Source organism: Dama dama, chromosome 13 (genome assembly GCF_033118175.1).
Source record: "Dama dama isolate Ldn47 chromosome 13, ASM3311817v1, whole genome shotgun sequence".
Taxonomy (NCBI): Eukaryota; Metazoa; Chordata; class Mammalia; order Artiodactyla; family Cervidae; genus Dama; species Dama dama.
In genome coordinates this window covers 77,143,623-77,198,980 of record NC_083693.1, presented here as the reverse complement: position 1 = coordinate 77,198,980, position 55,358 = coordinate 77,143,623, and the positions used below count along the sequence as shown (strand labels likewise).

At 42.2% G+C, this 55,358-nt stretch overlaps 1 gene segment (V, D, J or C); it reads left to right on the top strand.

The window, feature by feature from the left end:
• The first annotated feature begins 26,564 nt into the window (after positions 1-26,564).
• On the top strand, positions 26,565-51,280 carry LOC133068088 (immunoglobulin heavy variable 4-59-like). The segment is given in 4 exon segments: positions 26,565-26,673; positions 26,756-27,063; positions 50,940-50,967; positions 51,234-51,280. Coding segments are annotated over 4 exon segments (429 nt in total).
• Positions 51,281-55,358: the final 4,078 nt, after the last annotated feature.

Genomic DNA, 55,358 nt, shown 5'->3' with positions numbered 1-55,358 from the left:
GAAATGCAAATCAAAACCACAATGAGGTACCATTACACGCCAGTCAGGATGGCTGCTATCCAAAAGTCTACAAGCAATAAATGCTGGAGAGGGTGTGGAGAAAAGGGAACCCTCTTACACTGTTGGTGGGAATGCAAACTAGTACAGCCGCTATGGAGAACAGTGTGGAGATTTCTTAAAAAACTGGACATAGAACTGCCATATGACCCAGCAATCCCACTTCTGGGCATACACACTGAGGAAACCAGATCTGAAAGAGACACGTGCACCCCAATGTTCATCGCAGCACTGTTTATAATAGCCAGGACATGGAAGCAACCTAGATGCCCATCAGCAGATGAATGGATAAGGAAGCTGTGGTACATATACACCATGGAATATTACTCAGCCGTTAAAAAGAATTCATTTGAACCAGTCCTAATGAGATGGATGAAGCTGGAGCCCATTATACAGAGTGAAGTAAGCCAGAAAGATAAAGAACATTATAGCATACTGACACATGTATATGGAATTTAGAAAGGTGATAACGATAACCCTATATGCAGAACAGAAAAAGAGACACAGAAATACAGAACAGACTTTTGAACTCTCTGGGAGAATGTGAGGGTGGGATATTTCAAAAGAACAGCATGTATACTATCTATGGTGAAACAGACCACCAGCCCAGGTGGGATGCACGAGACAAGTGCTCCGGCCTGGTGCACTGGGAAGACCCAGAGGAATCGGGTGGAGAGGGAGGTGGGAGGGGGGATCGGGATTGGGAATACATGTAAATCCATGGCTGATTCATAGCAATGTATGACAAAACCCACTGGAAAAAAAAAAAATAATAAAAATTAAAAATAAAATAAAATAAAATAAAATATCTGTCTATAATAGTCTCGATTGAAGGCAGAGAAGCAGGGAACAACAGAGGATAAGATGGTTGGATGGCATCACTGACTCTATGGACATGAGGTTGAGCAAGCCCCGGGAGTTGGTGATGGACAGGGAAGCCTGGCAGCCTGCAGTCCCTGGGGTCACAAAGAGTCAGACGCAAATGAACTGAACTGAACTCACAATAGTTTCTCCAGATTTCGGTTACCTGATTTTCTATGGTTGTGCTAAACTAAGTGATGACAGTGGATTGAATAGCTAGGTCATTTCATAAATTAAGGTTCTGAAACATTCACTACTTGACAGGACCTTCCTCTTACACAGAAACTAAAGAGATTTTGACTATCCATGAATAGTGTCTGGTGCCATGCTGAGATGTTCAGTGTAACAAAGAAAAAAAAATTTTTTTAACATAGTATCACTGATACATATGTTCACCGATCTGTAAAATGCCAATATAAAAGTCAGTTCTTGGTTGCTTAAGGAAAATGTATGACTTTTTAAAGAAGTTACAAGGAATGAAATTGAATTTTATGAAGGAAAAAGAAGTAGTTCTGACTTACAGGTGGCAGTTTCAGGACGGGAGAAGCAAAGGAATGGGTACAGAATGGGGTAAGGAGGTTTTATGGAAAGTGGACCCCCAGAAAAGAGTTTTGTGCCTAGTACAAGGCTTCTTGAGATGTTGAACTGCCTTTGCTAGTGGATTTTAAGTTTCTTTACCTCTTAAATGATCTGTCCTACGTTTACCTTTGAAATCTTTTGTTAACTTTAGCTAAGTGGATAAGTACTGTTTCACAGCCTACCTGACTGCTATAAACCCTTTTGATATTTATGAACAAACCTTCCTAAATAATTGACTTCTAGCTAACTTTGGGATGCTTCAGAGGGCCCCTGAGACCTCCCAAAGAGAGATATTAAACAACCTGAGTTCATTTGGCTTGTTAAACTACATGGGAAGTGTTGTCAGAAGGAGTGATTGAATCTTCTCATGTTATATTGTATGGTTGATAATACTAATATAGATATCCTAGAAGTTATGTGACATTCATGAAAATCTGATATGTTCTGGTAAAATGCTGTCAGTTATAATTCGAGTTACCATATTAAAGTGTTTCAGATCACAGCAATGACCAGATTACTCTGTCAATTTCAATTTAATCAGATTTTAAACATGCCTTCTATGGTTTCACACTGACGCCTTTGCAAAAATACTGCCACCTCAAGATATATGGAAAAGACTTTTCTAAGCTTACCCATAAACAATTTTTTGTTTGTTTGTTATCTGGTAAGCTGGTACCACATTGGAATTTAGTCTACTCTCTAGGTTAAGAGAACACAGTTTTCTTAGAATGCAGCTTTCAATCACAGATTATTAATTTCTGTACCTTTCAGTGCTTTATCTTTGTTTTTTAAATTTTTTTTTTTACTTCGGTAAAGTAAATAACCATTACTTAAGATTATCATACATGTAGGATGGACCAAGCTTTCCCCGCTGCTACAAATTCTCTTAACCCCTCATATTCTTCTGATGGGACCAAGGTCTCACTTCCCTCCAGAGGGACAATCCAAGCTTTTTATCAGCTGATCTGCCCCTGATACCAGAGTCAATTTGAGCACTATTTGGTCTATAATTTAGGCATGAAACTATGACTATATAAAGGAAAGATGACTTTTTGATGCAGGATGACCATGATATTCCTTGGACTTCAGAGAAAATTGGTTAAAATGAAGCTCCCCCCGCCGCCCCTTGGAAACTGCAAAGCTGGTTCTTTTAGCATATGCAATGGAAAACATCTACATTGTTAGGTCAGTTTTCATTCCAGTCCCAAAGAAAGGCAATGACAAAGAATATTCAAACTGCTGCACAGTTGCACTCATCTCACACACTAGTAAAGTAATGCTCAAAATTCTCCAAGCCAGGCTTCAACAATACATGTACTGCGAGCTTCCAGATGTTCAAGCTGGATTTAGAAAAGGCAGAGGAACCAGAGATCAAATTGCCAACATCCACTGGATCAAGGAAAAAGCAAGAGAGTACCAGAGGAACATCTATTTCTGCTTTATTGACTGTGCCAAAACTTTGACTGTGTGTATCACAATAAACTGGGGAAAATTCTGAAAGAGATGGGAATACCAGACCACCTGACCTGCCTCTTGACAAACCTGTATGCAGGTCAGGAAAAAACAGTTAGAACTGGACCTGGAACAAAAGACTGGTTCCAAATAGGAAAAGGAATATATCAAGGCTGTATATTGTCACCTTGCTTATTTAACTTATATGCAGAGTACATCATGACAAAATGCTGGGCTGGATGAAGCACAAGCTGGAATCAAAATTGCCAGGAGAAATATCAATAACATCAGATATGCAGATGACACCACCCTTATGGCAGAAAGGCAAGAAGAACTATAGAGCCTCTTGATGAAAGTGAAAGCAGAGAGTGTAAAAGCCTCCTTAAAGCTCAACATTCATAAAACTAACATCATTGTATCTGGCCTCATCACTTCATGGCAAATAGATGGGTAAACAGTGGAAACAGTGGCAGACTTTATTTTGGGGGGCTCGGAAATCACTGCAGATGGTGACTGCAGTCATGAAATTAAAAGATGCTTGCTACTGCTGCTGCTAAGTCACTTCAGTCATGTCTGACTCTCTGCGACCCCATAGATGGCAGCCCACCTGGCTCCCCCATCCCTGGGATTCTCCAGGCAAGAACACTGGAGTGGGTTGCCATTTCCTTCTCCACTGCAGGAAGGTGAAAAGTGAAAGTGAAGTTGTTCAGTCGTGCTTGACTCTTAGCAACCCCGTGGACTGCAACCTACCAGACTAGTCTGTCCGTGGGATTTTCCAGGCAAGAGTATTGGAGTGGGTTCGCATTGCCCTCTCCGAAAAGATGCTTATGACTTGTGCCTTAGCCACACTACTTTGGGTTAGAGGGCATTTTTGAGGAGATCGAGTGGGGAGCAAATCAGAAGGCTGTTGTAGGTGTCCTGGTATATGATCTCAGGACCTGAACAAGGATGGCAGTGGGGATGGAGAGAAGGAGCTGCAACGGAGAAAGATTTTAGTCGATCTGACTTCACAGGTCAGTAGTTAATTACAGACAGGGGAAATATGAGCAAGAGGCAAAGAATGACGGCAGGCTTCTAGTCTAAGGAACGGACAGCAAAGCCTGGAACCATACTTGCGTGGTTGAGATTCAATCAATGAGTAACTTGTGTTCAAGCAACTTTCTCCAAGGGGAGTAATTCCACCATTAAACTGTAGAAATACTGTTCCTGGGCCCTCATAACTGCGAGTCCCTGAGCACTTTGCATTTCATGAGAATGACAATCGCTTTTTATCTGGTCATCCAGGAAGGGTGTGGGTTTAGGAGCGGGGATGGGCTTGTTTTAAAGGGTATTTAGAGCCTTGCAGGATCTTGGGCAATCAAATACCTTCCTGAGCACTGACATTTATTTCTTAATTTTTAAATTTACAATTCATCCAAATCTTGCAGTCAAAAAAAATGTGAAAACATCACAGAAAAATAATATCTGAAAATATCTGATTGCCTTGTGATTCATAGGGGATAAGCCTAAACTGCCCTTGAAATTGAGGGACTACTGAATATTGGCCCTCAGATCTCATCATAATCAATGATGAGCAACTTTTTAAGAATTGCCAGAAGTATTTTCAAGTTCGGTGACTTTTCCTGAAGTCAAGATTGCTAGCTGTAATGATTTAAAAATCACTAATTGATAAACATCAATAAAATTAATTAACATCCACATAGCCAATTTCTATAGAGCCAGGCATAACAGAGTCTAAATTAATAAGATGGGATTCCTATTTTGCAGTGCAGTTGCTGAGACAAGTTACACAAGATAGGAGATAATATAAATAAAAATTTAAGCTATATGAGCAGTGCTTTGGGGAATAAATACTAATATATAAATCATCACTTCTGTGAAGGATTATTTCATAGTTCCAGCCTATGATGTCTTAACCTGTTCATAGAAGTCAGTGTTTAAGTGGGGGTCTTCACTCCAGATGAAGCAAAGTGTCAATTTTCCAGATCAGTTGAATTTAATCCTTCAAAAAACAAACAATTTTTTGAGTCAACTTCTGTTAGAGATCTCTGAAAATTTGATTCTACATTACAAAAAATTCCAACATTTCTGCCTGAAAAATCAGAGTATATGGAGCTGTGGTAGCCATTAGGAATATTCATAAGTATTCAGCCCATGGAGGACTGCACTTCCCCACTCCCTTGGAAATTAAGTGTGATCACTGACTATCTTTGGCCAATGAAATATGCATCTAAGTGTCTCTGTCACTTCTGTTAGACGCTTCAAGGGTCAGCGTGTAAGTCACACATTCCCCTCCTCGCTACTGTACTTATTATGCAAAATGTGTGTGCAAATAAAGCCTCCCTCAGACTGGGTCTCTGAGACAGGAAAGGGCACAAACCCCTGCTGACCCACACTGACCAAGTAGCATAAGCTAAAAGTTATCTTTAATTGTTTTAAGCTCAGAGTTTTGGGGGTGGGGGGGTTTGATTATTACTGAAGGAATAACTAGCCTGTATTATATTGGAATTCTATTTAACCATTAACGGACAGAGCAAGGTCATTAACATCATGGTGTTGTTTGAAAGTGGACACTTCACATTAAAATCTAGATTTCTGGCGCCTGTTGACAAAAACCCTGACATGTTTATACATGGTTGATCCCTTGAGCACATCAACAAGCAGGTATATATTCTCCAGCTCATGACAGCCCTCGTGACTCACCATGACCATACCTGAGCAGTCTTCCTCCCTGAGGGGGGTGTAGATATTTGACTTTCATCCTCTATCCTAAACGGTCTAAGCATCATACACGTACTATGCTGACTGTTGTCTACTAGAATTGCATCTGATTTCCAGTTACAAACTTCTGTGATACTTGTAGCAACACAAAAAAGTACAAATATCATCAATACAGCACAACAGTTAAGAAAATAGATTTTGGAATTCAGCTTCCTAGGTTCCTGGCTCTACCATTTTCTATCTGTATCATCAGGGCAAATCACTTAGCCTCTTCAAATTCCAGTTTCCTTATGAACAGAGTGAGGATAATGACAATCCCAGCTTCAGAGTGTCTGATGAGCTAGCACAGTCAAGGGCTTAGACAGTGCCTGACCCCAAATAAACATCCAGTATGTGTTGGATGATATTCTTTTTACTAGAAACAGAGTGATTTCTTCATTTATCCAGTCATCAATGAATTCAATAAACCTGAAAGATACAGTGGAATTGTTCTGCAGATCTGATTCCAACCAGGTCCTGTTTCTGGTAAAAATCAGGGCCCCAAAGCAGAAGCAAATCTCATTGAGTCTTGTTGTCTCATGCTAGATGCTGCACTCAGCCTCCTGGTAGGCTGTTCCTAGGAGCACGGGGACACAGGCATGTAAGACAGCAAACTGTAAACACACTTGCAAAAAGTGTTTGTAGCCTCTGCCAAGTGAACATCAGGACTCAGTTCACTGACCCCGAGGCAATCAGAGAGGACCACACAGCTTACTTTCTCCCATTCTGACAACTGTGGATGGCCACAGCCACACTGTCCAGGAAAGGGAATTTATGTGAACACTGTCCCACTGAAGGAAAGATACTGAATTCAACTGAGAAGCTTGTGAGTCACTTCTGAAGAAGTGCATACAATTCTTTTCACCTGAATGGCCTTGCCAGAAGAGCACTCAGCTTTCAGCAAGGTACAACCTGCCCCAAAAATCCACTTGTCTAGCAGACTAACAGAAACATGTTAGGAAGCACACATTCTACCTTTTTTTTTTTTATTTTAACCTTTTGGATCCTAGTTCCCCAACCAAGGGCCAAACCTGCTCCCCACCCTCTGCATTGGAAGCATGGAGTCTTAACCCCTGAACTGCCAGGGAAGTCCGAGGAAGCATACATTCTAGAAGGACTAATTCAGCATTGAAAACAACCTTTATCCTGTGCACCTGCTCAGTTGCTCAGTCGTGTCCAACTCTTTGTGACCCCATGGACTGTAGCCCACAAAGTTCCTCTGTCTATGGCATTTCACAGGCAAGAATACTGGAGTGGATTGCCAATTCCTACTCCAGGGGATCTTCCTGACCCAGGGATTGAATCCAGGTCTCCTGCACTGACAGACAGATTCTTTTTTTTTTACCACCGAGCCACCTGGGAAGTCCTCTTGTTATCCCAACTTTACCTATTATTATCTGCTCTGACCCCATCTTCCCCAGATATTTTACCACACTGCCACTTGAGTGACCTTCCCAGAGATAATTCCAACCAAGCTATTTCTTATAAAATGCCTCACTGGCTTCTCTTACAACTTTGAGAATCAGTTCATGATTGGTTTCCACCTACATCTGCAGCCTCAACTCCTAGCATTGTCCCACGGGTATTTTTTCACCTCAGCTCTACAGAATGAGTCAAAGATGCTTAAACACACCTTCTTTCACATCTCTTTACAAACTGTATTCTTCTGCCTGGTATTCTCTTCCTCATCTTGGTTTCTGTAACTTTTACTCAAGTCTTCAAAGCCTCAGTGTCCAAACATTACCTGGATTGCATTGCTCCTTTTTAGCCCAGACTTAACTGTTTTTAGCGAATTAACAATTCACTGTCAAAAACTTGGAAAACTAAAAAGCATAATTTCACTGACCAAAAATAGCTATTATTAATATTTTGTGAAAGAGCCCAAACATTAACTGGTGGTTATAAAGGGAAATCATTGACAGCACATACAGTTACAGAATAAAGTCATAAACTCCAACCTTTGGGAAGATTAGTCAACAGTAAACATCAAATAAGATGGTTTAAGAGTAGAAGAGAAAATAAGAGTGATTGGTTAGGCCACCAAAGGAGATTGGCTACTCTAGTTTTGGGGTAAAACGGTGAAAGTTGGAGGGGGATGAAAGGAGAAATGTGAGAGATTTGATAAAAGTACCAGGATGCTAACCACAACATGAATTCAGGAAGGTGACACAGAATTGTGGTGTCATAAACAGAGATGAACAGAAATAGCAGTTTGAATAACTAGTGGATCTGGGAAGAACAATACTAGTTCATTTGAGAAAGGGTGAGGACGGGAGGAATTCCCATGATGTATTGGAGGAATCTGTGGAATCTCCCAGAATGGACATCAAACTTGAACCAGAAAATTCAAGATTGGAGGTTGAGACAGGAATAAAAGAGAGACCAAGAGATATGAACAGCCTTTGCATTTGCAAGTAGATAAGACTCATGCATTCAACCAGTTTTAACCAAGGACCTTTGATGGGGACAGACATTGTGGGAGTACTGAAGTATGGCAGTGAGTTGAAATGCATGGTTTTAAAAGATAAAGAATGTCACAGTAGCTCAAAAGACAACATCCAACTATGTTGTCTGAGGTTAGAATTGACTCAGCAATGGATTAGATGTGTAGATTGAAAGAGAAAAATCAAGAATTATTTTTAAAATGGTACAGATGAGCCTATCTGCAAAACAGAGACAGAGACATAGAAAACAAACATATGGACACCAAGTGGGGAAAAGAGGGTGGGTTCAATTGGGAAATTGATATTGACACATATACACTACCATGTATGAAACAGATAACAAATGAGAACCTACTGTCTAGCACAGGGAATTCTACCCAATGCTATGTGTGATGTAAGAAGGAAGGAAATTCAAAAAAGAGGGGATATATGTACATGTATGGCTGATTCAATTTGTTGACCAGCAGAAACTAACACAACATTGTAAATCAACTATACTCCAATAAAAGTTATTTAAAAAGAAACAAAAACAAAAAAGAATGACTCCAAGGTTTTGTGGTGAGTAACTGGAGGCTGTTTTCTAAATGAAGGGATGCAAGAGAGAGAAGCTCATCTGATGAGCAAGACCATGACTTCCTCTAAGCATATGAAGTCAGAGGTGCCTGGCAGGGTCTGACATTTAGTAGATGGTTAGGGTCATTTGCTACCGTTACTGCTATTTTTGTTATGACCGTAATAGGGTAGATGGAATAGTAAGCATTCACTATGCTTATATTTTTTTCCAGTGATCAAAGGAATGGAGTAGAATTTTATCTTTTCCCTACAATCCCCACACTGTCTCAGCAACCTGTCATAGTCCCTTGAGTTCTCACCCCCATTACAATCTGCGGGGGTTTATACCTCAGCCACATTCATCACAGCTCTGTAAAGTCCTCTCTGGAAAGTTTACTGGAGTACATTCACACTAATTACTTAGTAAATAAGTCATTGCTCCCACAGGCCTGAAACAATGAATTTAACAAGAGAATTCAGAGAACCTATCGATACCAATAAACCAGTGGTTCTCAAGGTGGGGTCCCTGGGCCGGCATCAGCAGCATATCCTTAGAACTTGCTAGAAGGCAAATTTTGAGACCCTCTCCCAGAACTTTTGGGTCAGAAGCTCTAGAATTAGGGCCCAGAACACTTCTTTTAACAAGTCCTTCACGTGATTCTGATGTACTTTCAAGTTGGAGAACCACTGATCTAGAAAAATCCACAAGTCATACGTTACAATCTTTTGACTTTATATGGGCAAAATGATGTCCAAAATATGGACATCATTGTAGGCTGAAGGCTGCTGGGCTCGGAAGTCCTCTGCATCCAGAGGGTAGTCCTGAGGCAGAGAAAAAGGGCCAGAGGCACACTACGAGGTGAGCTGGGCCAGCACAAGGCTGAACAAGTTCCCCTGAGTCCCATGAGAGCTGACCCCCACTTGCTTCTCTCCAGAAGTCACTTCATTCCTTTGCCTTTTTTTAACTTCGAAACAGAATCTTCAGTATGGCTTTCTGTTACCTCTCTGATCATGGTATTTTAAATAAGTAAAACATTATCTTCAGGTAAGTAATACTCCTTAAAATACATTTTACATTAAAGTTCTCAAAGACAATATTTCGTCTTCATGAACAGAAGTACAGAAGAGAAAGGTTATCTTTGCTGACAGGGGTCGCAGCACCAGCTGGAGCCGGGGGTCCGGGAAGCAGGTGTGGCTTACCTGGCAGATGCCACTAATACACACGCCCAAGGGGTCAGCGGTACACTGAGTCCCATTGTCCCTGTGCCTGACACCTGAGCATGCAGTGGGTGGCAGGGTCGCTGTACTGTGGAAGCCATTCATAACAACATCCCTGGTACTGAACATCATTGTAGGCTGAACACTGCTGGGCTCAAAGTCTTCTGCATCCAGAGGGCAGTCCTGAGGCAGAGAAAAAGGGTCATAGGCACATCTCAAGGTGAGCTGGGCCAGTGCAAGGCTGAGCGAGTTTCCCTGAGTCCCATGAGAGCAGACCCCACCTGCTTTTCTCCAAAAGTCACTTCATTCCTTCAATTGGTTTTTTTAACTTCCAAACAGAATCTTCAGTGTGGAATTCTACTAGTACCTCTCTGATCACGGAGGGGATCACCTCACTTATTCTGATTATTTTTCCACTCAGGTAGTTTTTTCCACATAATTAAAGCTTACCCTACATAAATGCCAAATTCTGCTCTACTTCAACCATATTGAGTATTAACGTTCAAACACATTACACAACCTCCTCCTGTTTGAAACAAGGGGAAATGGGATTTTTTTTAGTTTTCCAGGTGATCTAAGGTCTTCATAGGAAATATTAATCATCATCCATGCTCTCAGGAGCCATTTCATTGTAAATGATTATTAGCCATTATTTTAACTGGCCCCAAACTGCTGCACTAATGTGGGAACTTGTCTTTGTTTCACTGTCTTTGCCGTCTAGTTCATCGCCTTTCCTCTCTGGCTCTCAGGCCTCCAGCCATCACTCTTTCTTTACTGGTACCCAGTGCCTGCCTGGCACTGGCTCTAGAACATAAAGAGATAACATAGCTTTTTCAAATCCTGTCTTCAACAAAAGCAAATAAACACACCCAAGGAGCTCTCATACTAATAGCAACAAGTGTTTGTACAAGACTTGATAACTCAAATATCTTCTTTAATTACTAACCAATCTCATCAGATAGTTCCAAAGCAAGATACTGAATGACACAAACATCACTTTACTCTTCAAAACTGAGCACAGACTTCCCAGTTAATGGGAATGAATTCACTCCCTAATGAAAGGAAACAGATACAGAAAGGTAATATTTTTCTTTGTATTGTAAAAGAAATAAATGTTCACTGTAAAAACTCTGGGAATAGTTTCTGTTTTTTAAAAAAAGAATAAATAACAAAGATTCTTATACATAAATCTTTGAACAAATGTTTTCTTTCCCGAGGACAAATTTCTGGAAATAAAATGTCTGAGAAAAAGGGTATATTTCATGAGATTTTTCAACATATTGCCTCACTGCCCTCCAGGAAGGTCTTGATATTATTATCATCAGGCAACCTAAGTTATCTTTTCTCAGTACCTCTTCTCAGTTTGGATGTAATTTTCTAAAATTTTTTCTAATCATAAGTGTTAAATACAGTTTCAGGGTTTTTTTTTTTTTTAATGTCAATGCTTTAATTTGAATTTCTTTCTTAGGTTTAATATCTTTTCATGTAATTTGTGTTTTTTTGCATTAAGTCTTCAAAATTTTCTTGTTTTCTGCCCTTCATTTGTTTATTGGAATGTTTGTGCTTTTATTATTTTAACAGGTAAAGCTATTACATTTCATACATTTCATAGTGAAGTTATCAGTTCTTTGTCATCTGTACTGGAAATATTTTCCCCATTTAATTCTTGTTTTTGGTGCTTTGTGAAGTCAAGAAGTATTACATTTTTATGTAGTCAGTTCCTTTTAAGCTTTCCTTACTAATGAGATATGCTTTTCCCACCCTGACCTGAAAACATATAAATACTTAAATATATTTTTCTAGTTTTTTGTTTTATTTTGTTTTTTATACTTTAGATTAAGTGTAACTCTTTATTCCATTTGGAATTTATTTTGATCTGTGGGGTAAGGTAGAACTCAAACTTTATTTTTCTGCAAATAGTTATTAACAGATTACCAGCCAGAATTTTAAAATATAATTTCTTTTATTTATCCCCTTTTCCTACTGGATTTTTTTATTTTACAGTGTTTATGCTTTGGGCCTTCATAAAGTACCTCAAATTCGTTTTGAATGTAGGTAGGGAATAAATAAAATATAATTAATAAACTTTCCCCTGGAATTAGTTGTATTACTTTCTTGTGAATCAATCTAAAATTTCATATTGTGTCCACATTTTTCTTTGTTTTAGCAAGATTAACCCTTAACCAAGGTCACACCTATGGAAGAAAGAATCAAATTAAAGAGGATTAAAATTGGATGATATTTTTCTCTTGGCTTTGTCTTCCATCTAGCCATAGAGAAGATTATCAGTAATAAAATTATCTCACCTCCACTTCTCTCAACCATGGCCAATTTTCTCGATATCTGAGTCTTTGAAATCCCAAACAGAGGATTTAAGAGAGCAGGGTAAAAATAACTTCTCCTGCATCAGGTTCACTTACCATCCTAAGTATGCTCCAGGAACTTCAAGTGCTAGCTGTCTGACTCTTGAACATCTTAAACCCCCCAAACCAATCAGGCTTTACAAAATCAGCTATGTTTAATTAACAGAAAGCATCTAGGAAGGAACTTATATGCACAGTACATCATGAGAAATGCAAGGCTGGGTGAAGCACAAGTTGCAATCAAGATATTTGGGAGAAATATCAATAACCTCAGATATGCAGATGACACCACCCTTATGGCAGAAAGTGAAGAACAACTGAAGAGCCTCTTGATGAAACTGAAAGAGGACAGTGAAAAAGTTGGCTTAAAACTTATTCAGAAAACTAAGATCATGGCATCCAGTCCCATCACTTCATGGCAAATAGGTGGGGAAACAAAGGAAACAGTGACACACTTTAATTTAGGGGGCTCCAAAATCACTGCAGATGGTGACTGGGGCCATGACATTAAAACATGTTTGCTCCTTGGAAGAAAAGCTATGACCAACCTAGACAGCATATTAAAAAGCAGAGACATCACTTTTCCAACAAAGGTCCATCTAGTTAAAGCCATGGTTTTTCCATTAGTCATGTACAGATGTTAGAGTTGGACCACAAAGAAGGCTAAGTGCTGAAGAATTGATGCTTTTGAGCTGTGGTGCTGGAGAAGACTCTTGAGAGTCCCTGGGACTGCAAGGAAATCCAACCAGTCCATCCTAAAGGAAATCAGTCCTAACTATTCATTGGAAGGACTGATGCTGAAGCTGAAACTCCAATACTTCGGCCACCTCATGTGAAGAGTTGACTCATTGGAAAAGACCCTGATGCTGGGAGGGATTGGGGGCAGGAGGAGAGGGAGACGACAGAGGATGAGATGGTTGGATGGCCTCACTGACTCGATGGACATGAGTTTGACTAAACTCCGGGAGTTGGTGATGGACAGGGAGGCCAGGCATGCTGCGATTCATGGGGTCACAAAGAGTTGGACACGACTGAGCAACTGAACTGAACTGAACTGAACTGAATAGCGATGTTGAGCATTTTTTTCATGTGCCTATTGGCCATCTGTATGTCTTCTTTGGAGAAATGTCTATTTAGATCTGTTTAGATTTTTGATTAGGTTGTTTATTTGTTTCATATTGAGCTACATGAGCAGTCTGTATATTTTGGAAATTAATCCCCTGTCAGCCACATCATTTGCAAATATTTTTTCCCAGTCTGTAGGTTGTTGTTCTGTTTTGTTCATGGTTTCCTTTGCTGTATGCACAAGATTCTTTAGAGAGTTTTCAAGTGCATGTTACCCCAGTTGGGCTATCACAGGTATAGGCAAACATTTTACAAGTTCTATTGTGAAGGAGAAAATGTGGAGGCAAGGGGGACTCTTTTTTTTTTTTTTTTTTTTTGCAAGACGGAAGCTGGCTTGTATGCTGATGGGAATGGTCCATTAGAAAGGAGATGTTGATGCTATAACACGACTGAGAGACTGAACAATAAGGATTAATCTGTCTCCTAGTTAGAATGGGAAATTTTAAGAATCAAACCAAACCACCTCAAATCCACTTTGGAATGAGGAGGGGTATAAATCAGATACAGAAGATGTTGAAACAGCCCTGTTGGCTCGCTGGGAGCTTGCCAAGTTAGTGGAGGCCTGGACTAGGAGGCTTGCTCCACCCCCACCCCTACTGGCCCCTGCTCTCTTTCTATTGGAATGAGAGAGTATCAGACTATATACTTGGCCTCCAATTCAAGCATATAATCCATTTAAAAATGGAAACCTTCATCTTCTGTGGTAGTGAACTACGCTATTCTGGTTGAAAGATTTGGCTACTCTAGATCAACAGTTCAGGAAGGAGAGTACTTTAATGTTTACTGGAGGAAATGCACCCATGAATTCCCTGAGAAGAGTATTTCTCTTTGCAAGTCCTAAGCATTCTGTGGCAAGTCTGCCAAAAATGTGAAAACTATAAACAGGGAAGAGTGGGAAGGAAAAATGGGAACCTGTCATGAGGTCACTGAAAACAGGGAACTAAAAACTTTTCAGAGATTCGAAGTCAAAGGGGGCTAATATGACTTAGAAATGGAGCAGCAAGAACAAGCTCTAGAAGGAAATGAAGGGCAGAAGAATGAAATTAGGGAATATAAGATAGAGACTTAAAGATAGAACAATGTCAAAGTGAAGTCCAACTCTTGAAGAGGGAATTCGTAGGGCCTGGACCCCGTCTCAGGCCTGTTCATGCTGATCATGCTTGGCTACCTCTCCAGTGGACTCTAAACTCTGTGACAACAGAAGGATAAGACCCCCTCCGGACAGGGGAACCTTGAAGATCATATCCAGGTCACTCATCGCCTAAGAGAAAACATACACTAATCACCCCTATCTCTGGACAGGCCAAAATTTTTTCTGTATCTATCAGAGTGTAACCTCGGGCTTATTGATTATTGGCCAATTGTTTAACTGTTTGAACACATAACACATGAATGATGGGATTATTGTGATTGTGAAGGATTATTGTAAATAATCCTTCCTTTGTTTATGTAAGTCTCAAGGAATTTGGGGTGGTGAGTTCGGACATGTACACATGGGGTATAAAAGATTTTCAAAAATGCTGGTCGGGGTCCTTGGCTAAGAGAAGACTCTGCCTTGGGCCTGCCGGTGTAATAAACTGCACTCCACTATCTGCATTGTCCTTCTGAGTGAATTTGTTTCCCAGAACGCATGGCTACAACACTCTTACAAAAAGTATAGATCAAAGAATTAGGGAAGATAATTAAGATATACTGACTGCTTATTATGTCTTGCACTGATTAGGAGCTTTATAACTACTTTTAATTTAATCTTCTAGGCTCCCCTGGTGGCTCAGTGGTAAAGAATCCACCTGCCAATGCAGGGAACATAGGTTCAGTCCCTGATCCAAGAAGATCCCACACAGCAGCAAACATCTAAGCCTGTGTGCCACAACTATGGAGCCTATGCCCCAGAGCCCAGAAGCTGCAACTATTGAGCGCCTGTGCTGCAGCTGCTGAGCCCTGGAGCCTGTGCTCCACAAGAGAAGCCACCGCAGCGGGACGTCCACGCACCGCACTTAAAGAGTGGCCCTCACTATCCACAACTAGAGAAAAGCCCGTGCAGGAGCAAAGACCCAGCACAGCCAAAAATAAATAAATACAATGACTTTATAGTTTAATCTTCCAGTTTTTATTTTCTATGAAATAGCTATCTCACTAACGGTGATATTCAAATATTTAACAGTAGACATATACTTAACAGCATAGACAATGAACCAGTCAGAAGCTCGCCAGAGCACCCCTGCTGAGCCAGGTATTAATCTCTAATGACTGGCTCCCAAGGCCACAGTAGGGATTTGGGGAGGGGTCAGGGCAGGCCAGCAAGTGCACAGGAAACAGGCTCTAGACAAAGGCCATGCACTGTTCTTAAGAGTGAAATGATATGAACCAACAGAATATCAGCTCTCAGTGGAAATGTCCTCTGGGCAGGTTTAGACTTAATCTCCATCTTTACTTTATCCTCTCCTTGATGCTTCACTAGCAACTGGGGTCTTCCCTGCTGCTCTTGCCGTCGAGGGGCAGTACCACTGCTACAGACTGTTGGTCCAAGGAGAGCAGGCAGCAGAGACCCTTGTTATCATTTGCCTCCTAATCCCTTCAGCATCCCCAAGATTAGCACACTAGCCTGTATAAATTTAGGTACATTTCTTTGATGATGGACAGGGAAGACTTGTGTGCTGCAGTCCATGGGTTCGCAAGGCTTGGACATGACTGAGCAACTAAATTGAACTGAACTGGTTTGTTGAGCCATTATTAGCCCAAGGTTTGAGGAAAAGAAGTTTAGTTTTGCTGCTACTGCTGCTAAGTTGCTTCAGTCATGTCCGACTCTGAGCGACCCCATAGATGGCAGCCCACCAGCCTCCCCCATCCCTGGGATTCTCCAGGCAAGAATACTGGAGTGGGTTGCCATTTCCTCCTCCAATGCATGAAAGTGAAAAGTGAAAGTGAAGTCGCTCAGTCGTGTCCAACTCATAGCGACCCCAGGGACTGCAGCCCTCAAGGCTCCTCCGTCCATGGGATTTTCCAGGCAAAAGTACTGGATTGGGGTGCCATTGCATTTTCCGAGTTTAGTCTTAGGTGGAACCAATTTGGAGAAAGGCAGATTCCAAAGCAAAAACATAGTTTCATTAACATAGCTTAAGAAAAACATTTATCTAAGAAAAATGCATTGGTTAGCTCAATCTCTGAGAAAAGTTAAGTTCAGGCAGAACCAAGTGTTTTCAAGGCAAAATTAAAAGGAGCCTGTTTAATTTTGTGTAGAGAAGGGAGAATAACAGAAAATCTGCCACGTGCAGTTTATTCACTCCTGTCGCTTGGGGACCTCTGGCCTACCTGTGAAGGTAGGTCACTCACTGGTCTGACTGTACAGCCAATCCCCGTCCTCACTATGGGTCTGTCTGCAGAACTGCAAGTTTCAACACCAAAGCCCAGCGCACACCAGCAGGGGTGTCCCAAGATGGGCTGTGCAATGACCTCTCAGTGCTCCTTTGTGTTGGTCTCTCTTTACCCTGTTGGAACTGCAGCCCAGCTCCCAGACTCTCCCCTCAAGACTCTGGAGCTCTCTGTCTGTCCAGAATGACCCCCACCAGCCAGTGAAGGGGGTACCCAGGTGAGGGAACATTTCCTCCTTCACAGCTCCTTCCCATTCAGCTCCCTCTCCATCTCCCTTTTTCCTTCATCCTACCTGGTTATACCATGGTCTGTCCTGCAGTTTTTGTTGTATGATCTCTTCTGTTATCTTTCTGTCTGTGCTCTGAGAATTGTTCCACATGTACATGTATTTTTTGATGTATTTGTGGGATGAGGTGAGCTCACAACCCTCTACACCACCATCATGATCTCCCATCTCTCCTGGTTTCTCATAATAAAACATGGGACAGGGAGAAATGACTTAAAGACATAGTAGAAAATGAAAACGGAAGCAGAATCTGAAAAAGTCTCAGCCTATCCACAGTCCACTGAAGAAGGTTGGCTTGGGAGAAATCATAACCAGTTTGTCCAAATTCGACAAGCAGTTGAGCATCAGTTGTCCAACTTGACAAAACCAATGATCTCTTTCCCTAGAGAATATGAGTAGAAGCCGGGACCTAATTTCCACCATGATAGAAAATTGACTCTGACTGCCTTTGGGAGACTTAGGGGGCTGCTCCTGTCCTCACAGATCAGGGTGTGAGAGCCTGCAAGGCAGAATGATGTCACAGTGGGGGCCCAGTTGGCCAGTGTCACCCAAGAAGAAAGACTCTGAACCTATAGTCCTCAGCTGCGTTCCTTGTCTCGACCTAGGACTTGCCAGACTTTAGAACCGGAAGAATTAAATTCCCTTTGTTCCCACTGTTACTCAGATAGTGGTGTTTTGTTATAGCACCATAAGTGGACCCTATGACAGATCTTCTTAGGTGGTTTCATAAAGAGTCATTGACTTTCCATTTTATCAGCTTTTCACTTGTTTCATGAATGGATCACATGATTTCTGAGCTTCTTAACATGATCACCAGAAACTAGAACTCTTCATGTCATATCAGAATAAAGGTTTTATTTGTTTTCTTCATATTACTGAAGCTCTGTTTATCTTATCCATAGCTTTCAAGGAAATGCTTTAATCATTCACATTAAAAGATGACATTCTTAATAGTCTTGATTAATTAAGTCTCATCTTTAATTCTTATCTGACTTTTTTCATATTTAAGTGAATCAACTTTAAACTTTTTAAAATCCAGTCACATGAACATTATCTGATTAGTATTTCCAGACACTACAGGCACAAAATGGAGTTTCTCTACAAGGACTTGACACCTAACTTAATTACAGTTTCAACCTCTACCAGGAGTGGACTCTTCATCCTGGTCAACACTTGTCTGTAATAAGTCTCATACACCCCTGCTGTCCCTGACAGGAAGGGACATTGCCTGAGTGATGCACCTTTACAAGTAACTTCCTTGACCACCTCCTCATTTGCTTATAAAAGTCTTTCATCCTGGACACCTCCTTGCAGATCCTCTCTGTCTCCAGGATGGGATGCTCTTGCGTTTACGAATCATAAAGCATATAGTACATTTAATATGTACTCAGTAGAATTTTTAGCATTAGATACTATTGTGTTGTAACATGTATTTTGAAATGAACTTTAATTCTCAGATCATTAGCATTTTCTTAGGATGCATGCATCTCACTCTATCAGACAAACTACTCAAGGTGTTCTGATCAAACTCCAGGAGCATCTCGACTTTGTACACTTGTCCACTCAAGAAAGGGAGAAATTCAGGACATCACAGACCTTGGTCCACAATGGCTCTGACCCAGTAAGCTCACTTTTCCAGGTCTCATGTTTTTTGCATCATGAGCTGCTTCTGTTGCTGAAGAAGGTGCCCATCCAATGACCTCCAGGGTCTGGCCTTAGGATTTCATAGCTGTGTCCTCTGAGACTGGAGAGGTCCTGGGACTGCATGGTTAATGTGACTCTTCCTGAAAATCCAAAGTCAGTTTGATGCATGAATTCAGTGCATCAGCCCTGAATTTTACCCTCTTCAATGTAAAGTTAAGTCTAGAAAAGTGGTACTGAAGAATTTATTTACAAGGCAGCAATGGAGACACAGATGTAGAGAATAGACTTATAGACATGTGGAGAGGAGAGAAGAGGTTGAGATGTATGAAAAGAGCAACATGGAAATTTGCACTACCCTCTGTAAAGTAGACAGCCAATGGGAATTTGTTGTATGGCTCAGGAAACTCAAACAGGGGCTCTATCAATCTGGAGGGGTGGGATGGAGTGGAAGATGGGAGGGAGGTACAAAAGGGATTGATTATGTATTCCTGTGACTGATTCATATCAAGGTTTTACAGAAAACAACAAAATTCTGTAAAGCAATTATCCTTCATTAAGAAAATAAACTAAAAAAAAAAAAAAAACTTAAACCTTCTCACTGTGGCATCTGGAGGGTTCCTGCTGGTGGGAGAACATGCAAACCCAACCTGCATGCTGTCTCATCTCTGCTTTAATTATGTTTGCTTTTCTTTTTTTTTTTTCTATTTATCAACCGAAGTCACACATTCAGGCCTTGCGTTCATAGAGGCAATGCTACTTATGTGCCAGATAGGAAAGAAGATAAACTTGGGGCTATTTTTGCAACTATCAGTCACTGTGTGTGTGTGTTTGTTAACAGTGCACGTTCAGTGGGCTTTGGATCCCCATGATACTGTGTGGCTACTCCGCGATGGGAGGTTGAACCAGAAGACCCTGAAAGAGAGAGCAAGCTCCTCTGAAGCGCCCTCAGTCTCTGGCCTCACCATGGGTGTAGCAGACTCTCTCAAGTGTGTGTGGCAGCTTCAGGGAAGCAGCTCGCTGGTTGTTTCATAAAATTCTTGCTTGCCGTCTCCGAGCAGCACATGTGGGTTTAGAAGGGACAGTTTGCTCTTTCTAGACATGATATCAGAATCACATGGAGTACTAGAAACGTTGAAGTCAGAGAAAAGCTACTAATTCCCAGCGAGCAGCTCTGAGAGGTCAGTGTCTTTTAGTCCAGGCCGGACCGTCCACTGTAGGACTGGGACCTGCCTGGAGGGGGCGCTCACGACCCACCCAGCTCAGGGCTCCAGCTCAGGAGCAGGGGCAGAGGGAGCGGAGGCGGAGTTTCCTCTCAGGTTCAGGGTCATTCTTTTTTAAATGAATTTAATAGAAGCTGGCCAGTCCTACGATGGTGCCCTTAACCATCCTGATCTATTTGGAGACTTTACTTAACTCAGGGCAACGGAAATCACAGTTCAGAGGAGGTTCCTTAGCGCTTCTTTATTTTGAGAAGAACAGCCTGCTTTCGTGCATTCATGAGAACATTTTGGGAACACGGTCATCCCAGGACTCAAAGCTCAGAATACAATGCTGGGGTCTCTGTGTCTTTCACAGGCTGATTCATGATGAGGACCGTGTCCTGTGGGGCTGGTGCTCGTGCACGAGCTCTGCGAGCACAGACGTCAGGGACGTGGCAGGAGATCACATCCTCCAACAAGGACGAGGACACGGACCTCCGCCTCCCAGACTTGTACCGCTTTTGTGTCATCCATGGTCTTTCCAGATGAGTCGTCTTCTGAAATAAATACCCTACTTCACGAACGTGCAAATGAGATGAGCTGGACTGGGATAAATACGCAGAGGTCTGTGCTCTGAGAACACCACCTACAACCACATCCCCTCCTCTACAGATGCCCTGGGGGCGCAGCCCTCAGCACGGACTGGAGCTGGGGAATCCCCTTCCTGCGGACAGCGGTGATAGGTTAGAGGGTCCCCAGTGCCTGGGTTGAGGAGGGAAGTAGGGACAGTCCAGGGAATCCCATCCACGTCTGTCTCCGGTCCACGGGTGTGCACTCCCAGGTGCAGCTGGTGCGGTCGGGGCTGAGCTGAGGAAGCCTGGGGCATCAGTGAAGGTCTCCTGCATGGCTTCTGGATACACCTTCAGCGACTACGACATGCACTAGGGGTGACTGGCCCCTCAACAAGGGCTTGAGTGGATAGACGGATTGACAGCAAAGATGGTGGACAAGTATGCACAGAAGTTCCAGGGCAGAGTCACACTGGCTGCAGACACCTTCACAAACATCGCCTACATGGAGCTGAGCAGTCTGAGGTCTGAGGACATGGCTGTTTATTACTGTGCAAGACACGAACTGTGAAAACTCAAGCCTGAGGGTGTCAGAAACCCTGAGGAGCAGGGCAGCTGTGCTGGGAGAGGAGAGGAGAGAAATGATGGTTCTCCTGACTTCTTGTCACCAAGAGTCTATAATCTGAGGGAAGAGGTAATGTTCTTGTGGGACATGTGTTTTGAAGAAAGTTCTCAAGATAACAAATATATGAAAACAAGATGTAAGATAAAGATTTCCCTCCAAAAGCTAATGGGTTTTATTACTTTTTCAGCAGTGGTATTGAGTTCTTGGGAATGTTAGGTGAGGCATTATCTGAGAATTTTGGTTAGTATCAAGTTTAGGATTCTTTTTCTGTAGAGTCTCCTGGCCAGTTCTCTGACTCGCTCCTTATTTTTAAAAGTGGCATTGTGCTTGGGTGAAACCCAGGGATGAATTTCGAACTCCCAGTCTCTGCCCAGGAGCCCACATATGGCGCCTGGTGGGACAGCCATGAGCAGGGCTACCGAGTCCAGGTCAACAGGCGCGCAGGTCCGGCTCAGTCTGTGGCAGCACACTCTTCCGTCTGGCCCCTCTTGCAGGGCTGAGGTCCTGAGGAACCTCCTCCTGGGGATGATGACCTGCAGTGCTTGTGGTCCCCACGTAAGAGGGAGCCATGGGGGAGACACTGGGTAACGTGACTCATGTTCTAGTCCATGTTACTCTGCTGACCATGGTTTCAGTTCCTGCACATGCAGGGCTCCAATCAACACACACGCATTCCCTTTCACTCCACAGGTCAGAGTCTGAAATCAGTTTCACTGGATTGGAATCAGGTGTGGCAGGACCACACACACCTCAGTCTCTCATGGAGTGCTGTGGTCTGAATGCTTCTGTGCCCCCAGAATTCATGTTTGGAATTCCTACACACCTAAAATAATGATGTTAGAATTGGAGTCTTTGTCAGGTGCTTAGGTCATGAGAGTGAAGTCTCCATAAATGGGGTTCAATTTGCTCTAAGAATCCCCAGAGAACATGCTTGCCCCCCTCTGCCTGGTGGGGACCCAGAAGGAAGGTACCTGGTGTGAACCAGGAAGGGGGCCCTCAGCAGAAGGCAGCCTCACTGGTGTCCTGACCTGGGGCATCAAGCCTCTAGGATTGCAGGATTGCAGGAAATAAAGGCTTGTTTACAGACCACCCACCTCAGCTCCTGTATGCACTCTGAAAGGATAAATTCAGGGACAATCTGCTTCTTTGCCGTGTCCAGTCTAGAACTTCACTGCCTGCATCCCTGGCTCTCAGGCACTCCCTTCATCTGCACAGCCCAGCAAAGCACCTTCCATCAGTGGTCACTCCTCCCAGGGTCTGGTGCCCTTGGCCTCCCTCTGAGGGACGCTTTTGTGGTTTCAACTGGAGCCACATGATAAGCCATGAAAATCCAAAATTTCTAGACCTCTAAATTAGTCTCATTTTCCAAAGTCCCTTATGCCATGTGGGATGACATTCATAGACTCCATGAACGATTCAAACACACACAGTCCACCTTCAGCCCTGCAAATCCTCGTGTCTATCCTGCAGGCTCATTACACTTAGCAAATCCCAACAGGCTTCTAAAATGTCAACCCTTAAAGAATAAAGAGCAAATTTGGTCTAAATACCATCAACCACAAGTCCCAGATCTACTCCTCTACCTCAGCTATGGGTGACAATCTGCATTCTAAAATACAACTCTAAGACAGCCATATCTCAGCTACAAACATGTTCCTTCTGTAAAAAGGATAAATGAAAGTCAGAAACGATCCCTGGCCCCAGTGCGTGTGTGTGCGTGGTCACCTCAGTCATGTCGGACTCTTTGTGACCCTATTGACTCTAGCCCACCAGGCCTCTCTGCTCATGGGGTTCTCCAGGCAAGAACACTGGAGTGGTTGCCATGGCCTCCTTCAGGAGATCTTCCCAACCCAGGGATCAAACTTGAGTCTCCTGTGTATCCTGCATTGCAGAAAGTTTCTTCACCATGGGCCACCAGAGAAATCCCACTGGGCCCGGACAGTATTTAAATCCATCAAGGCAAACTCTACTAAGCTTCAAGGTCTGGGAATAATCTTTGGCTCCTGTTCCAGCCTCTGGGCCTGTTGATCTGCCCCCTTACTTTCCGTTCCTTTTTGTGGAAGGTGGTCCATGTTTGAAGCTGAGCACTTTCACCAGCCCATTTCCTGCTGGTGGATTTGAGAGACTAAAACTCATGTTAGGCACATGTATATTTACAAGTTCTATGTCTTTTTCTAGGACTGATTCTTACATTATTATGTCCTTCCCTGACTCTTATAACAGTCTCTATTTTAGAGTCTATTTTATCTGGTATGAGAATTGCTACTTAAATTTCATTTGATTTGCATTTACATGGAATATCCTGTCTGTCCTCTCAATTTCTATCTGTTTCTCTCCGTAGGTCTGAGGGGTCTCCTCTAGACAGCGTGCATGGGTCTTGTTTTTGTTCCATCAGCAAAGTTCATATCTTTTGGTTGGAACATTAATCAGTTTACATTTAAAGTAATTATCAATATGTATGTGGTTTATCATATAGGTCATTGTGAATGTTGAACTGTGAGCTTCAAGTAAAAGACAATTGATGATGGCATAAGATCCTTTCTATACATTGTTGAATTTAATTTACTAATACTTTGTTGAGAATTTTTTGCATTTAACTTCCTCAAAGGTATGTTTTGTAGAACTCCCGAGAGAAAGTGTCTGTTCCTGGACTGTTCCTAGAACTTTTTAAAATGGTCATTATAAAACTCAATTTAGACACAAAATTATTCATGTCAATGTATGGCAAAACCACTACAATATTGTAAAGTAATTAACCTCCAATTAAAATAAATAAATTTATTTAAAAATGAAAAATTTTAAAAAAGACACAGATGATCAGTCTTTTCCAGTTGTCTGTTCCATCTTGATTCAGTTTTGAAGGTTTTGCAGTTTAGGAATTTGTCCATTTATTCTAGGTTGTCCAATTTGCTGGCACACAATTGTTTGCAATCCCATGTGATTTTTTTTTTTATCTCTGTGGTATTAGTTGTCTAATACTATGTCTCCTCTTCTATTTCTTATTTTATTCCAGTACTCATTTTCTTCTCCTTGGTGAGCCTAGGCAGACATTTATGATATTATTTGTCTTTGGAAAAAAACCCAACAAACCAGTTTCACTTATCTTTTTCCTTGCTTTGTGTATCTTCATCTCAATATTACTGATTTCATCTCTATTTTTTGTTCTTTCCTTCCTTCTACTGTCTCTGGGCTTTGTTTGATCTTCTTTTCTCTAATTCCTTTAGGGAGTAAGTTAGGTTGTTTACTTCCAGTTTCTTGAGGAAGGTATGTATTTTTATCAACTTTCCTCTTAGAACTGCTGTGTTACCATAGATTTTAGAGATAAAATTGGATTTATATGCACAAAACATAACACTGTAGATATAAAACACTAAAGACTCCGCACAAAACTACTAGACAACACTTATCCAGAGAGACCTGAACTCAACAGGTGGGAGTGGGTACTGGCATCTGATTGCTCACAGCTTAGCAGTTGCTGGGGATTCTCTGGATCCCACTTCTAATGCCATAAACTAAACCCCATAATAGACCAACTGGCAATGGATTTGGGGATGTGGTCTGCAGTCTTCCAGTACCTTGAGATGAGAACCATATTTGGCTTTTACAGGTGGTCCAATGGAATCACAATATCAGAGAAAGTGCAGGAGAGACGAAAACATTTTAGGTGATGCAGCACAACAGTCCACTGGCTTTGACAATGGGAGTATATGTTGAGCCGAGGGATCAGGACACATGTAGAAGCTCAGTGACCTGGATGCCAAAGGTTCGCAGTTCCAGGGTCACCCTAGGAGTCTTGATCATGTTGCGTAATATCTGGGATTAGTGGTCCCACAAAACTCTGAGGCAGAGTGAGGTGGGGCCTCTTCTCAGGGCACATTCAGGTGTTGGGAAACTGAATCTGGCACAGAAGACATGCTGGTGCAGAAGTGTCATGACAAAAGCCAGACCAGAAAGGGCTTTTCATAGACAGTAGGTTCTACCTCAGTCAGTGTTCAGGTGAGATCCCTGTGCCGAGGAAGAGCTGACCTGCCCCAGACGCGAAGGGGTGACGTCTCAGGGCAGTAGAGGGCCAGGGTCACACGGACAGGGTGTCAGTCAGAGATGGGGACTCACACCGGTCTTTTCTGGCTCCAGGACAGATAACACCTCTGATGGCAGCACTCACCACCCCCAGAAAACCCATCTAAAGTCCAGACACGCGGTGACGGCCGTCATCCCCGGTCTACGTGCTCACAGCCGGGATGCAGGTGCGAGGCCACAGCCTCAGGGCCACAGGGAGATGGGGGAGCTGAGCTCTGCTCTCCAGCACTGCTGACTCAGAGGACCTCAGGCTCAGTCCAGGACATGGGGACCCTGGGCTCGGGAAAGCTGCTCTCAGTGGGGTTTTCAAGGGAACCTGCTTCCTGAGGAGGGGCTTTCCTCTGACCATGCTGCCCTCACACTCTGCATGTCATTCACTGTGAAGGTTTACCTCCACAAACCATGCATGTCCTCTCACCACTGTGGTGGGGACTATGTTCCCTGAGCTCCCATTTCACGGCAGGGACACAGAGAGGAAGAAATAAGCACTTGGAGGAGGACGGAGTCTGTGCAGAGTGAGCAGGGCACCTGCCCAGCATGTTAGATCACTGAGGAGCTCCCGGGCGCTGTCTGTCCTCAGACCTCAGGAGCCTTGTGGTCCTCAATGACCACCCTCAAGGAGTGGGTCCTATGGTTCACGTGTTCCTGAAGACACTCAGTTGTGCACAGAAAAATGCAGGACAGCCCACTTGGGCAAGTCAGCCATGCTGGGAAGACATCTCAGCAGAAATGACTACTTCATCCAGAAAATTAACTGCATGGTTAGTATTTACCCCACCTCCAGAGATCTCTTGATTTTAAACTGTTTCAGATGAAGAAATGGTCTTGCCAGTTAAGGGATATAAAAAATCCTTTGGCATTATGATAAATTTAAATTGTCCTGAGTTTTATTTGAATTGAATGCAATTATCACATATTTTCCCTCCAATGTTTTAAAATCCTATTCATGAACATAAGCTAATGCAGAAAGAAGAATAAATAAGAATTTCTGATAACTATGCAGACCTTGAATCTGAGGTGTGTATTTGACAAATGAAGAGATGAACCTCCATGTGATTACTCTCTTCCCAAAATCTGTAATTGATATTTGATGACACCTTTTTTCCTGAAGGTGTCTTCCACATCCTTTTTTTTCCACATCCTTTTCCTGAAGCCCTTCCACATCCTTTCACTGCTGGACACAGAGGTCCCGGGGAATTGGGTGGGGGACCCCAGGTGGGGGCTGAGTTCTCTGAATGAACAGGCAGCATCTTCCTCACAGGGGGAGCCCCAGAGACAGGGACCTCCATTCACTACTTTCTGCTTTTTATGCAGAGGCCCCTCCCACAGGCAAAGATCCACTCAGGTCACAGGCTGGAAACAAAGCACCAGGTCACTTAAATTCAGGCTCCTCCTCAGGCTTGAAGAGATTTCAGGAGCGGTGACTCTCATCTGCTCGAAGATGAGCCCACTGTGGACCTTCCTCTTCGTGCTGTCAGCTCCCAGCGGTGAGTGTCTCTGGATCAGACATGGGCACGTGGGGAAGCGGCCTCTGAGCCCGTGAGTCACCGTGCTTCTCTCTGTCCACAGGGGTCCTGTCCCAGGTGCGGCTGCAGGAGTCGGGACCCAGCCTGGTGAAGCCCTCACAGACCCTCTCCCTCACCTGCGCTGTCTCTGGATTCTCACTAACCAGCCATCCTGTAGAGTGGGTCCGCCAGGCTCCAGGAATGGGTCTGGAATGGGTTGGTGCAATAGATTATAATGGAAACACATACTATAACGCAGCTCTGAAATCCCGGCTCAGCATCACCAGGGACACCTCCAAGAGCCAAGTCTCTCTCTCACTGAGCAGCGTGACACCAGAGGACACGGCCGTGTATTACTGTGCAAGAGACACAGTGAGGGGAAGTCAGAGAGAGCCCAGACAAAAACCTCCCTGCATGGGCGCCCAGGACCACCAGGGGGCGCTCAGGGCCACCACGTTCAGGACTGCGCCCAGGAGCAGGTGCCCCGGGGGCGCCTGGAGGGAACTCGTGTTGGAATCTGGCTTTCTCGTCCCGCCCAGAGATTCCCTGGAAATCTCTTTTGTGTTCTCACTGTTCCATTATTGTGGTTTATATTGATTTCATAAAACCATACATAGATTTTATTTTTTTGTTTAAGTATAGTTGTGTGTTTGTATATATATGTCTGTGTGGAATATGTACCAACACACACATGTAATCCAATGCTCAGGAATTGTGTTTTCTCTGTTTTGTTTTTGTCTTGTCAAAGAGGCTCAATACAGCTCTGAGGCTCATCGTCATTTTTAATGTGAGTCTAAAGTTGTCAACTCTTGTGAATGACCCAAGAAGTCCCAGGAAACCTTTAAATATTACATTTTGCTGTTTCTGTACATGTTCAGTGAGAAGACACACTCTCCTGCTTTCAGTCTACCTTCACAAACACTTTGAATTCTGCAAGTTATAGTGTTACAGACTGCAATCCGATGTCCCATAGGAAATTATCCTCATTATTCATGGATTCCGTTTTTGCAAATTCACCTACTTGCTAATTTACATCTGTACCCAAAATTTGACCCCAAAATGAATGATGACCTTCACCTACATCCATATCCCTCCCCTTTAGTAGCAGAGCTAATCTTCATTTCCTTCTGTCTCTCACAGGCTGGTTGTGGCCGCTTTCTCTTGTCTAAGCAAGGATGTTGCAGAAATGTCCACAAGTCCATCCCAGTGACTGGCTTAGTATACTATGGAACCAATAAAAATAAAAAGTATCATGGAAAGCAAACTTTTGTACATAAAACAGATTGCCAGGCATTTCAATAGCAAAAATGAGTTTACTTAGGATCAACTGAGAATTACAAATTGGAGTTGCAATCATAATGAGTCATGTGCAATTCCTCAGTAGAAGTGGAGAGACTGTCTTTTGTATCAAGGTAAAATGTGAGGTGGGAGGGCTCTTGTAACTAAAACACCGGTCTTTTATTAGCTGAGTTTTTGCCAGAAAAGAAGAGGTAACTTTGTTCTTGTTGGATTCAGGGATTGTCCAAGGGCATGAAAACTCCTCCTCCTGGTCACTGGGTTTTATTTAGTTGTACTTTTTCTTTCTTCTCCTCCTCCTCATTCTTATTCTAATTCTCTTACACTTTCCACTTTTCATCAAGAGCTTCCAAGGTGGCATCACTGGTAGGAAAAAAAACAACAACAACAAACTGCTAGTGATAAAGTCTCCTGCCAGTGCAGGAGAGTTAGGAGACAAGGTTTCGATCCCTGGATTGGGAAGGTCCCCTGGAGAAGGCCATGGTAATCCACTCCAGTATTCTTGCCTGGAGAATCCTATGGACAGAGGAGCCTGGTGAACTACAGTCCATAGGGTTGCACAGAGTCAGACACGACTTAAGCAACTTAAAACATGCACTTTTGTAAAGATCCTTCTCAGAAAATGATCAATACATAGGTTTTTTTAAACTTCTGTCTCTCAGTGACAGGAAGCACATTTCTGGGTGCAGTGTCTCATTCAGAGGGAAAGTGCACAGACTGTAAATCTGTTGAAGTCACATTTAGGTAACAAAAAGACTAATAGGGAGAACTCTCAGGCACTTTTAAATAAAATCTCTGGGTTGTCATGATCATAGTCATTGGAAAGCACCTGACGTTTAACATTATATTGAAAGTTTGACAGAAAAACGTCCAATAGTTCTGGTCCAGATATTGTAGAAAGTTCTCATAACATATTATCTTCGACTCTGGAAAATAATTATACTCAGGTCACCTTTGAGGTGCAGGTCCATTCAGGGCTCAGCTGTAGTTTAGGTGTGCCATGGGAATCCAAGTTCCTATTGAAAGGTCGTTGCTAATCCAAGAAAAGACATGAGGATTCTTGGCCTCCGGAGGAGAAGAATTCAATCCAGGGCCAGAGACGAGGCTTGATCGCTCAGAGCTTTTGTGTAATAAAGTTTTATTAAAGTATAAAGGAGATAGAGAAAGCTTCTGACATAAGCATCAGAAAGGGGCAGAAAGAGTACCCCACCCCCTGCTAGTCTTCAGCTGGATGTTATATAGTCACTAGCAGTCTGTTAATGAAAGAAAAGTATGTCTTAAAACTCAAAATGTCACCAGGCACCTTATTCATAAGATATATTTTGGGATAATCCTGGCACCAGATGAGTCACCCTGGTCCATAAAACGATTGACTTGAATCTTGTAGAAGGGCAGGTTACCATACAAGTAGTTTCCTTTACATAGATTAGGGGAACAATATCTGTGTATAACATAACGGTTTGTCAAGTAGGTTCTGAGCCATTAGGCAGAACATGAGACAGAGTCTGGGGTAAATGCATAGTATATTAACATAGCTTAAGACAAGCATTTCCATAAGAAGAATGCATTGGTTAACTCAAGGTTTGAGAATAGTTAACTTCAGGTGGAACCAGGTATCATTATGGCAAACAGTACTTTAAGAGAAACCTCCTTTTTAAATTTGTATAGAGAAGGGGAAAAAATATATACCACTAGTTTGTTTCCTCCTGCTGCTTAAGAGAGAGATAAAAATGTCTGACACTTATAGCCTATTTCCTCTGTTTGGAGACCCCTGGCTTTCCTGCCTGTTACCCTCTCACTATTCTCTGGAGGGTTGATTAGCAGGGCTTGGTAGGGTCCTTTCCAGTGAGGCTGAAGAGTTCTTCTGGGGCATTGGTCCAGTAGGTGAAGGTACCAGGTGGCAATATATGAGGCTTAGGTCTGCCTCCTGAGAGTCACTGCAAGTAGACAGCTCCAGAGGATCAAGTGTCAGGAGGTGTCCATGAGTGTGAAGCAATCACGATGGACATCACTGATGATGGGGGGTGGAGGGTAGATGAGGAGTCGTGCAAGAAGCAGCAAATAAAAAGACCTCTTGCGGTGAGGTGGCTGACTGAGAATTGTTCAATGTGGTAAAGGGTCGTAACCAGAAGCTCGGTGGCCATAATGACTCTGAGGCTCGGGGACTATCCACACACCACAGCATCTGTTGCCACCCGATGTGTCTGTGGTGGTCCCTTCATTTTAGTGAGAACTCCAAGGGAACCCCTTCATTTTTCACACGACAGGAAACATGGAGATGGCCAGAGGCAGGTGGCCTCTAAAACTCTCCTTTAAGGCTTGAAAGCTCTGTCATCTGGTTTCTCCCATGAAATTGAGTTGGGATTGTAATTGTTGAGAGAATCACATCTAGATAATAAAGAATTATAAAATCCAGTCTCAACAATACTCAACTCGCCCATGAAGAGCCTCACATCAGGCATTTACTTTTGGTATTTAGGAAACTTTGGACACCATGAAGCCTATCTCATATAAGCACAACCCCTTTTCTGATATCAGATGCACTAAATGTCACATATGAATCTGACAAACTGAAATTTTTCTTTAGTGACCTCTTGCAACTTAAGGCTTAAATCTTAATACATGGATGCTGTTTCCAAGAAGAAAGTTTGAGAAGTAGAGAAAAGAAGAAAATTTCCACATATTGCAACAAAATAGAACTCATAGAACATTGTATTTCATCCAGATCAGCGTTCTGGAATATGAAGAAATAAACAGATCTCTCAATAAAGAACTGAAACTTTCAGTTCAGTCATGCAGTCATCTCTGACTCTCTGCGACCCCATGGATTGCAGCACGCCAGTCTTCCCTGTCCATCACCAACTCCCAGAGCTTGCTCAAAATCATGTCCATCAATTTGGTGAAGTGATTCAGCCATCTCATCCTCTGTTGTGCCCTTCTTCTCCTTCCTTCAATTTTTCCAGCATCAGAGTCTTTTCCAATGAGTCCGTTCTTTGCATGAGGTGGCCAAACTATTGGAGTTTCAGCTTCTTGTCAGTCCTTCCAATGAACCTTCAGGACTGATTTCTTTTAGGATTGACTGGTTTGATTTCCTTGCAGTCCAAGGCATTCTCAAGAGTCTTCTCCAACACCACCATGGTTCAAAAGCATCGATTCTTCAGTGCTTAGATTTATTTATAGTCCAACTCTCACATCCATATGTGACTACTGGAAAAATCATAGCTTTGACTACACTGACCTTTGCCGGCAAAGGAATGTCTCTGCTTTTTAATATGCTTTCTTTGTCATAGTTTTTCCTCCCAGGAACAACCATCTTTATTTTTGTGACTACATTCACAATTTGCAGTGATTTTGGAGCCTCCCCCAAAATAAAATCTGTCACTGTTCCCATGGTTTCCTCATCTATTTGCCATAAAGTGATGGGACCAGATGCCATGATCTTAGTTTTTTTAATGTTGAATTTTAAGCCAACTTTTTCACTCTCCTCTTTCACTTTCATCAAAAGGCTCTTTAGCTATTCCTTTCTATCTGCCATAAGGGTGGTGTCATCTGCATATCTGAGGTTATTGATATTTCTCCCAGTAATCTTATTCCAGCTTCTGCTCCATCCAGCCCACCATTTTGCATGATGTAATAAGTTAAATAAGCAGCGTACAATATACAGCCTTGACGTACTCCTTTCCCAATTTGGAACCAGTCTGTTGTTCCATGTCCAGATCTAACTGTTACATCTTGACCTGCATACTGATTTTTAAGGATGAACATGAGGTGGTCCTGTATTCCCATCACTTGAAGAATTTTCCACAATTTTTTGTGATCCACACAGTCAAAGGACTTGGCATAGTCAATAAAGTAGAACTAGATGTTTTCTGGAACTCTCTTGCTTTTTTGATGATCCATTAGATGTTGGCAACTTGATCTCTGGTTCATCTACCTTTTCTAAATCCAGCCTGAACATCTGGAAGTTCACAGTTCACGTACTGTTGAAGCCTGGCTTGGAGAATTTTGAGCTTTACTTTCCTAGCATGTGAGATCAGGGCAATTGTGCAGTAGTTTGAGCATTCTTTGCCATTGCCTTTCTTTGTGATTAGAATGAAAACTGACTTTTCCAGCAACACAAGAGAAGACTCTACACGTGGACATAACCAGATGGTCAATACCAGAATCACATTGATTATATTCTTTGTAGCAAAGATGGAGAAGCTCTCAGTCAGCAAAAACAAGACTGGGAGCTGACTATGGCTCAGATCATGAACACTGATTGCAAAATTCAGGCTTAAATTGAGGAAAGTAAGGAAAGCCACCAGAGCATTCAGGTATGACCTAAAGCAAATCCCTTACAATTATACAGTGGAAGTAACAAGTACATTTAATGGATTACATCTGATAGACTGAGTGCCTAGAGAACTATGGGCAGAGGTTCATGACATTGTACAGGAGGCAGTGATCAAGATCATCCCCAAGGAAAAGAAAGGCAAAAAGACAAAATGGTTGTCTGAGGAAGCCTTAGGAATAGCTGAGAAAAGAAAAGAAGCTCTAGGCAAAGAAGAAAAGGAAAGATATACCCAACTGAATGCAACATTTCAAAGAATAGCAAGGAGTGATAAGAAAGCCTTCCTCAGTGGTCAGTGGAAAGGAATAGAGGAAAACAATAGAATGGGAAGGCTAGAGATCTCTTCAAGAAAATTAGAGATACCAAGGGAACGTTTCATGCAAAGATGGGCACAATAAAGTACAGAAATGGTATGGACCTAACAGAAGTAGAAGATATTAAGCAAAGGTGGCATGAATACACAGAAGAACTATACAAAAAAAAATCTTAATGACCCGGATAACTATGATTGTGTGATCACTCACCTAGAGTCAGACATCCTGGATTGTGAAGTTAAGTGGGCCTTAGGAAGCATCACTATGAACAATGGTAATGGAGGTGATATAATTTCAGATGAATGGTTACAAATCCTAAAAGATGATGCTGTAAAACTGCACTCAATATGCCAGCAAATTTGGAAAACTCAGCAGTGGCTACAGGACAGGAAAATATCCATTTTCATTCAAATTCCAAAGAAAGGCATGCCATGATGTACTCTTCATATAAGTTATATAAGAAGGGTGCTAATATATGTTCTTGACATGCTCCTTTCCCAATTTTGAACCATTCTGTTGTTCTATGTCTGGTTCTAAATGTTGCTTCTTGACCTGCATGCCAAATTCTCAGGAAGCCAGTAAAGTGGTCTTGTGTTCCCATCTCTTTAAGAATTTTCCACAGTTTGTTGTGATCCGCACAGTAAAGGCTTTATTGTAGTCAAAGAAGCAGAAATAGTTTTCCTGTAATTCCCTTGCTTTTTCAATCACCCAGTGGATATTGGCAATTTAATCGCTGGTTCCTCTGCCTTTTATAAACTCAGTTTGTACATCTGGAAACTCTTGGTTCTTATACTTAGAAGCCTAGCTTGAAGAATTTTCAGCATTATCCTGCTAGAATGTGAAATGAGTGCAATTGTAGGATAGTTTGAACTTTCTTTGGCATTGCCCTTCTTTGGGATTGCAATGAAAACTGACTAGTCCAGTCCTGTGGCCATTGCTGACTTTTCCAAATTTGCTGACATATTGTGTGAAGCCCTTTAACAGCATAATTTCTTAGGATTTTTTATACCTCAGCTGGAAACCCATTGCCTCCATTACATTTGCTGCTAGTAATGCTTCCTGAGGCTCATTTGACTTCACACTCCAGGATGTCCGGTGTTGAGTGGCCACACCATTGTGGTTACCTGGGTCATTAAGACCTTTTTTGTAAATTCTTCAATTCTACTGACTTTGGTATAATTTCTGATTTACAAATGTAAAATGCATAAAATTAAAAACCATAGGAGTTCAAATTTACAACAAAAGGGGGGGGGGTGGATGTCATAACATATATCCAAAATTTGTGAAGGTATTGCAAGGTAAAGTTTGGTACATGTAGAAAGAGAGAAGAACCAAGGCACAGAACAAGGAGAGGTAACAGCACAGACTGTTGAACAGGGTTAATTATTTTTGTAATTAAAAATTATACATGGTGTGTTGAAATGTATAAGCTGCTTGTGTGTCTGGTGAGACAGAGCACAACACTTGTTTACAAGAGCTCAGAGTTAGAACAGAGACACAGGAAAGGGGTGCAGGAGCCGAGGAGGAGTCCAAGGACGTGGGGAGGGCAGAGAGGAGGAGTCTGAGAGATGCCAGCTCTAGGCTTTAGTGTCAGATGTGTCATCAGCAAGTTTTCACAGGAAGCCCTGGGAGGGAAAGTCAGTCCAGCTGTGTTTACTGCCCCACCCCCACCCTCTGACTTTCCTTTGTCCAAACACTCATGCTCTGGGAGGAGAGGACCTGTGGTCAGTGAACATAGCTGTGTCCACCCTGGATCTCCACCAGCACCCTCCTCCCAGAGCCCCAGAAAGGACCTTCCACGACCATCTTTAGAGGAAACCTGCCCACACGATGCACATCACAACCTGGGCTCAAGCGGAAACAGCACCTGAGCTACTCAGAGTCAGGGTTCTCATCTGCACTGACATCATTCTCTGAAAGTCAGAGATTTTATCCAAAAGGACAAGAGACACTTGTGTTCATTCCTCCCCTTGCTGAGGTGTCTCAGCTGTGAGCATCTCCTCAGTCTGAGGAAGGTGGATTTAAAGGGTGATGTCTGTGAAGTGTGTGTCTCATTGTTTCTCCTTCCCAGGGGCTGTCCAGTCCCAGGGGCTGGTGCAGGAGTCAGACCAAGACGATCGAAGACCCTCTCCTCTCCTGCTCTGTGTGTGGTTCTCCATCACACATGGTACCAGCTGCTGGGCTGCATTCCTCAGCCCCAGGGAGAAGACTGGAGTGATTGGCACTCTCGTCCCAGGAACAGCACAGTGTACAATCTCTCTCTCCAAAACAGCTCTCCATCTCCAGAGACGCAACACAGACTCAGTTTTCCCTGCAGCTCAGCTCCATGATGACCTGTCTCAGGTTTGGCTGCACAGAAATATTTCCTCTGAGACCTTTATTTGAAATGCACGTCACCACCTACTCTTTCCAGTTATCACTTTTCACAGGTTTTAATTGGAGGGCTGTCGCTTTGCGACATTGCCCTGGTTTCCGCCATGTGCCATGCTGCGCTGTGCTTAGTTGCTCAGTCGTATCCAGCGTCTTGTGATCCCGTGACTGTAGCCCACCTAGCTGCTCTGTCCATGGGGATTCTCCAGGCTGGAGCACTGGAGTGGGTTACCATGCCCTCTTCAACAGGATCTTCCAAACCCAAGGATTGACTCCATGTTTCCCGCATTGCAGATGAAATATTTACTGACTGAGCCACCAGGAAAACCCAAGAATACTGGAGTGGGTATCCTATCCCTTCTCCAGGGGATCTTCCCCACCCAGGGATTGAACCGTGGTTTCCTGTAATGCAGGCAAATTCTTTACCAGCTGAGCTACCAGGGAAGCCCACTATGAATCAGCCATAGGTAAACATATGTCCCCTCCTTCGTGAACCTCCCTCCCACCTGCACCCCATTCCACCCCTCTATGTTGGCATAGAGTGCCAGATTTGAATCATTTAAGCATATAAATACTTCTTCTGTTGAACTTCAACTACGCTTTCCACTCTCAGATGGATTCCCCAGTCTTCTCATTCTGAAAACTCCCCAGTCCTGTTTGATATGGTGCCTTTAATTTGAATAGTAAATAATGTTTACAATGGGAACTTGCTGTCCATATAATTCTGGACTTATTTTGTCCCTGAGAGGACATTAGAAAATGTCTGGATGCAGGTTGTGCTGTAACATGTTGGGTGTGCTGCTAGCACCTACTTATCCTTATGTAGTTTGAAAATAGATAGCTAGATAAAATAGGTGAAAGGAAACAGTAAAAATGAGTACACCCTAATGATATGGAAAATATCCATAAAAACTGATTCTATAAACAAAATTCAGGGAGTAGTAACAGCTCAGATGTGTAAAGGTGATGTAAATGTTTGAATATATTTGTATAAATGTAATTATTCAGATTATTTTGGTAAATGTTATCTAACCTACTCCTGAATCACATACTGCTGCTACTAATACACTTAACACATGTCCAAGTCTTTGGGACCCTATGGACCAGAGCTGACTAGTCTTCTCTGTCCATGGGATTCTCCAGGCAAGAATACTGGAGGGAATTGCTATGCCCTCCTCCAGGGGATCTTCCTGACCCAGGGATTGAACCCACACCTCTTTTGTCTCCTGAAGTGGCAGTCAGGTTCATTTCTACTAATGCCACCTTGGAAGCCTGAAGCACATGCTGAGTCTCTGTTTTTCTCCCTAAGATATCATCAAATATCTTGTCAATTGGCTGCCATTTGCATTCCTTCCAACAAATGGATATGGTCCCTTTTTTCTAATATGTCATCCTCATATTTGAATTTTTCACTTTTGTGCTTTAGCTGTTGTGATAGGTGAGTAGCAGTGAATCATCATTGTGTTACTTTATGTTTTTTAAAGTAATCTTTTAAATCTTTTTTTTTTTTTCTCTACATAGTGGGAAAGTCTTCAGATCAGCAGCCAAGGTTTTATTGCTTTATTTTCCATATTTGTTGAGCTGCGAATTTGCTCTCTGTTCATCAGTTCAGGCACTCAGTCGTGTCCAACTCTTTGCGACCCCATGGACTGCAGCATGCCTGGCTTCCCTGTCCATCATCAACTCCCAGAGCTTACTCAGACTTATGTCCAGAGAGTCCATGATGCCATCGAATCATCTCATCTTCTATAGACCCCTTCTCCACCTGCCTTCAATCTTTACCAGCATCAAGGTCTTTTCAAATGAGTATGTTCTTCGCATCAGGTGGCCAAAGTATTGGACCTTCAGCTTTAGCACCTTTCAAATGAATATTCATGACTGATTTCCTTTAGGATAGAGGACTGGTTGGATCTCCTTGCAATCCAAGGGTCTCTCAAAAGTCTTCTCCAACACCACGATTCAAAAGCATCAATTCTTCAGTGCTCAGCTTTCTTTACAGTCCAACACTGACTTCATACTTGACTTCTGGAAAAACCATAGCTTTGACTAGATGGACCTTTGTTGGCAAAGTAATCTCTCTGCATTTTAATATGTTGTCTAGGTTAGTCATAACTTTTCTTCCAAGAAGCAAGCATCTTTTAATTTCATGGCTTCAGTCACCATCTGCACTGAGATTGGAGCCCAGAAAAATTAAGTCAGTCACTGTTTCCATTGTCTCCCCATTTATTTGCCATGAAGTGATGGGACCAGAGGCCATGATCCTAGTTTTCTGAGTGTTGAGTTTTAAGCAAATTCTTTCACTCTCCTCTTTCACCTTCATCAAGAGGCTCTTTAGTTCTTCTTCACTTTCTGCCATGAGGGTGGTGTCATCTGCATATCTGAGGTTATTGATATTTCTTTCAGCAATCTTGATTCCAGTTTGGGCTTCATCCAGCCTAGCATTTTTCATGATGTACTCTTCAAACTCTCTATTCATGATACAGGTCTATTTGTCAACTCTGATGTTTGTAAGTTTAATCTCTAACTCTATGCTTTGATTCCTGTGTCAGTGTTATTGTTACCGCTGTTGTTGTCATGACAGAGTTTTTAATAAATACAAAAAGTTAGAAATGATTTATGAATCATGTTTGTGGGTTGATATCTAAAAATTCATTCTGAAGCTCAGGGCACCAAAAACTTCCCTCTGCTGACCCAATCATCTTGCTGAAAGGAAGCCAGGGCCCAAGAAATGTCCATACAAGGAGGACATGAGGCCCAGGCCTGTACTCTGTCGGAGCCCCAGCCAGGTCAACCTTCCTTACATGTGAGTGTGTGTTGTAGGAGGGGACCCTAGAGATGAACTTGAGACTCTCACAGGGACCCTGCATGGCACAGGGTGGACCCTCCCAAAGCACAGAGTGTGAACAAAATAAAGGGTGACTGTCACTTTAAACTGCCTAATGTTGTGATTGCTTCCTTTGCATCAGAAAATGAAAGGTTGTTGCTGAACATTAAGACATCAGGATTCTTGGCCTCTGGAGGAGATGAATTCAATCCGGGGCCAGAGACGAGGCTGGATCCCTCAGAGCTTTTGTGTAATAAAGTTTTATTAAAGTATAAAGGAGATAGAGAAAGCTTCTGACATAGGCATCAGAAGGGGGCAGAAAGAGTACCTGCCTGCTAGTCTTCAGCTGGATATTATATAGTCACTAGCAGTCTGTTAATGAAAAGAAAGGAATGTCTTAAAACTCAGAATGGCACCAGGTGATTCATCCCAGGCCATAAAACGATTCACTTGAATCTTGTAGAAGGACAGATTACCATACAAATAGTTCCATTTACATAGATTAGGGGAACAATACCTGAGTATAACATACTGGTTTGTCAAGTAGGTTCTGAGCCATTTGGTGGATAGAAGACAGAGTCTGGGGTACATTAACATAAGTTAAGACAAACATTTCCATAAGAAAAATGTATTGCTTAACTCAAGGTTTGAGAATGGTTAGCTTCAGGTGAAACCAGGTGTCATGGTAACACAGCATTTTAAGAGAAACTTCCTTTTAAATTTGTATAGAGAAGGAAAAAAAAATCATTAGTTTGTTTCCTCCTGCCACTTAAGAGAGATAAAAGTGTCTGGCACTTGCAGCCTATTTCCTCCGTTTGGAGACCCCTGGCCTTCCTGCCTGTTACTCTCTCAAAAATACCTGAAAATTTTACACATTTCCACACACGGGACCCATTTCCCCATTTCATAAATGGTAAGTGTATGGCACAGTTGGACTGGGTGACTGGACAAAGGTCACACTGCTATTTGAGGTGCTATGAGACAGTCCCAGGTCAGAATCCAGAGCCAAAGTCCTCCTAGCAAGATACAGGGAGGACCTAAGTTCCTGGGCAGGAATCCTGGGCTCCCAGGTAGAAAGACACACCTGTGTGCATGGAGAACAACACCAACTGGTTACACTTTAGCAGGTCCACACTGGCACTGGTGGGGACAGTACTTAGGAGACCGTGACCACCACTACACCTTTTCCTCACTCGACCTCAGGGAATGCATTTCAGTTTAATTTTCTGGTGGTTTCATTCTATTCAGTGACCTCTGCCCTAGTTAATATTCTTCTATTTTACTCTCTGGGCATTTCCATCTCTCCAGGATTTAAATCCATTCCTTGTCTTATTACTGTAACTATCTGATAAACTGATGAGAAAAACATCTACTTCTGCTTCATTGACTGCACTAAAGCCTTTGCCTGTGGGTCACAACAAACTATGAAAAATTCTCAAATAAATAGGAGTACCAGGCCACCTTACCTGCCTCCTGAGAAATCTGTATGAAGGTCAAGAAGCCATAGTTAGAACTGGACATGTAACAATGGACTGCTTCAAAATTGGGAAAGGAGTACGTCAAGGCTGTGTATTGGCACTATGCTTATTTAACTTACATTTACAGGACATCATGCGAAATGTTGGGCTGGATGAAGCACAAACTTGAATCAAGGTTGCCAGGAGAAATATTAATAACCTCCAATATGCAGGTGACACCACACTTATGACAGAATGTGAAGAGGAACTAAAGAGCCTGTTGATAAATGTGAAAGTGGAGAGTGAAAAAGCTGGCTGAAAACTCAACATTCAAGAAACTGAAGTCATAGCATCTGTGAACTACGATCATAAACACTTCATAGATAATAGATGGGTAAACAGTGGGAACACTGACAGGCTTTATTTGCTTGAGCTCCAAAGTTTCTGCAGATGGTGACTGCAGCCATGAAATTAAAAGAAGAAAAGCTTGGAAGAAAAGCTATGACCAAGCTAGACAGTATATTAAAGAGCAGGTACATTACTTTGCCAACAGAGTTCTCTATATTCAAAGCTATGGTTTTTCCATAGGTCATGTTCAGATGTGAGAGTTGGACTGTAAAGAAAGCTGGGCACTGAAGAATTAATGGTTTTGAACTGTGGTGTTGGATAAGACTCTTGAGAGTCCCTTGAACTGCAAGGAGATCAAGCCAGTCAATCCTAAAGGAAATCAAACTTAATATTCATTGGGAGTACTGATGCTGAAGCTGAAACTCCAGTATTTTGGCCACCGGATGGGAAAAGCCGACTCATCAGAAAAGACCCTGATGCTGGGAACCATTGAAGGTTGGAGGAGAGGAGGGCGAGAGGGGACAAGATGTTTGGCTGGCATCACCGACTCAAAGACATGAGTTTGAGAAACCTCTGGGAGATGGTGAAGGACAGCAAAACATGGGGTGCTTCCATCCATGGGCTCTCAAAGAGTCAGACACCACTCAGTGACTAAACAATAACATTTGATGAGATTTTGATCATGTGTAAGTTCTCCATTTTTGGTAAAGAACATTAAAAAGAGAAACATTAAGGAGGAGCCAAGATGGCGGAGGAGTAGGACGGGGAGACCACTTTCTCTCCTACAAATTCATCAAAAGAATAACTGAACTCAGAGCAAACTTTGCAAAACAACTTCTGATCGCTAGCTGAGGTCATCAGGCGCCCAGAAAAGCAGCCCATTGTCTTCGAAAGGAGATTTTTACGATTTTTTTAATTAGGGGAAAAAAAATTTTTTTTTTCTTTTTTTTCTTCTTTTTTTTTCTTTCCTTTTTCTCTTCTATTTTCTATTTTTCTTTTTCTCTTATTTCTTTTAAAGTCCTCTAGTACTCCTCTACTACTCCTTAATTTTCATTTTCGATACACTATAACCTTACAAAAAAAAAAAAAAGAAGAGAAGCCCTATTTTTAAACCGAAGATTATTCTCTCCCAATCTTGACTCTCTGTTTTCTACCTCAGAACACCTCTATTTCCTCCTTTTCCCTTCTCTTCCCAATCCAATTCTGTGAATCTTTGTAGGTGACTGGGCTACGGAGAACACTCTGGGAACAGACAGCTGCGTAGATCTGTCTCTCTCCTCTTGAGTCCCCCTTTTTTCTCCTCCTGCTCATCTCTATCTCCCTCCTCCCTCTCCTCTTCTTCATGTAACTCTGTGAACCTCTCTGGGTGTCCCTAACGGGGGAGAATCTTTTCGCCATTAACCTAGAAGTTTTCTTATCAGTGTTGTATAGTTGGAGAAGTCCTGAGACTACAGGAAGAATAAAACTGAAATCCAGAGGCAGGAGACTTAAGCCCAAAACCTGAGAACACCAGAAAATGCCTGACTACATGGAACTTTAAGTAATAAGTGACTGTCCAAAAGCCTCCATACCTACACTGAAACCAACCACCACCCAAGAGCCAATAAGTTTTAGAGCAAGACATACCACGCAAATCCTCCAGCAACGCAGGAACATAGCCCTGAACATCAACATACAGGCTGCCCAAGGTCACACCTAACACATGGACCCATCTCAATGGGCACTCCATTGCTCTCCAAAGAGAAGAAATCAAGTTCCACGCACCAGAACACTGACGCAAGCTTCCCTAACCAGGAAACCTTGAGAAGCCAATCGTCTAACCCTACCCACTGGGTAAATCCTCCACAATAAAAAGGAACCACAGACCTCCAGAACACAGAAAGCCCACTCCAGACACAGCAATCTAAACAAGATGAAAAGGCAAAGAAATACCCAACAGGTAAAGGAACATGAAAAATGCCCACCAAGTCAAACAAAAGAGGAGGAGATAGGGAATCTACCTGAAAAAGAATTTAGAATAATGATAATAAAAATGATCCAAAATCTTGAAAACAAAATGGAGTTACAGATAAATAGCCTGGAAACAAAGATTGAAAAGATACAAGAAATGTTTAATAAAGACCTAGAAGAAATAAAAAAGAGTCAATTAAAAATGAATAATGCAATGAATGAGATCAAAAACACTTTGGAGGGAACCAAGAGTAGAATAACGGAGGCAGAAGATAGGATAAGTGAGGTAGAAGATAAAATGGTGGAAATAAATGAAGCAGAGAGGAAAAAAGAAAAAAGGATCAAAAGAAATGAGGACAACCTCAGGGACCTCTGGGACAATGTGAAACGCCCCAACATTCGAATCATAGGAGTTCCAGAAGAAGAAGACAAAAAGAAAGGCCATGAGAAAATACTCGAGGAGATAATAGCTGAAAACTTCCCTAAAATGGGGAAGGAAATAGCCACCCAAGTCCAAGAAACCCAGAGAGTCCCAAACAGGATAAACCCAAGGCGAAACACCCCAAGACACATATTAATCAAATTAACAAAGATCAAACACAAAGAACAAATATTAAAAGCAGCAAGGGAAAAACAACAAATAACACACAAAGGGATTCCCATAAGGATAACAGCTGATCTATCAATAGAAACCCTCCAGGCCAGAAGGGAATGGCAGGACATACTGAAAGTAATGAAAGAGAATAACCTACAACCTAGATTACTGTATCCAGCAAGGATCTCATTCAGATATGAAGGAGAATTCAAAAGCTTTACAGATAAGCAAAAGCTGAGAGAATTCAGCACCACCAAACCAGCTCTTCAACAAATGCTAAAGGATCTTCTCTAGACAGGAAATGTAGAAAGGTTGTATAAACGTGAACCCAAAACAACAAAGTAAATGGCAACGGGACCACACCTATCAATAATTACCCTAAATGTAAACGGGTTGAATGCCCCAACCAAAAGACAAAGATTGGCTGAATGGATACAAAAACAAGACCCCTATATATGCTGTCTACAAGAGACCCACCTCAAAACAAGAGACACATACAGACTAAAAGTGAAGGGCTGGAAAAAAAATATTTCATGCAAACGGAGACCAAAAGAAAGCAGGAGTCGCAACACTCATATCAGATAAAATAGACTTTCAAATAAAGGATGTGAAAAGAGACAAAGAAGGACACTACATAATGATCAAAGGATCAATCCAAGAAGAAGATATAACAATTATAAATACATATGCACCCAACATAGGAGCACTGCAATATGTACAGCAAACACTAACGAGTATGAAAGAGGAAATTAATAGTAACACAATAATAGTGGGAGACTTTAATACCCCACTCACAACTATGGATAGATCAACTAAACAGAAAATTAACAAGGAAACACAAACCTTAAATAACACAATGGACCAGCTAGACCTAATTGATATCTATAGGACATTTCACCCCAAAACAATCAACTTCACCTTTTTCTCAAGTGCACACGGAACCTTCTCCAGAATAGATCACATCCTGGGCCATAAATCTGGTCTTGGAAAATTCAAAAAAATTGAAATCATTCCAGTCATCTTTTCTGACCACAGTGCAGTAAGATTAGATCTCAATTACAGGAAAAAAATTGTTAAAAATTCAAACATATGGAGGCTAAATAACACGCTTCTGAATAACCAACAAATCATAGAAGAAATCAAAAAAGAAATCAAAATATGTATAGAAATGAATGAAAATGAAAACACAACAACCCAAAACCTATGGGACACTGTAAAAGCAGTGCTAAGGGGAAGGTTCATAGCATTACAGGCTTACATCAAGAAACAAGAAAAAAACCAAATAAATAACCTAACTCTACACCTAAAGCAATTAGAGAAGGAAGAAATGAAGAACCCCAGGGTTAGCAGAAGGAAAGAAATCTTAAAAATCAGGGCAGAAATAAATGCAAAAGAAACTAAAGAGATCATAGCAAAAATCAACAAAGCTAAAAGCTGGTTTTTTGAAAAAATAAACAAAATTGACAAACCATTAGCAAGACTCATTAAGAAACAAAGAGAGAAGAACCAAATTAACAAAATTAGAAATGAAAATGGAGAGATCACAACAGACAACAGTGAAATACAAAGGATCATAAGAGACTACTACCAGCAGCTCTATGCCAATAAAATGGACAACTTGGATGAAATGGACAAATTCTTAGAAAGGTATAACTTTCCAAAACTGAACCAGGAAGAAATAGAAGATCTTAACAGACCCATCACAAGCAAGGAAATCGAAACTGTCATCAAAATTCTTCCAGCAAACAACAGCCCAGGACCAGATGGCTTCACAGCTGAATTCTACCAAAAATTTAGAGAAGAGCTAACACCTATCTTACTCAAACTCTTCCAGAAAATTGCAGATGAAGGTAAGCTTCCAAACTCATTCTATGAGGTCACCATCACCCTAATTCCAAAACCAGACAAAGATGCCACAAAAAAAGAAAACTACAGGCCAATATCACTGAGGAACATAGATGCAAAAATCCTTAACAAAATTCTAGCAAACAGAATCCAACAACATATTTAAAAAATCATACACCATGACCAAGTGGGCTTTATCCCAGGAATGCAAGGATTCTTTAATATCCGCAAATCAATCAATGTAATACACCATATTAACAAATTGAAAGATAAAAACCATATGATTATCTCAATAGATGCAGAGAAAGCCTTTGACAAAATTCAACACTCATTTATGATTAAAACTCTCCAAAAAGCAGGAATAGAAGGAACATACCTCAACATAATAAAAGCTATATATGACAAACCCACAGCAAGCATCACCCTCAATGGTGAAAAGTTGAAAGCATTTCCCTTGAAATCACGAACAAGACAAGGGTGCCCACTCTCACCACTACTATTCAACATAGTGTTGGAAGTTTTGGCCACAGCAATCAGAGCAGAAAAAGAAGTAAAAGGAATCCACATAGGAAAAGAAGAAGTGAAACTCTCACTGTTTGCAGATGACATGATCCTCTACATAGAAAACCCTAAAGACTCTACCAGAAAATTACTAGAGCTAATCAATGAATATAGTAAAGTTGCAGGATATAAAATTAACACACAGAAATCCCTTGCATTCCTATATACTAACAATGAAAAAACAGAAAGGGAAATTAAGGAAACAATACCATTCACCATTGCAACAAAAAGAATAAAATACTTAGGAGTATATCTACCTAAAGAAACAAAAGACCTATACACAGAAAACTATAAAACACTGATGAAAGAAATCAAAGAGGACACAAACAGATGGAGAAACATACCGTGTTCATGGATTGGAAGAATCAATATTGTCGAAATGGCTATTCTGCCCAAAGCAATCTATAGATTCAATGCAATCCCTATCAAGCTACCAACGGTATTTTTCACAGAACTAGACCAACGAATTTCACAATTTGTATGGAAATACAAAAAACCTCGAATAGCCAAAGTAATCTTGAGAAAGAAGAATGGAACTGGAGGAATCAACCTGCCTGACTTCAGACTCTACTACAAAGCCACAGTCATCAAGACAGTATGGTACTGGCACAAAGACAGAAATATAGATCAATGGAACAGAATAGAAAGCCCAGAGATAAATTCACGAACCTATGGACACCTTATCTTTGACAAAGGAGGCAAGGATATACAATGGAAAAAAGACAACCTCTTTAACAAGTGGTGCTGGGAAAACTGGTCAACCACTTGTAAAAGAATGAAACTAGAACACTTTCTAACACCATACACAAAAATAAACTCAAAATGGATTAAAGATCTAAATGTAAGACCAGAAACTATAAAACTCCTAGAGGAGAACATAGGCAAAACACTCTCCGACATAAATCACAGCAACATCCTCTATGACCCACCTCCCAGAATATTGGAATAAAAGCAAAACTAAACAAATGGGACCTAATGAAACTTAAAAGCTTTTGCACTACAAAGGAAACTATAAGTAAGGTGAAAAGACAGCCCTCAGATTGGGAGAAAATAATAGCAAATGAAGAAACAGACAAAGGATTAATCTCAAAAATATACAAGCAACTCCTGCAGCTCAATTTCAGAAAAATAAATGACCCAATCAAAAAATGGGCCAAAGAACTAAACAGACATTTCTCCAAAGAAGACATACAGATGGCTGACAAACACATGAAAAGATGCTCAACATCACTCATTATTAGAGAAATGCAAATCAAAACCACAATGAGGTACCATTACACGCCAGTCAGGATGGCTGCTATCCAAAAGTCTACAAGCAATAAATGCTGGAGAGGGTGTGGAGAAAAGGGAACCCTCTTACACTGTTGGTGGGAATGCAAACTAGTACAGCCGCTATGGAAAACAGTGTGGAGATTTCTTTAAAAACTGGAAATAGAACTGCCATATGACCCAGCAATCCCACTTCTGGGCATACACACTGAGGAAACCAGATCTGAAAGAGACATGTGCACCCCAATGTTTATCGCAGCACTGTTTATAATAGCCAGGACATGGAAGCAACCTAGATGCCCATCAGCAGATGAATGGATAAGGAAGCTGTGGTACATATACACCATGGAATATTACTCAGCCGTTAAAAAGAATTCATTTGAACCAGTCCTAATGAGATGGATGAAACTGGAGCCCCTCACACAGAGTGAAGTAAGCCAGAAAGATAAAGAACATTACAGCATACTAACACATATATATGGAATTTAGAAAGATGGTAACGACAACCCTACATGCAAAACAGAAAAAGAGACACAGAAATACAAAACAGACTTTTGAACTCTGTGGGAGAATGTGAGGGTGGGATATTTCAAAAGAACAGCATGTATACTATCTATGGTGAAACAGATCACCAGCCCAGGTGGGATGCAGGAGACAAGTGCTCGGGCCTAGTGCACTGGGAAGACCCAGAGGAATCGGGTGGAGAGGGAGGTGGGAGGGGGGATCGGGATGGGGAATACGTGTAAATCTATGGCTGATTCATATCAATGTATGACAAAACCCACTGAAATGTTGTGAAGTAATTAGCCTCCAACTAATAAAAAAAAAAAAAAGAAAAAGAAAAGAAAAAAAAAATAAATAAAAAGAGAAACACTTTTCAGCTTCTTGCTCTCTGTCTTCAAGAGGAATAGCATCTTTCTTGTAATGCTCAGAAACTGGAAAAAAATTCCCATCTCAAACATCATCATAATGAATACACCAGTTGGGCTGTAATCATTCTTTGAAACCCCACCTGTCATTAATGACCAGGATTCCTGGTATACACAGCAAGAAGGTGGCATTTACAAGCAATCATATTGAGTAAAATAAGCTCTTCAAATAAAAATACATATAATAAGATTCTATTTTTGTAAATTCTAGAAAATGAAATGTAATATGAAGTAACTTGGGAAGATGAAGTTTCCATCAGGATGGGATGAAGAAGAGAAGGGACAGGAATGAGGAAAACCAGAAGCTCCTGAAAATATTGAAAGGAATTGATTTGTTTTCTCTTGATAATGGTGATGCCTTCATCGGTATGTATCAGAGTATATGTGGTTTATTATATCAAGTACCACATGAAAGCTGTTATAAATGCAAGAGTGGATGACTTGGAATTTAAGGGATGAAAGAAAAATAAGGAAATGTTAGAGTCTTGAAATTACTTCTAATGGGCCCTACTGTCTCCATGTATTTTATGTAAATACAGGAAGAGAACAAAGTTTTCATGCTCAGATGACAGAAGGGGGCTCTCAAACCTCCCCAGGCATCTCTATTTTGAAGTAGTTCAGGAGGCAGCCAGGCCCAGGGAACAGATGTTGACACTGGATCTAACGGCCACCCAGTGTTTATTCTTGGATGCTCCAGAAACCCTCTGCACTTGTGTGTGTAGTTTATATCTCTAATATGAGGATTACAAGGACACCTACATCACAGGAATATAGCTCTGAAAAAAAATTGTATTTCCCAAATACTATCAACATCACAAAATCTACAACACTGGCAAGTTCTTTGGAACTCTGTCATTTCTGATGTCATTTGATGACATAACTTCTTATATACTAGCATGTCATGCAAATAGGGCCCTCCATCTGCTGATGAAAACCAGCCCAACCCTGACTCTGAAGTTCTAGGAGAGGATCCCTGGCCCCAGGATCCCAGGTGCTCCCACTTGGGGATCAGGACGGAACACAGACCACTCACTATGGAGTGTGGGCTGAGCTGAGTTGTCCTGGTTGCTATTTTATAAGAAAACTAATGGAGAACAAGACATCCTGAGGATGAGAGTAGATGTGAATGAGGGAATCAGGGGATGTGTGACAGTCTCCTGATCAGGATGCCTCTGTGTTTGCAGGTGTCCAGTGTGAGGTCCACCTGGTGGAGTCTGGAGAAGGCTTCGTGCAGCCTGGAGGTTCTCTGAGATGCTCCTGTGCAGCCTCTGGATTCAACTTTAGTACCTGTGGCATGAGCTGGGTCCTCCAGGCTACAGAGAAGGGGCTGGAGTGGGTCTGATCCATTAGTGGTGGTAGTGACTACATATACTACAAGGACACTGTGAGGGGTCAATTCACCATCTTTAGAGACAATTTCAAGAACACAGTAACTCTGCAAATGAACAGAGTATTACTGTACCAGAGACACAGTGATGGGAAGTCAGTGTGAACCAGACACAAACTTTGCTGCAGGGAGAAGGGAAGGGGCTGTGAATGCAGGGGGCCATAAAGACTCCTGGGAGGCAAACAGGATGCAGAATTTTGCCTTTCAATTCCAGAAGCTTGTGCAAGCAGAGGTTAAGGGCTGGTTTCCTGTCATGGTCTGGGGCTTCCTTTCCATATAGCAGTTTTCTCTGAGGAATCTCTCTGGACACATAATTATAAATTTATAGATTCAGTCTCTGAATTAGAAAGGCTTTTAAAAATAAGAAGAAAAAGGCTCTCAAAAGGAAAGGCAGAGAGTTACTTACAGTTAGATATGCAGAGTTTCTCTGGTCTAAATATTTTCTAAGTTGAGCTGTTTCAAAAGGATCCTCCTGGATTTCCAAAAAAATTGAACAGATTTTCCTTCCTCATTGTGAAATCTCAGCCCTGCTCTACTGGTAGACCAGCTGTCCCTGCCTGGATGGAGGCTCTTGGATTGCTGCCTGGTCTCTTGCATAAATGCCCAGGCAGCACTTGTGTTCAGGGTCCTCAGTGGGTCACTGGGAATGATGCCAGTTACAGGGCATGTGAGTGTGTATGCTCTACATGTGCTCCTTGCTTCCAGGTCCAATAAATCCCTACAGGCTTAGACAATACCTACATCCTATTCTACTGTGCAGTTTGCTTTATGTAAAATATTTACCATCAAAGCAATCACTACTAGACACATAGATAGCTGGTGGGAAAGGTTATAGTCAGACAGATACTAGCATGCACTTTCAGACAAGTGCTGAAAACAAATCTGTAATCCTTTCTTTACCACAACATCTTAAGGGAGCTCTAGAATGGAGGAAAATCAGGCCTGTTCTCCTTCCAGGAACAGACCAGAGCCTGAGTAGGCACGTCCAGCTCTGTCCAGCATCCCCTGTAGGGGCAGCCAGGTCCAGTGTGAGGAGCCCAGGCACAGACAGGAGAGCTCACTGTACCCTGATGTGTGCCCTCCAGCACATCACCACAAGTCCAGGCTGCAGATTAGCTTCCTGTCTGTAAGACGCAGGTAAACCAATTCCTACATCACATTCTAGTTGTGCTGGTGTAGAAAAAAATAGTAATAAAACAGGCACTGAGTGTCAGGGCCCAGGGAAAGTTGCTCCCAAACGGGCCTCCATGGCATATTGATTGCTATGAACTGAAGTGAGTTAAGAAAGGACCATTGAGCTGCTGTGGGCACTGCTCTCAATTCCAAGGTATCTCTGAGTACACTGGCAATTATGGCTTGTCGGTGGCTCAGTGGTGGAGAATCTGCCTGCCCAGAAGGAGACCCGGGTTCAACTCCTGGGCCCAAAAGAAGGAAACAGAAACCTACTGTAGTATTCTTGCCTGGGAAATCCCATTGACAGAGGAGCCTGATGTGCAACAGTCCATGGTGTCAAAAGAGAATCAGACACAACTTACTGAGTGAACAAAACCAACATGCAAGCAGTTGGCCCTAGTGGCTCTTATGCATGGTTTTCACCAGATCACCAGCACACATCCTCGGAGCTCAGCCACCTGGACTGCACCTGGACCTGCTATGGGAGCTATGGAGGCAACATGGACACTCCTCTGACCCAGCCCCCTCGTGTACAGATCCACAGAGTCCACAGCTGCTAAAACTAGAACCATCCAAGCTCAAGAGCCCTTGTTGTCTTTTGGGGTTTTCACAGGTGCTGAATTTAGCAAGCCATCCCTGGAAGTGTCCCTGCTCATTTCACACAGTGCATGGAGAGATTTCCCTCCTTTTCCTTAGCCGCACATCCCTGCATGCTCAACTAAAAGTGAATAACCTGGGAATCATGGACAAATTCTTAGAAAGATATGACCTTCAAAGAATCAATGAGGAAGAAATAGAAAATGTGAACAGACCAATGACAAGTAATGGAATTGAAGATGTGATTAACAATGCTCCACAACCAAAAGTCCACAACAAGATGGCTTCAGGGTAGAAATCTATCAGACAGTTAGAGAAGAGCTAACACCTATCCTCAAACTGTTTTTTCTTTTTTAATTCAGAGAGAAACACTCCCAAGCTCTTTCTACAAGGCCATCATCACCCTGATACTACAGGAAGACAAAGACCTCACACAAAAGAAAATTATGGCCAAAATTACTGACACGCAAGAATGCAAAAATCTCTCAACAATATACTAGTAAACAGAATCCAGCAACATATTGAAAGAATACAACACTGTGATGAAGATGGATTATCCTTGGATGCAGGATTCTTCAATATGTGCAAATTAATCAATGTGACACACCATATTAAGAGATTAAGAAATAAAACCTATATGGTCACCCTAATTGATGAAGAAAACATTTTTTTTGTTCTATCTGAATTTCAGAAATTATTTGGAGAGAACTCTAATCAATGAAAACAGCTACTTGAATGATCGAAGAAATTAAAATTATAGAACCCTACCCATCCTGTGTAGAAACCTACTCATCCTGTGTTGGAGAAGGACACGGCAACCCACTCCAGTACTCTCACCTGGAAAAACCCATGGAAGGAGGAGCGTGGTAGGCAACAGTCCATGGGATCACAAAGAATCGGACACGACTGAGCAGCTTCACTTTCACACATCCTGTGTAGTTTTATTCTAGTGATCAGAAAACTGGTACAATGCCGTGACCTGTTCCCACATCCCACACAGACCAAGTGTTCCAGATCTGAAGACCAGGGTGAGAGAACTCAAATGTCCCAGTTGGATGAGTGGAGCCTAATGCAGCCTTACTCAATTTATAAGTACAAGTTTCACCCACGTGCAAATTTTCCTCCATTCTCTAGAGTACAATCTACCCCTGGGCTGTGGGAGCTCACAGAACTGCCCTCACACAGGACTGAGGTCTAGGGAAGGCAGAGCTGTGGTCTAAAAGTTAAGGCTTCTCCTGTGCCTGACGGCTGTGGCTGCAGGTGACTGACAGCGACTGACTCCCCTTGTCCCCAGGTGTCCTGTCCCAGGTGCAGCTGCAGGTTCCGGCCCAGGACTGGTGAAGTCGTCCCACACACTATCTCTCACCTGTGCATTTCTGGTTCCTCCATACCAGTGGTCACTGGGGAGTTGGATCCACCAGCCCCCAGGGAAGGGGTAGAGTGGATGTGAGCCGTCATTTCTGGTGGCAACCCTTACTGCAACCCACCCCTCAAGAGCCGCACCTCCATCTGCAGAGACACATCCAAGAACCAGCTCTCCCTGCAGCTGATGTCTGTAACCAGCAAGGACCCAGCCGTGTATTACTGTGCAAGAGACATCGTGGGGGGAAGTCAGTGTGAGCCCAGAACCAAGCCAGCCTGCAGGAGACAGGCTGGGGGATGCAGGGGTGGTGCTCGGGACTCACTCTTGTTTCCTCCCCAGGAGCAGGTGCAGATGGAGGTTAAGGGCCAGTTTCCTGTCAGGATCTGTGATTTCCTCTACAGTCAATACTTCCCCTTGGGGAACATCTCTGGCATCAATATTCTTTTTTATCTCTTATTCTTTGATTTATAAAGATTTGTTGGAATAAGAGAAAGTCATTTTCTCCTGCAGAAAAGCAGAGTCACTGTCACTTTCTTCTGTCGCCAAGTGCCAAGTAATTTCCAAATCTATGGAGGTAAGACAGCTACATACATGCAAGGGACTCTACAGGGCTCAACAGGGCAGCTCAGCACAGGGCAGTGAGCAAGCCTGCCAGGAGGTAGCAGCACGATGGACATGGTGGACATCAGGCAGAGAGACAGACCCCTGCTGCTGGTGGTGTTGTCTGCACACTTGCTCACAGCATCAAGCTCAGTGGGCACTATGAAAAGGTAAGGATCCACACCAAACCTTGGTTCAAACTTGCAGTATGTGCACGTGCACACATAGACACACACACAGATACACCAAGGGGATTTACTAATAAACCCTTCATCACATCCATTATCCAGGTGTCATTTGAGAAGAGGAAACTCCTCTCAGCAATCAGAAATGAAGCCTGAGTCTGGAGTGGAGACCTGACCAGGACATCTACTTCTACTGGTGTTCAGAGGTGTTGAAGCGATGAGGGTCCTGCTCACAGGAGACACTCCTATGAGTTCAGTCTCACACCTGCATCAAAAGAGAGAAAACATGTTTCTTATTGAATCTCCAGTGTGTGGGCAGAGGAGAAAAGCAGGAATAAGCCTTAAGGGGTCAGTAGTCATCAAAATACAGAGTCTGACATTTTATTCTTCTTAGCCACTATAAGAAAGGATGTAAGAAAGAGGTAAATGATCACTAAAGGTGGCATAACCCAAGTCCTTAGAAAACAAGAGGACTGCTGACCTGTAAGCAAGCAATGATAACATTAAATTCATGAAGGGATTAGAGAAAAGTTTAGCTCAGAAACTTGGGTGGAAGATGTCCACTGTGCAAGGTCATGGCTTGTTTTGAAGGTCTTGGGTCTGCTGTGTGCTCCTGCAATGAGGAGAGTCCACCATATCTAGGAGAACCTTCAGTTTAACGGGCTCTATTGAAGTACAGAGCTGAAAAATTGATGTATATGAAACATGGTGCTAGAGAAGAGTCTTGAGTTTCCCTTGGACTGGAAGGAGATCAAACCAGTCAATTCAAAAGGAAATCAACCCTAAATATTTATTAGAAGGACTGATGTTGATGCCGAAGCTCCAATACATTGGCCACCTGATGCAAAGAGCTGAGCCATTGAAAAAGACTCTAATGCTGGGAAAGATTTAAGGCAAAAGAAGAAGGGGAAGACAGAGGATGTTGCGGTTAGATAGCATCACTGGAGATACTGGTGCATGGAGGAGCTTGGCGTGATGCAGCCCAGGGGTCTCAAAGAGTCAGACATAACTGAGCACATTTATCAATGTCTTATTATTTCTTTGTATGAGCTCTTGTGCCAAAGTGTGCAACAACATTTTGACATACATAATTTTAATTATAAATATTTTCCACAGACTTCCTTGTAGTTAAATGAAATAATTCAAATTAAAAATACTGTGGTGTGAGGCCACATCATGACATATTGAACTCACACACTGAACTTACACACTGAACTCACAGACCCTTGTTCTGACACAACACATCTGTGCTCAGAAGAGGTCCTTGAAACCTAGGACCTGTTACATTTCCTTCTATGGAAACATGAAATTATATGTGTCTCCTAACTCCACCAGCTCATGGTGTCCAGGTCAGATGCGGGGCATCTCTGCAAATGCAGGCCCTGATGCCCCGTGGTGAATAGCAACAGTCTCACCTGCTCTAGGTGTTGGAAGCCACACCTTCCCTCCCCTGCCCCACAGCATCAGCTCACTTTTCAGGTCCAGACCAGAGAGTCTAGATGTGTCCTGTGATTCTTGTTCTTCCTGCTTTTGTTGAAGGTCTTATTACCTACACACAGGCAGGGGAGGTTCCTTCTGATTTAATATACTCACTCATATGATTGTAAAGATAGAAGATGTCTGAGGAAGCCTTAGAAATAGGTGAGAAAAGAAGGCAAGTGAAAGGCCAAGGAGAAAAGAAATGATATACCCATCTGATAGTAGAATTTCAAAGAAGAGGAAGGAGAGATAAGAAAGACTTCTTAAGTGAACAATGCAAAGGAATAGAGAAAAACAACAGAATGGGAAAGACTAGAGATCTCTTCAAGGAAATTAGAGATACCAAGGGAACATTTCATGCTAAGATGGGCACAATAAAGGACAGAAATGGTATGGACCTAACAGAAGCAAAAGATATTAAGAAGAGCTGGCAATAATACACAGAAGAACTATACAAAGAAGATCTTCATGGTACTGATAACCAGGATGGTGTGATCACTCAACTAATGTCAGATATCCTGGATTGTGAAGTCTACTGGGCCTTAGGACACATGACTATGAACAAAGCTAGTGGAGGTGATGGTATTCCAACTGAGCTATTTCAAATCCTAAAAGGTGATGCTGTGAAAGTGCTGCACTCAATATGCCAGCAAATTTGGAAAATTCAGCAGTGGCCACAGGACTGGAAAAGGTCAGTTTTCATTCCAATCCCAAAGAAGGGCAATACCAAAGAATGGTCAAACCACTGGACAACTGCACGCACATCACATGCTAGCAAGGCCATGCTCAAAATCCTCCAAGCGAGACTTCAACAGCACATGAACTGAGAACTTCTAGATGTACAAGCTGGATTTAGAAAAGGTAACGGAACCAGAGATCAGATTGCCAATAGCATTTGGATCATACAAAGAGCAAAAGCATTAATATATATATATATATATATATATATATATATATACTAATGCTTCATGACTATGCTAAAGCCTTTGACTGTGTGGATCACAACAATGCATGGAAAATTATTAAAGAAATGGCAACACCAAACCACGTTACCTGTCTCCTGAGAAAACTGTATACAGGTCAAGAAGCAATAGTGAGAACAGATCACGGAAGAAGAGACTGGATCAAGAATAGGAAAGGAGTGAATCAAGGCTCTCTATTGTCACTGTGTTTATTTAACTTACATGCCTTGTACATCACACAAATGCCGAGCTGTAGGAATCACAAGCTGAAATCAAGATTTCCAGCAGAAATATCAATAACCTCAGATATGCAGATGACACCACTCTTATGGCAGAAGCCAAAGATGAACTAAAGAGCCTCTTGATAAAGGTGAAAGAGGAGAGTGAAAAGGCTGGCTTAAAGTTCAGCCTTCAAATTACTAAGATCATGGCATCCGGACCCACCATTTTGTGACATATAGAGGGAAACAATGGAATCAGTGAAATATTTTATTTTCTTGGGGTCCAGAATCACTGTGGATGATGACTGAAATCATGAGACTAAAAGACACTTACTGCTGGGAGAAAAGCTCTAACAATCCTAGACAGTGTATTAAAAAGCACAGACATTACTTTTTCAACAAAGGTCCATATAGTCAAAGCCTTGGTTTGTCCGTTAGTCATGTAAGGATGTGAGAGTTGGACCATAAAGAAGGCTGGGAGCTGAAGAACTGATGCTTTTGAACTGTGGGACTCTTGAGAATCTCTGAGACTGCAAGGAGATCAAACCAGTCCATCCTAAAGGAGATCAGTCTGAATATTCATTGGAAGGACTGATGCTGAAGCTGAAG